General features: G+C 44.0%; 4 protein-coding genes across 4 annotated transcripts; 1 reads left to right on the top strand and 3 right to left on the bottom strand.

Moving 5' to 3' along the window:
- Window positions 1-22,152: 22,152 nt before the first annotated feature.
- Window positions 22,153-49,699, bottom strand: LOC122935491 (complement component C1q receptor-like). Its single transcript, XM_044291255.1, has 4 exons — window positions 49,654-49,699; window positions 36,452-36,629; window positions 26,679-27,682; window positions 22,153-22,343 (listed from the first exon to the last, which is right to left on the bottom strand). Exons 1-4 carry the CDS (start codon window positions 49,697-49,699, stop codon window positions 22,153-22,155), a joined length of 1,419 nt encoding a protein of 472 aa, XP_044147190.1.
- A 2,855-nt stretch (window positions 49,700-52,554) lies between these two features.
- On the bottom strand, window positions 52,555-55,886 carry LOC122934237 (complement component C1q receptor-like). The gene has a single exon (XM_044289551.1). It carries the CDS (start codon window positions 55,583-55,585, stop codon window positions 53,792-53,794), a length of 1,794 nt encoding a protein of 597 aa, XP_044145486.1. The 5' UTR covers window positions 55,586-55,886; the 3' UTR covers window positions 52,555-53,791.
- Window positions 54,273-66,355, top strand: LOC122934236. Its single transcript, XM_044289550.1, has 7 exons — window positions 54,273-54,400; window positions 54,952-55,134; window positions 55,606-55,675; window positions 60,991-61,054; window positions 61,526-65,225; window positions 66,149-66,225; window positions 66,305-66,355. Exon 5 carries the CDS (start codon window positions 62,609-62,611, stop codon window positions 64,988-64,990), a length of 2,382 nt encoding a protein of 793 aa, XP_044145485.1. The 5' UTR covers window positions 54,273-54,400; window positions 54,952-55,134; window positions 55,606-55,675; window positions 60,991-61,054; window positions 61,526-62,608; the 3' UTR covers window positions 64,991-65,225; window positions 66,149-66,225; window positions 66,305-66,355.
- A 1,495-nt stretch (window positions 66,356-67,850) lies between these two features.
- On the bottom strand, window positions 67,851-70,604 carry LOC122935490. Its single transcript, XM_044291254.1, has 5 exons — window positions 70,572-70,604; window positions 70,353-70,496; window positions 70,156-70,272; window positions 69,340-69,704; window positions 67,851-68,040 (listed from the first exon to the last, which is right to left on the bottom strand). Exons 1-5 carry the CDS (start codon window positions 70,578-70,580, stop codon window positions 67,851-67,853), a joined length of 825 nt encoding a protein of 274 aa, XP_044147189.1. The 5' UTR covers window positions 70,581-70,604.
- Window positions 70,605-72,089: the final 1,485 nt, after the last annotated feature.

Below are 72,089 nucleotides of genomic sequence, written 5' to 3'. Positions count from 1 at the left end.
AGTCCTCCTGACTCTGGCAGTGCGACCCTCGCTCCACAGGCGTCGCTGGATCCTCCAAACTCTGGGCTATCACGTAGCCTCGTGGCCTCTCAACCTCCTGGCTGAGACCACTCAGAGCCTCTGTAGGTCTCTGTTCCAAATCACTCTCTCCCAAGACTAACACACAGAGGGTTGGTTTTACGCCTCCTTGATTAGAGCAGGCCTCACCTGTGATCACCTCAGGTGAAAAGGAATACCTGTTCCGGAAGGGTGTGGACTGGCGGATCTCACTACCAAACCTATCTGCCAATCCAAGTAAAATCCAGCCCAGAAGAACATGTATACAAAACTGTCTTAGCAAATTATACTGCAGCTTTCTGGATTTTAGTTATCTCACCCGCACTGTCCACATTACCACGATAGATATATTGATATGTAGTGTCCCACTAGGTAAATGTCAATTGGGCCACGTTGTCCTCCTACTCCTAAGGGACAGTGGCAGTATATTTAACCGTCCATTTTAATGTATTTTCTATATGTATTTATGTGTATTGTTTCCCTGTGATATGTGCAGCAGGCCTATTGGGGTGTAGTGTAGCATCCTAGATACTAGAGGGAGATAGAGAGCCCCTGGTATAAATGTTCAGGCCCAGACAGGGAAGAGTGAGTCTGTAGTGAGGAGTCTGTGTAGACAGAAGTGAGAGGGTACCAGCCAGAGACATGCTGAGGGCCCCCTCCGGACATGCAGCTAGACAGCCCAGGCTTCTAGTTGCCACCAGGAGGCTAGTGCAGAAGTCTAGCCTGCCTGAAGTATTCCTGAGCCTATATAAGAATAGAAGTGGGGCACTCTCTTAAGTAGAGGGATCTTTATTACAGGTAAATTACAATAAATTGACAATATATAACAGATATTAAAATTCAACAATATTTAAGACAGCAGAGGATAAAAAGGGGTAAGAATCCAACAATAAATAACAAATTAAAATACAATCAGCATAAATATAGATCCCAATTTATAACAAAAAAAGATATATTCGAATATTCAATAATAATCGGATGAATATTCGTAAAAATCTTATCATCCACTGGTATTGGCTTGGCGTGTTTGTTCACATACGAGATATTAGGGAGATAAATAATCGGATGAAAGATTACTTTAGATTATGACCAGTCTCTTGTATACATGAATCGATGGTTAATACGAAATTCTCATACTGTGAATGATCGCGAACTGTCGAATAGTCAGCTTACGAAATAGTGTTAAAGCACATGCGTATAATAATGACCAAAGTTCCAAGCATGTATGACTTTCGATGATTTGAGCAGACAATATTGTAACTGCTAATAAGCACAGCGGCGTCCCGCTGTATTTAATTGAGAAGCGATCGCTTGTGTAGGATATATGTAATCTTACTCGGAGGTCTTTATGCTGGACGATGAGCCCTCGACTCGGCGTACTTCACTTTTAGAGTCCCAGTCTCAAGGGCTGTTACTTCAGATTTGAATTTTCGCGCCAATCGAATTGTTTGCTCCACGCGGTCTTAGTATCTCCAATAAAGTGGTGCTTGGTTTGGCAATTCGTTACTCTTATAGTGATGTCCAGGCCTCATCAGTTTTACAGTATCCTTTCTTTCCTTAATGGGGGGATTCACACCAGACGCGTTTCGGGGATTTAAAGCAATGACCCCTTCCTCAGTGGTTAACATCCCCCTTCTAATGTTCCGCTGTTATAGTGGATGAAGAGTGTATAAAGGACTGGTCTAGAATACCAATATTTTAGGGATTGGGATCTACATATGTTTCTTCTAACTTAGAAGTATATATGTTAAAAAAGGCATGATCACAATAAGTTACATAAAAGAACTTTCATACAGTTGTTCGCCAGCTCCCTTGGAATCAGCTGCTATAAAAAACGCACCGGTATCACATGCGGTTTTAATGCGTTTCCCGTGCGTTTTCTCAAAAAAGAAAATGATGTTTCGAGGGGGTTTATTTAAGGGATTCATTTTCTAGCCTTTTACAATAAATCTGGGACATAAAAACATTAAAAACATAAAAAAAAACATTGTAAAACATTATATGGACAATATTCCAAACGGCACTACAATTACATGAAGGAACCTTCGCACAATTGTTCAACATCCCCTTTGGGGTCACATATTGTAAAAAACGCACCGGTATCGCATGCGGTTTTAATGCGTTTCCGGTGCGTTTTTTCTAAAAATTGAGTCTTTTCAACAGATTCTTCAAGAGGATTCGTTTTTAACTCCCTTACAATAATTTAAGGACATAGAGATATTCAAAATTATTAAAAACACTATGTGGATATTTCTTCTCAACTAATGTAGAATTATTGGATGAGGGCCAAGTGTAGAGGAAGAACTGGACGAATTTAAAATATCGTCCAGTTGATCATCGACAAGTGGCGCTCATCCTATAAAAAACCGAATAATTCAAAGTCTGCGTTCAGTCCTAACGGTTGTAATGTATTTAATTCGTGTAAAGGCCGATTTATTGGCCTGCATTTGTGGGAGGGGTGTAGCTGCCTTTATATCCGGCATACGCCCCTCCCTCAATGAACGTCTCGTCTTGTTTCTACCTACCACACGTGCAGGCAGGTGACGGCAGCGTTCCTGGCTCACGAGTCTGCGGTCAAAGGTGAGTATGCTGCCTCATCCAGCAGCCATGTCCACGTAGTCCGGCCGGCGGTGTTTCGGCTCCCCAAGGTGAGGGGGAGCACCACCGCACCGGAACGATCGGCAAGGGAGCTACGTGCGGCTCCCCGCGCGGCCATTCATCGTAGGGTTACAGGGGACAGCGTGTTCCCAACTTCGACGCAGCCGTAAAGTCTTGCACGGGCCGCCGTGCAGTTAGATAGGAAGGTAGTGAGCCTGAGCTGGAGCAGGCTCGGTGGTCTATTAGTCAGGTCTGCCTGCTCCAGCTCAGTGCACAGGTCAGAACCCTGCTTGCTGGTAAAGATTAACCTCTTAGTGACCAAGTGTTTTTTCATCAATGTACTTGTATGAGGTCTTATTTTTTGCAGGACAAGTTATAGTTTTTAATGCACCATTTTAAGTACATGTACTGATTGATTAAAGCAAGCTGTTTTAGCTAAATCCTCCTTTGTTTAAGTCAGTGAAAGGCGTATTAATGGTCACTAAGGGGTTAAAATAAAATATTTAGTATATAAGGGGGGGGGGTACATATGTGGTTTAGGCAGTTATGTTAAGCACCCCTTTTGTAGTTTCTCAGCAGGCTTCTCTTTAAGTTGCAGCCATTGTGTCATATATAAAAAAAAAAAAAAAAAGAGGCTGAGGCTGTTTGTGTAGGTTAATCAGGATTTATTCTCAGTTTGGTACTATATTATAGTACTGCTACACAGCTAAACTGAACAGGATCAGGGAAGTGATACACAGGTTCACGGTTACTACTGTGACCACTAAGGCGAGTTACAATCACTGTCGGGCATGCTGACCTTCGCCATGCGTATAATCCCACAAGGCCGGTCCTCCATTTCTCGTCTGTTGACTCTCCTCCCCTCAGCACCTTGTCAGGACAGCCCGGTGCACTTAGACAGTCTGGCTCTAGCGGATCTTCACATGTGGGATCACTTTCTCCACCAGTGGAATGGAATTTCCCTTTTCATTCCCGCAATATGTAGTAGTTCTCCTGTAATGTTTTCTGACGGCGGTTCAAAAGTTCAGGGTTTGCAGCCATTTTTGGCTCCCATTGGTTGGCAGGCGAGTGACCAGTTGGAGTCAGATGAATCCTGGGTTTCTTGCAGACCTCAGCACTATTTGAGTTGTACCCCATTGTCGCGGCCGCCCGTGTTTGGGGTAGCAATTGGTCTAATTGCTCAGTTTTGTTTGTAACAGATAACGTAGCTGTTATCGATATTTTAACCAGCGGTTTGTCTAAGTCCTTACATATTATGAGTCTCCTAAGGCGTCTAGTACAACTTTCATTAATGCATCTTTTCCATTTCAGTTGTGCACACTTGCCTGGTACACAAACATGGCAGCGGATGCCTTGTCACGAGCTAATACCTCCCTTTTCTTTCAGATCATGCCAGAAGCGGACATCACAGGTGCCATGATTCCTCCGCACGAGTCACTAGTCCGGGTCTAACTGAACACCTAGCTACTGCTCACATGTTGCTTGCTAAATCCGTGTACTCCGTCAGTTACTGGCAGCATGAGATGGCCTTGGGCCGAGTAGTCCATTATTGCCTTTCGGCTAATCGCCTCTCAACCCACCAATTTGTGTCCCATATATGCCCTCTGTTGGCCAGCTTAGGTGTGGATCCAGCTTCGGTGTCGGGTCATTCATTCCACATCGGGGCTGCATCCGCAGCTTCATAAAATCAGGTGCCGACGCACGTCATCCAAAGTTAGGTCGCTGGCGGTCATCGTGTTTTAGCAGGTATATTCCTCATCCTAAGGTCGAAATGTCTCTTGCTTTTCAGAGTCTGGTTCTGTAATTTTGTGTTGTGATAAAGGAAATCCTGCCTTTAAGTTTGCTGTTTTTGCCCACTATTCAGGCGTCCCTACATCGCCGCGGTTACGGCATAATTCTAGCCGCTTTAGAGTTGAGGGGGCCGTAGATGGGGTAAGTTCCTTCTCACCATCGTTAACCCCGACCACAAGTGTAAAGGCCGATTTATTGCTCTGCATTTGTGGGAGGGGTGTAGCTGCCTTTATATCCGGCATACGCCCCTCCCTCAATGAACGTCTCGTCTTGTTTCCCCCTCCCACCCTCCCTTTCATATTAGCACTCTTAAGGGGATGCCCTCTATTCAGGCGTCCCTACATCGCCGCGGTTACGGCATAATTCTAGCTGCTTTAGAGTTGAGGGGGCCGTAGATGGGGTAAGTTCCTTCTCACCATCGTTAACCCCGACCACAAATAAATTCGTTTTGTTTCTAAACGTGACATTTTCTCCACATGGTTCCCACCTCTCCAGTCCTTCTGTACTTTGTCAATCGCTGTGAATCTCAGACCTGAGGGGTCTTGATTGTGTGTTATTTTAAAATGATATGATAGAGAGTGAGTTTCAAATCCCTTCTTTATAATACTGACATGTTCTGCAATAAGTTTTTTCAACGTTCTCTTAGTTCTCCCTACATATTGAAGCCCACATGGGCATTCAATCACATATATCACATCTTCTGTACTACAAGTAAGGAATTCATTAATTTTGTGGCAATGTTTGTTTGTAGGCAATCTAATTTCCGTTGACTCTAAAAGTGAAGTACGCCGAGTCGAGGGCTCATCGTCCAGCATAAAGACCTCCGGGTAAGATTACATATATCCTACACAAGCGATTGCTTCTCAATTAAATACAGCGGGACGCCGCTGTGCTTATTAGCAGACAGGGTGGTCAGGAGTGCATGACTGAGGAGGCAGCCACACCTCCAGTACAAACTGCAAAGAAAAAACAAAAAAGGACCACCCTGTCTGCCCTATAGGCTGATTTTAATTAGTGCTAGTACATAGTCAGGCCTGCTCCCCCTCACTCACTGAAGCCATGGCACCAGGAGTGAGATAGTTTGTAGACTCTCACTTTAGTCCTTGGTAGCTGTTTGGCGCCGGTGGTGTTGTGGAGTGGGCCTGCTGTGTAACCTGCACTCCCTTAAGTGTATGGTAGCCGTCATGGCACCTAACAGGTAGAATTTAGCGTAGGAACCCGTCTAACAGAGATCGCCTTGACGCTCGGCAGACGGGCTCAAATAATTTTATACAAAACGATTTGCCAAGTATCTCGCACATGAACATGTGGAGTCACTGTGGGTAGAGATACATGGCGATAAAAACAATAATAAATTACTAATAGGAGTTTACTATAAACCACCTAATATACCAGAGTCCACAGAAAATCTACTACTAAACGAGATAGACGAGGCGGCAAATCATAATGAGGTGGTTATTATGGGGGACTTCAACTACCCAGATATAGACTGGGAAACTGAAACTTGTGTATCTCATAAAGGAAACCGGTTCTTGGCAATAACCAAAGACAATTACCTCTCCCAACTGGTTCAGGACCCGACTAGAGGGATGGCCATACTGGACTTAGTATTAACCAATAGGCCTGACAGAACAACAGACGTGCAGGTCGGGGGACACCTGGGAAATAGTGACCACAAAGTAATAACCTTCCAATTATCATTCAAGAGAGCGTTTGTACAGGGAGGAATAAAAATACCAAACTTCAAAAAAGCTAAATTTAGCCAACTAAGAGAGGCCATAGGCCTAACTAACTGGGATAAAGTCCTCACAAATAAAAATACAGCCACAAAATGGGATATCTTTAAAAGCATCCTAAAATCTCATTGTGAGAGGTACATACCGTATGGGAATAAAAGGTTAAGGAACAAAAAGAAACCAATGTGGATAAACAGAACTGTAAAGAAAGCAATAAATGACAAAAAGAAAGCATATAAAACACTAAAACAGGAAGGTACCACGGAAGCATTGAAAAACTATAAGGAAAAAAATAGAACATGTAAAAAACAAATAAAAGCGGCCAAACTAGAGACTGAGAGATTAATTGCCAAAGAGAGTAAAACTAACCCTAAAATGTTCTTCAATTATATAAATGTTAAAAAGTATAAATCTGAAGGTGTCGGCCCGTTAAAGAGTAATGAGGGGGGAGTCGCAGAGAGCGATGAGGAGAAAGCAAAGCTGTTAAATATTTTTTTCTCCAGTGTATTCACTGAGGAAAATAAACTGTCAGATGACATGCCGAATGTTGAAATAAATTCCCCATTAAAAGTTTCCTGTCTGACCCAGGAAGAAGTACATCAGCGACTTAAAAAGATTAAAATAGACAAATCGCCAGGACCGGATGGCATACACCCTCGTATCCTAAGGGAATTAAGTAATGTCATAGCCAGACCCTTATTTCTGATATTTGCAGATTCTATATTGACAGGGAATGTCCCACAGGATTGGCGCATGGCAAATGTGGTGCCAATATTCAAAAAGGGTCCAAAAACAGAGCCTGGAAACTATAGGCCGGTAAGTTTAACATCTGTTGTGGGTAAACTGTTTGAAGGTTTTCTGAGAGATGCTATGTTAGAGCATCTTAACGGAAATAAGCAAATAACGCCATATCAGCATGGCTTCGTGAGGGATCGGTCATGTCAAACAAATTTAATCAGTTTCTATGAGGAGGTAAGTTCTAGACTTGACAGCGGCGAATCAATGGATGTCGTGTATCTGGACTTCTCCAAAGCATTTGACACTGTACCACATAAAAGGTTAGTATATAAAATGAGAATGCTCGGACTGGGAGAAAACGTCTGTAAGTGGGTAAGTAACTGGCTCAGTGATAGAAAACAGAGGGTGGTTATTAACGGTACACACTCAGATTGGGTCACTGTCACTAGTGGAGTACCTCAGGGGTCAGTATTGGGCCCTATTCTCTTCAATATATTTATTAATGATCTTGTAGAAGGCTTGCATAGTAAAATATCATTTTTTGCAGATGACACTAAACTGTGTAAAGTAATTAACACTGAAGAGGACAGTATACTACTACAGAGTGATCTGGATAGATTGGAGGCTTGGGCAGATAAGTGGCAGATGAGGTTTAACACTGACAAATGTAAAGTTATGCACATGGGAAGGAATAATGCAAGTCACCCGTACTTATTAAATGGTAAAACACTCGGTAACACTGACATGGAAAAAGATCTAGGAATTTTAATAAACAGCAAACTAAGCTGCAAAAAACAGTGTCAGGCAGCTGCTGCCAAGGCAAATAAGATAATGGGTTGCATCAAAAGGGGCATAGATGCCCGTGATGAGAACATAGTCCTACCACTTTACAAATCATTAGTCAGACCACACATGGAGTACTGTGTACAGTTCTGGGCTCCAGTGAACAAAGCAGACATAGCAGAGCTGGAGAGGGTCCAGAGGAGGGCAACTAAAGTAATAACTGGAATGGGGCAACTACAGTACCCTGAAAGATTATCAAAATTAGGGTTATTCACTTTAGAAAAAAGACGACTGAGAGGAGATCTACCGTATTTTTCGCCCTATAAGACGCACCGGCCCATAAGACGCACCTAGGTTTTTGGGGAGGAAAATAAGAAAAAAATTATTTTTAGCTTTTGGTGGGTTTGGAACTAATGGTGGTCTGTGGGTGGCACTATTACTGGGGATCTGTGAAGGACACCGTTATGGGGGGATCTGTGGATGACGGACACTGTTATGGGGGGGATCTGTGGATGACGGACACTGTTATGGGGGGGATCTGTGGATGACGGACACTGTTATGGGGGGGATCTGTGGATGACGGACACTGTTATGGGGGGGGGGATCTGTGGATGACTGACACACTGTTACAGGGGGGGATCTGTGGATGGCACTGTTATAGGGGGGGATCTGTGGATGGCACTGTTATAGGGGGGGATCTGTGGATGGCACTGTTATAGGGGGGGATCTGTGGATGGCACTGTTATAGGGGGGGATCTGTGGATGGCACTGTTACAGGGGGGGGATCTGTGGATGGCACTGTTACAGGGGGTGGGGGATCTGTGGATGGCACTGTTACAGGGGGTGGGGGATCTGTGGATGGCACTGTTACAGGGGGGATCTGTGGATGGCACTGTTATATATGTGCCATCCACAGCCCCCAGCCCAAAACAGTGGCATCCACAGCCCCCCAGCCCATAACAGTGGCATCCACAGACACCCCCCCCCCCCTTAACTGTGCCATCTACAGATCAGCTCACCCACCCGCCGCCGCCCCCAGTGCTAATATTACATGTCTTATTCGATTAAAATGTATTAGATATGCCCCCTCACTCCTATATTGCTAATCGTACCTTACATCCTATTCCTAGCTTATGTAATGCAGGCCGGGCGGCCGGCACGTCACTCGCTGACGTCACTTGCCTGCGCCGCCTGCTTCATTCATAAAGTAGGCGGCGCAGGCACGTGACATCAGGGAGTCACGCTGCCGCCCGCCCGTCCTGCATTACAGAAGCTAGGAATAGGATTTAAGGTACAATTAGCAATATAGGAGTGAGGGGGCATATCTAATACATTTTAATCGAATAAGACATTTAATATTAGTATATCGGAGCGGCGGGGCGGGGCTATAGTACATTGATTGCACCGCCCCGCCGCTATTCCCGGCCCCCAGCTCCTCCTCCAGTCCCTCCCCCGGCCCCAGCGTACGCTACATCGCATCCAGCGATGTCAAATTGTCCGCATTCGCCCCATAAGACGCAGGGGCATTTCCCCCCGATTTTTGGGGGGGAAAAAGTGCGTCTTATGGGGCGAAAAATACGGTAATTAATATGTATAAATATATCAGGGGTCAGAACAGAGATCTATCCCGTCATCTATTTATTCCCAGGACGGTGACTGTGACGAGGGGACATCCTCTGCGCCTGGAGGAAAGAATGTTTGTACACAAACATAGAAGAGGATTCTTTACGGTAAGAGCAGTGAGACTATGGAACTGTCTGCCTGAGGAGGTGGTGATGGTGAGTACAATAAAGGAATTCAAGAGGGGCCTGGATGTATTTCTGGAGCGTAATAATATTACAGGCTATAGCTTCTAGAGAGGGGTCGTTGATCCAGGGAGTCATTCTGATTGCCTGATTGGAGTCGGGAAGGAATTTTTATTCCCCTAAAGTGAGGAAAATTGGCTTCTACCTCACAGGTTTTTTTTTGCCTTCCTCTGGATCAACTTGCAGGATGACAGGTCGAACTGGATGGACAAATGTCTTTTTTGGCCTTATGTACTATGTTACTATGTTACTTATAGTGTAGCACTTGTTATTATTATGCAATTTTGTACTCTTTATTGCAGTTAATTGTCACATTGCATGTTTTTGTCTTTCAATGTTGTTCCCTGCCCTAGCAATGTGCTCCTGCGATTTGGTATGGGCTGACTGACCCCCTTTTTTGGTTTTTCTTAGCACCAGGTAGGGGCAAGAGGGGGGCAGCTGAAGGAACATTGGCAATGAGCGCTTTCATTGTGGCAAAGAGGTTTGGTTAAGAAATTGTCATTGAGGGGGGGGGGGGGGCGCCATTTCAGTTTTTGCCTCTGAAAGCAGAAAGACAAGGTGCACCCCTGATAGAGAAATAGTATAGATCAGGGATCAGCAGCTTCCGGCACTCCAGCTGTTTTGGAAACTACAACTCCTAGAATGCTTCATTCACTTCTATGGGAGTTAGAACAATAGCTGAGCATGTTTGCATGCTGGGAGTTGTAGTTTCACAGCAGCTGGAGTGCTGAAGGTTGGTGATCCCTGCTATAGATAGATTGATAGATGGATTGATGTCCAGATGGACAAATGGATGTACATACAGACAGATATGTAGATAGGCAGACACGCAGAAGACAGACAGACAGATACACTCACATCTCCAGCTTTTAACAAGCAAGCTCCAGGTAAGAGCTGAAACGCTGCACTTTTATGGACAGAAGTAAATAAATGCACAATTTCTCAACAACTGCTTGGAGTCCTGTGATCTCTTCTGCGTTTATCTTTGGACATTGGCCAGGATAGATAGATACAATGGCCCTGATTTATCCTTTACTCCACAATTCTGGTTGTCAAAAAGTCACAAAATAGGGCTATGACTTTTTGCATCCGCTTGTGTAAAAATCTTGTGACTCCTTCCAGTTTTGTAATATGGGTGGAAAAGTGGACGTAGTGAGTTATGTCAATGCGTTTCACTCCAGATTTGTCATGTAGACTTTTTTAAAAGGTGGCCTTCTCACTCCAGGAGGAGGAGTGTGGAGTAGGAAAACTGGAGGAGCTTTTCTAGACAAAGGTGTTAGGTTTAGAGATAAGACAAACTTTTCAGGCAAAGTGTGACATTTGATAAAATACGACAATGCAGACTCAAGCAAAACTGACTTCAGATATTCTCCTCATGATAAACCTCCCCCAATATGTATTTCAATCTCCTGATTGCTTTCTTACAGGCAAGTGATTATTTTTAGTAGAAAGACCTTTTTACCGGCTCCACCTAAAGAAACTCAAACTATCTCCACCCAATATTATTTTCTTGTCTGCCCAAACCCTTTCCTGTTAAAGGAAGGAACACAATTCCTTGCCTGTAACCCCTACAGTGAGACAACTAGTGCAGAGTAATATGAATAGGAGCCTACAAAACATTCATCTTCCTGGCTTCCTTGCCATCATGTTACTATTACTCTGTGTCATGTATTGTAGAAAGGACCATTGTGTTCAGCAGACATTTCTTCTTATAACAAAATATCAAGGTCTTGATTTTTTTCATTGTTATTCAAATGCACAATAGAGTTTATAGTTAGAAATACTTTACTGGTAATACATGTAGATGTACGGTATTATCTCATATATTGACTGTATTTACTATGTGTATATGTTATTCGATTTGGCATTGTATACTCACCTGTATCATTAGATAAACCAAACTCCCAAAAAGTAGATGAATGTGGGATTTAAAGTAAATCTGTCACCATTGTCCTCCTTATCCAGCTGCATTGACACATAGCTAAGGTTCACCTGATTAAAATGCTGCTTTTCTTTAGTTGATCCGAGGCTCCGTTCCTGAGTTATGATACTCGTTCGTAATATGCAAATTAGGCCTTTGGTGCAATGTGGTCATCACCGTTGCTCTTGTTGCACCCAAGCTCTGTTACTTTCTGTGACCAGCCCCTCCCTTGCTGCTTTGCCACTGCCTGGTCCTGTCTTTCAAAGCAGTGACGGAGGGGCTGGCCACAGAAAAGAGCGGAGCTTGGGTGCAACAAGAGCAACGCTGATGCTCTCATTGCACCAAAGGCCTGATTTGCATACTAAGAAAAAGTATCTTAACTCAGGAACAGAGCATTAGATCTACAAAAGAAGAACAGCATTTAACCAGGTGAACCGCAGCTATGCGTCTATGCAAACAGTTGTATAAGGAGGTCGCTGGTGACAGATTCCCTGTAATCACCCCTGTTCAGCGACACTTTTGCACACACAAAGGCTTTTTTTTTTAGGCAAAGCGATAAGCAGTGTATAAGGCCTCATGCACACGGCCGTTCCGTGCATTGGGGACCGCAGTTGCGGTCCCCAATGCACGGACAACATCCGTGCAGCGAGCCAGACCGATTCAACTTGAATGGGTCCGTGGTCGGTCTGCACCGCAAAAAAAAATGACATGTGCGGAACAATGGAAATAAACACCAGGGAAGCACTCCGTAGTGCTTCCGGTCTTCCGTTCCATGTTTCCATTCCGCATCTCCGGAATTGCGGACCCATTCAAGTGAATGCGGGGTGCAAACAGCCGGCGGCCGTGTGCATGAGGCCTAAACCATATGTTTCAATGATGAAGTACACTATATTTTAAAAGTATTGGGACACACATCTTAATCATTGAATTCAGGTGTTTCACTCTGCCCCATGGCCACAGGTGTATAAATTCCAGCCCCTAGCCACGCAGTCTGGCTTTACAAACATTTGTGAAGGAATGGGTCATTCTAGTGTGGTTCTGTAATATGGTGTCACCATTACAAGTCCGTTCATGAGATTGTCCCCCTCCCAGATATTCCACAATCAACTGTGAGTGGTGTTACTGCAACCTGGAAGAGTTTAGAAATCACAGCAACTCAGTGGAGTTGAGTCCATGTAAAGTAACAGAGTGGGGTGACCAATCGCTGAGTAACATAGGGGTCATTTATTAAGACCGGAGTTTTAGACACTTCTACATGTAACAGCTTCCGAGCTGTCTTACATTTAGACCATTTTGTACACCTGAAGCATTAAAGGATAACTGTCGTATTTTCTTTTTTTGGGAGTATTGGATTGTGGTGATTAATATCTCCTTGGTGGCCCTATTTAAACTTTTCACTGTGTACTCAATTACCCCTTAATTCCACAGTTTAGTTCCCTGTACTGCCTACTTTTACCTGTGCTTAAAATAGGGTTGCTATGCAGGGTCGTCTATGCGTTTGAAGGACGGAGGACACAGAAGCACGCAGCGTGCAAGGTCAGATTACTGACAGCCAGGGACTGTAAGTAAATGATTAAAGCCAGGTCCTCCCCAGCAGCTGATAACAGTGCCTGGGCTGTGTGCACTTCTCCCTGTCCCTGTGCTTGGCAGACGCTCCGTCACTCAGCAGAGCTGGAGAAGGCAGAGTTGAACCAGCGCAGACCAGGGAAGGGAGATCTGCCATCTGCTCAGTGTATAAATGAAAGCAACATGTGGTAAGAGGACCCCTTTGTGCTGCAGGAGATTAACCCTTAAGGGGGGAGAGCTCTGGTTACTGACACTTTTGGGGGGCTATTGTTACTGGCTAGTGAGGGCAGGCGGGATCAGCCTCAGGGGGAGGGCAGTGGCGGCCATCTTAACTGAATAGCGAGATTGCAGTTTTATGCAGACTGGTTGCTAAGGGCTGAATCTTATTAAATATGGGGTAAGTCAGTCTAATAGTAACTGATTCTGGAATATCATGTTATTAGTAACTACATATATGAAAATTGAAATTGGGGTCTAAATGTGACAGTTATCCTTTAAATCTGTGTGGGGGGATTTGGAGTGCTGTGTTAAAATATATCTTGGACTGTTATTGAGATATTATAAATTCACAGAATATTAAACCTGTAGAAAAAAAAAGACAAACAAACCACAGACATTCATGGTATGTACACAGGTAGGTATTCCTCTCGGGTTCATCTCACTTTCCCTGCAGGTACAGTGTAAAAAGTGGGATTTCATTTATTTTATTTAATTACATACAAATTACTGACTGTATATATGAGACCATTCATTCTAAGCAAATATCACAAGGTCATTGTTGGCAACGAAAAGTGTTTCAGAAGAGGAGGAAAGTCACGGATTGACAGCATTAGATTTTCAGCAGTACAGTGACTCATACATTTCGCAGAAGAAGGTCCCATCTGTCCGTCCTTGATCTTCTATCTATAACTAGCAGGCTCCAGTTTGTCCTGATTTTCATGCTGTCATTTCCTGGTTACAACAGAACATTGTGTTGTGATTAAGGATACTTTCACACTTGCGTTGTTGGATTCCGGCAGGCAGTTCCGTCGCAGTCCCGGCAATCTGTATGTAGACGGATCCGGATGTGGATCCGTCTCACAAATATATTGAAATACTGGATCCATCTCTCCAGTTGTCATCACGGTATTTTTTTCAAATTTTTAAAGGTCTGCGCAAGTGTTCCAGAATTTTGGATGGAGAAAATCTAGCAGCAAGCTGCGGTATTTTCTACTTCTAAAAACCATAAAGTGACTGAACTGAAGACATCCTGATACATACTGAACGGATTGCTTTCCATTCAGAATGCATTAGGATAAAACTTTTTTTAAATTTTTTTTTCCGGTATTGAGCCCCTAGGACGGAACTCTATGCCGGAAAAGTTTAACGCAAGTGTGAAAGTGACTCAAAGACACTAAAAGTTGCAAATCTATCTATCTGTCTATCTATTTATCTATCTATCTAACAATACAAGATGAGGAAGCACTCCGTTGTAAGTGAAAGGAGGTGGTGGACCATTTTTTATTTACCCAAATCACAAAGTTTCAGCCCAACACAAAGAGGCCTTTCGCAATTCTCTATCTGTCTGTCTGTCTATCTATCTGTCTAGTTTCTCTCTATCTATCTATCTGCCTATTCATCGCACATCTATTTAATCTATCTGTCTATTTTCTATCTGTCTATCTAGTATCTATTTATCTATGTCATATCAATCTAATATCTATCAATCTGTCTATTTTCTATCTGTCTACCTATGTCCTATCTATCAGTGGCATACATAGAGAAGTAAGGCCCCCCAGACACGACAAAAGGGTTTCCGCCTAAACCCCTTTCAATGACCCTTGGCTTATTTTTCCACTGCCTCATTTTCAAAAAGATGTTTCTTTAGAGGGTAGAGTCCAAGTTTTCACCCCCAGTAGAAGAGAGGATGATCCCAACTGGAGCCCCTCTTGCCCTGGGCAACATAGCAGTTGCATGGTCTGCCACTATGGACTATGGTAGTTACGCCCCTGCTATCTATCTATCTAATACCTATCTGTCTACCTAATATCTGTCTATCTATCATCAATCTAATATCTATCTATCTATCAAATAACTATCTACCTTCCATTTATCTATCCTCCTATCTATCTACCTAATACCTATCTATCTGTCTATTGCAGACAGGAAGTAGAACCATACAAGCAACAGTAGCGTGCAATATCCTTCAATATCCATAATTACGAAAAATATTTCCTGTATCACTAATTGGCATTCGTAGGGTCGTAGTTGTCGTAGTTGTTTGTACTCACAGTTAGTAGTGTTGAGTTACTCTCAGGCATTTGTGCTGATGAGGTCCATAGGCTAGATTCAGCTGTAACCCTCACTAGGCTTACTTCATATTTAGACATAGACTCACTGTCTGGTGCTGGGCTGCTGTGTTTGTCTTCTTCAGGCTTGATCAGGGCCCAGAGGAAAGGAAAACAGCTACATGTTAATTTAGAATACGTAGTACAATAGTGGATAGCTCACTACCTCTTCCAAACTGAACTGGTGCTCTAGGCTAAAGACTGCTCACCCAATCAGTCAAAGGGTAATGTAATAGAAAAAATATGTAAGGCTGGCACTCAAATATGTGAAATCAATAGAAGTGACAATTTATTAAATAAAAACCAATACAATGCACAATCAATTAATAAAATATACACAATCAATTAATAAAATTTGTTAAACAACATATAAAATAGACAATGTAAAAAGACAGTATGGCCGGATGATAATGACAGTTCACGGAGAAAAGATTCCAAATAATGTAGATATACCACAAGGTAAACGTCAGGCTGCAGGTGGGGAGTAAAGCGGGACCGGTTTATCTTACCCTTCTGGTTCTTACCCTTCTGGTTGTGGGGGTGAACTCGCCGAGTTCACCCCCACAAAGAATGACCCGGAGTTACTAAGCAAGTTTCTAAACCTTTCGGATGTTGGAGCGCTCCACAGAAATTTGATTCGAAAGTAGCCGGAGGAGAAAACAGACTGAACTATCTAACAGGCGAATCCCGCGAGACAATCATCACGTGACACGATAATCTCGAGCGAGGACGCCGAACATCGTGAGCAGAAGCCGGCGCATCGTGGTGAGTAGCGGTAAGAGGAAGAGACTTCCCAGCCACCGGACCCGAACCAGAAGGGTAAGATAAACCGGTCCCGCTTTACTCCCCACCTGCAGCCTGACATTTACCTTGTGGTATATCTACATTATTGTCATGGAACCATGAACCAGACGTACAACAGAGATGAGTGGAAATAAGAAGGCTTTATTGGAAATCAAGCCGTAGCAAAAGTCCAAACGGATGGCCAAACCGAAGCAGGGTCTTGCGTAGACAGAGGTCAGGAACCAGGAGGGTGGTCAGACGAAGCCAGGATCAGGAACCAACGGGGTAGTCAGACGAAGCCAGGATCAGGAACCAACGGGGTAGTCAGACGTAGCCAGGATCAGGAACCAACGGGGTAGTCAGACGAGGCCAGGATCAGGAACCAGAAGCAGCAGCAGTCTTAGAAGCATGTGAACACAGGAGGACCAAGCAAGGAACTGAAGCCACAGACCTTCTATATATATGAGCTAGGCATCCAGCTCCTCCCAGTGGGAAGGAGGAGCCGCAGGGTGGGAGGCTACAAGAAACCCAGAAACCAAGATGGCCGCCAGCACATGTCAAACGAAGGAGAACAGTGAGAAGGTAAGACCATGACAGTACCTCCCCCTCAAGGGCCCCTCCTCCGCGGAGTAAGGAACGGTTTCAGAGGGAAGCGTGCGTGGAAGGCTCGGAGCAACGCAGGAGCATGGACATCTGCGGAGGGAACCCAGGAACGCTCCTCAGGACCATAACCACGCCAATGGACCAAAAACTGCAACCGACCGCGGACCAGGCGTGAGTCCAGGATATTGCTCACCTCATATTCCTCACGATTGCCCACTTGGACCGGACGGGGCCGAGGAACCGAGGAAGTGAAACGATTACACACCAATGGCTTCAACAGGGAGACATGAAACACGTTGGAGATCCGCATGCCAGGAGGAAGCGCAAGGGCAAAGGCTACCGGGTTTACCCTGTGAAGCACTCGGAAGGGACCAACAAAGCGAGGCGCCAGCTTGGGAGTGGGCACTCGAAGGTTGAGGTTGCGGGTGGACAACCATACACGGTCTCCGACCTGGTAGGAAGGAGCGGGCGCTCGTCTGCGATTAGCCTGGAGTCTCTGGCGTTGCGCAGAGACCTCAAGGGACCTCTGGATCTGTACCCAAGAAGTACGTAGGACGGAAAGGTGATCCTCCACAGCCGGAGTATCCTGGGGAGAGAATACCTCCGGTAACACGGCAGGTTGGAACCCATAATTGGCCATGAAGGGAGACGTCCCAGAGGAAGAGTTCACCGCCGTGTTCCTGGCAAACTCAGCCCAAGGCAGGAGGTCAACCCAATTGTCTTGGTGATCGGAGACATAGCAACGAAGGAATTGCTCCAAGGCCTGATTGGATCGTTCTGCGGCCCCATTGGACTGAGGGTGGTAGGCCGAGGAGAAAGAGAGATGAATCCCCAACTGGGAGCAAAAGGCGCGCCAGAACCTGGACACAAACTGACTCCCCCGATCCGACACAATCTCCTTGGGCAAACCGTGCAACCGGAAGACCTCCCTGGCAAAAATCAAGGCCAACTCTTGTGCAGAGGGTAACTTCTTGAGAGGAACACAGTGGCACATTTTGGAAAACCGATCCACAATCATGAGAATGACCGTATGGCCTCGGGATGCAGGGAGGTCCACAATGAAATCCATCCCCAGGTGTGACCATGGACACTCCCCGGTGGCTATGGGTTGCAAAAGGCCCAACGGAAGGTGCCGAGGGGACTTACTCTGGGCACAAACGGAGCATGCCGCTACATATGCGGCGATGTCGGAACGTAGAGAAGGCCACCAGAACAGACGTGAAACCGCCCAGGACAGCTGATTCTTTCCAGGGTGCCCCGCGGCCTTGGAGTTATGGTAGGTTCGCAACAACCGAGTGCGCAACCCCTCAGGCACAAAACATCTGCCGTTGGGTCTCCCAGAGGGAGCACCAGATTGAGCCGCCAAAATCTGCTCACCCAGAGGAGAAGTCAGGCTGGTGCGAATAGCGGCCAGGATCTGATTCGGGGGTATGACCGTAGTCGGAATCGACTCCTCCCCGGACAGCTCGGAGTACTGCCGTGATAAGGCATCCGCTCTGATGTTCTTGGAGCCGGGTAGGTAGGAGACCACGTAATTAAAACGTGACAAGAACAGAGCCCATCTGGCCTGACGTGGTGTCAATCTCTTGGCCTCACAGAGGTAGGTCAGATTCTTGTGGTCCGTCAGGATGAGAACCGGAACCACCGAGCCCTCGAGCAAGTGCCTCCATTCTTTAAGGGCCTGCACGATGGCCAATAACTCCCTGTCACCAATCTGATAGTTGCACTCCGCGGAAGACAGTTTCCGGGAGTAAAACCCACAAGGAAGCAGAGGACCCTCTGGTGTTCTACGCTGAGACAGAAGGGCGCCTACTCCCGTCTCAGACGTGTCCACCTCGAGGAAAAAAGGCAACCCAGGGTTGGGATGCGACAGAATCGGAGCCGACACAAAGGCGGACTTTAGAGCCTCAAAAGCTCGGATGGCCTCGAGCGGCCAGACCTGAGGATTACTGCCCTTCCTGGTCAGATCCGTGAGAGGCTTGGCTAGCATGGAAAAGTCCCTGATGAACTTCCGATAATAATTGGCGAAGCCCAAAAAGCGCTGCAGGGCACGAAGCCCACTGGGCTGGGGCCACTGTAAGACAGCCGAAACCTTCTCAGGATCCATGGAGAACCCCTCAGCGGAAATGATGTAACCTAAGAAGGTTACCTGGGATCGGTGAAATTCGCATTTCTCAAGCTTACCGAACAGCTTGTTCTCTCGTAAGCGTTGCAACACTCGTCTGACATCCAGAATGTGGGCCTCCATGGATGCAGAATATACCAAGATGTCATCCAAATAGACCACCACACACTGCTGCAACAGGTCACGGAAAACATCGTTGATGAATTCCTGGAAGACTGCGGGCGCATTGCACAACCCAAAGGGCATAACCAAGGATTCATAATGACCGGTCCTGGTGTTAAACGCGGTCTTCCACTCATCGCCCGCCTTGATCCTTACCAGGTTATATGCCGCCCTCAGGTCGAGTTTGGTAAAGACCGTGGCCCCTTTGAGGCGATCGAACAGCTCGGAAATCAAGGGTATCGGGTAAGCGTTCTTGATCGTGATGCGATTGAGACCCCTGTAATCGATGCAAGGCCTCAACTCGCCGCCCTTCTTTTTCACAAAGAAAAATCCAGCCCCTGCCGGGGACGAGGATTTGCGAATGTGTCCGCGTGAAAGCGCCTCCCTCACGTACTCCTCCATGGCCTCATTCTCCGCTACCGACAGTGGATAGACTTTGCCACGAGGAGGAACGGCACCGGATTGTAACTCTATGGCACAATCGTATGGGCGGTGCGGAGGTAGGGCAACCGCGCGCACCTTATCGAATACATCCCGGTACTCTTCGTATTCAGGAGGCAACAGAGAGTCCGAGGAAGTACACAGCAACTTGACAGGCCCATGGATGCAACTAGCCCCACACTGCGGTGACCACGAGAGGATCTCGACCGATCTCCAATCGAAAGTCGGATTATGCTTCTGGAGCCAGGGGTACCCCAAGACCACCGAGTTGTGTGGAGACGAAATAACCTGGAGACAGACCGACTCTCTGTGAACGGCACCAATGGCTATCCCCACTGGAAGGGTCTCATGAGTCACGTGTGGCGGCAGAAGGGGTCTGCCGTCTATCGCCTCAAGAGCCAGTGGGGAACCTCGAGGCTGCAGAGGAATGGAATTGGCGGCAACGAACACTCTATCAATGAACAAACCACCAGCACCAGAGTCCACCAACGCCTGGGTCGTCACCGAGCCCCCGACCCAGGAGAGGACAACCGTGATCAGTGGTTTGTCAACACGGGAAACCGGGGACGAGGAGACTCCACCCAAGATCTGCCCCCGACAGGACCTCAGGTGCGAGCGTTCTCCCGGACGGTTCGGACATGCCAACCGAAAATGCCCACCGAGACCACAGTACATGCATCGGCCCTCGCGTCTCCGGAGTACCCTCTCCCCCTCAGACAGGCGAGCAAACCCCCTGCTGCATGGGTTCACCCCCAGACAAGTCATCCCCAGGAGGCGTGGGAGGAGAGGGAGGCACGGGTGGGACAGCAAACGTAGGCGCCAATCTGTTAGGAGACCTCCGCAGGCTCTCCTTAAAGGAAGGTCTCTCCCTGAGTCTGGTGTCAATCAAAATCAGGAAAGAAATAAGAGACTCGAGCTCCACTGGTAGGTCCTTAGCTGCAACCTCATCCTTCAAGGCATCCGAGAGACCATGAGAGAAAGCAGCGACCAGAGCCTCATTATTCCAGACCACCTCTGCTGCCAGGGTACGAAACTCAATGGCGTATTCAGCTACGGATCGTGAACCCTGTCTGATGGACATAAGGAGCTTCGCAGCAGAGGCAGCACGAGCCGGCACATCGAATACCTTCCGAAGAGAAGCAACAAAACCGGAAAACTCGGCAACCACCGGATTGTTGTTCTCCCATAAAGGGCTGGCCCAGGCCAAGGCCTTGTCCGAGAGCAGCGAGATCAAGAAGCCCACCTTTGATCTCTCAGTAGGAAAGGCATGTGGCAGCAACTCGAAATAAATGCCCACCTGGTTAAGGAAACCTCGGCACTGAGTTGGCTCTCCCCCAAAGCGCTGTGGAAGGGGGGCAGAACCGGTCATACCCCGAGACACCGCAGGCGCAGCAACAGGTGTCGGGGTAGACTCTGGCGCAACAACCGGAGCGGCAGTAGGAGCGGGCCCAGGAGCGACAACCGACCCATCGGCAACGGAAGCGAAATGAGCCGTGCGTTCAAGCAGGGTTTGCAACGCCACAGCGAACCGACCCAACAGGTGATCCTGCTGATCAAGTCTGGCAACCAGCGTAGGTAGCGAGGATGGCCCTGTACCGTCAGAATTCATGGCTTGGTCCTAATGTCATGGAACCATGAACCAGACGTACAACAGAGATGAGTGGAAATAAGAAGGCTTTATTGGAAATCAAGCCGTAGCAAAAGTCCAAACGGATGGCCAAACCGAAGCAGGGTCTTGCGTAGACAGAGGTCAGGAACCAGGAGGGTGGTCAGACGAAGCCAGGATCAGGAACCAACGGGGTAGTCAGACGAAGCCAGGATCAGGAACCAACGGGGTAGTCAGACGTAGCCAGGATCAGGAACCAACGGGGTAGTCAGACGAGGCCAGGATCAGGAACCAGAAGCAGCAGCAGTCTTAGAAGCATGTGAACACAGGAGGACCAAGCAAGGAACTGAAGCCACAGACCTTCTATATATATGAGCTAGGCATCCAGCTCCTCCCAGTGGGAAGGAGGAGCCGCAGGGTGGGAGGCTACAAGAAACCCAGAAACCAAGATGGCCGCCAGCACATGTCAAACGAAGGAGAACAGTGAGAAGGTAAGACCATGACAATTATTTGGAATCTTTTCTCCGTGAACTGTCATTATCATCCGGCCATACTGCCGCTCTTGGAACAGCCTGTATCCTAATTAGAAGATCATTCCAAGGAGGACAATAGTCCACATCATAGAGAAACTACCATACACATTTCTCAATAGATATACCTTGAGTCTCTTAGGGGATATCTGACAATATCCTCAAGATTGCAGTCCACAGTGCATATACATTTTGCGGTCTTTTTACATTGTCTATTTTATATGTTGTTTAACAAATTTTATTAATTGATTGTGTATATTTTATTAATTGATTGTGCATTGTATTGGTTTTTATTTAATAAATTGTCACTTCTATTGATTTCACATATTTGAGTGCCAGCCTTACATATTTTTTCTATTACATGTTAATTTAGGCCTGTTTCTCTCCTCCATGAACTTGCTTTCCTCCTCTTACTAACTACTTCACTTCAACTAACTTTACTAACACACCCAAAGCTATATATATTATGTGGCGCCAGCACCACCTAGGGGTGAATGGTTGAAATGACAATGCCAGACTGATAATGTGAAATACCATACGATATAAGGTTGGATAGTTCTCCAATTGGATTGCGTGGGTGTTAGGAGATGGCAATCCGGAACATAGGCCTCAGCCTCCCGGACCGCATGCCAAACAGGGACATAGAGCCCACGTAAGAAGCAGCATTCCTGCCACCCACTGAGGGAATTTTATCCTTATTCAGCTTTGCACTATATGCGGCCACAATCCGGTTATACTGAAGAAGGCTATTCAGCCGAAAACGTTCTTTGACTGGAACAGCACAAAATAAAAGCTTTATACTGAAACTCAAGTGGAGTACAGGAGTCTTTCTAAATTGCGTGAAATACCATACATTAAATAAATACATAAATAAAATTTAGATTAGTTGTGCACACCTCATATGGGAGTATATATTTGTATATATATATATATATACACAGAAATTTCCTCGTGTATGGTATTGAATATTTATTATACATATAAAACAGTCTATTTAGATATTATATATCATCACCGGTATTGAGAATATTTTTCAATATATAATGATCACAGTAGAATATGGGATTTAGTGTTCCCTAGAATACACTACGTGCAGAATTATTAGGCAAATGAGTATTTTGACCACATCATCCTCTTTATGCATGTTGTCTTACTCCAAGCTGTATAGGCTTGAAAGCCTACTAGCAATTAAGCATATTAGGTGATGTGCATCTCTGTAATGAGAAGGGGTGTGGTCTAATGACATCAACACCCTATATCAGGTGTGCATAATTATTAGGCAACTTCCTTTCCTTTGGCAAAATGGGTCAAAAGAAGGACTTGACAGGCTCAGAAAAGTCAAAAATAGTGAGATATCTTGCAGAGGGATGCAGCACTCTTAAAATTGCAAAGCTTCTGAAGTGTGATCATCGAACAATCAAGCGTTTCATTCAAAATAGTCAACAGGGTCGCAAGAAGCGTGTGGAAAAACCAAGGTGCAAAATAACTGCCCATGAACTGAGAAAAGTCAAGCGTGCAGCTGCCAAGATGCCACTTGCCACCAGTTTGGCCATATTTCAGAGCTGCAACATCACTGGAGTGCCCAAAAGCACAAGGTGTGCAATACTCAGAGACATGGCCAAGGTAAGAAAGGCTGAAAGACGACCACCACTGAACAAGACACACAAGCTAAAAAGTCAATACTGGGCCAAGAAATATCTCAAGACTGATTTTTCTAAGGTTTTATGGACTGATGAAATGAGAGTGAGTCTTGATGGGCCAGATGGCTGGATTGGTAAAGGGCAGAGAGCTCCAGTCCGACTCAGACGCCAGCAAGGTGGAGGTGGAGTACTGGTTTGGGCTGGTATCATCAAAGATGAGCTTGTGGGGCCTTTTTGGGTTGAGGATGGAGTCAAGCTCAACTCCCAGTCCTACTGCCAGTTTCTGGAAGACACCTTCTTCAAGCAGTGGTACAGGAAGAAGTCTGCAAGGTAAGAAAAACATGATTTTCATGCAGGACAATGCTCCATCACATGCGTCCAAGTACTCCACAGCGTGGCTGGCAAGAAAGGGTATAAAAGAAGAAAATCCAATGACATGGCCTCCTTGTTCACCTGATCTGAACCCCATTGAGAACCTGTGGTCCATCATCAAATGTGAGATTTACAAGGAGGGAAAACAGTACACCTCTCTGAACAGTGTCTGGGAGGCTGTGGTTGCTGCTGCACGCAATGTTGATGGTGAACAGATCAAAACACTGACAGAATCCATGGATGGCAGGCTTTTGAGTGTCCTTGCAAAGAAAGGTGGCTATATTGGTCACTGATTTGTTTTTGTTTTGTTTTTGAATGTCAGAAATGTATATTTGTGAATGTTGAGATGTTATATTGGTTTCACTGGTAAAAATAAATAATTAAAATGGGTATATATTTGTTTTTTGTTAAGTTGCCTAATAATTATGTACAGTAATAGTCACCTGCACACACAGATATCCCCCTAAAATAGCTAAAACTAAAAACAAACTAAAAACTACTTCCAAAAATATTCAGCTTTGATATTAATGAGTTTTTTGGGTTCATTGTGAACATGGTTGTTGTTCAATAATAAAATTAATCCTCAAAAATACAACTTGCCTAATAATTCTGCACTCCCTGTAGTAATAAAGTATTGTGCCAAGAAAATTGATATATGTGAATAGTCATGTGAATTAAAGTGCAAAAAATGTATACCTTCCAGGTATAGTATATAAAAATTAAAAAAAAATATTATAAAAAGTATTATAAGTGCATAAATATAACCCCAATGAAGTGAATACTACAATAAACAGAACACGTTGTGTTACAATTCAGCGGTTCAGCAATACTTCCGCTGCATTGTAAAGGACAATTGAAGTAATTTCTCTCCCAGCGATAGTTTAAAACACAATAATATATAGAGTACAAAATATGATATTAAATAATAATATTGTATAAAATGCAGAACCACAATCTGTTATATTTCATCCAGATTGTGGTTCTACATATAACAAAATATAACAGATTGTGGTTCTGCATTTTATACAATATTATTATTTAATATCATCGGTGGAAGAGAAATTGCTTCAATTGTCCTTTACAATGCAGCGGAAGTATTGCTGAACCGCTGAATTGTAACACAACGTGTTCTGTTTATTGTAGTATTTACTTCATTGGGGGTATATTTATGCACTTATAATACTTTTTATAATATTTTTTATAATTTGTATATAAAGGTATACATTTTTTGCACTTTAATTCAGGTGATTATTCACATATATCAATTTTCTTGGCACAATACTTTATTACTATTCTAGGGAACACTAAATCCCATATTCTACTGTCATCATTATATATTGAAAAATATTCTCAATACCGGTGATAATATATAATATCTAAATAGCCTGTTTTATATGTATAATAAATATTGAATACCATACACGAGGAAATTTCTGTGTATGTACAGTGTATATATATAAGCAGATGTTTAAAATGTCCCATTTACACGCTGATGTGGGACGCTGCATTTCTATGTAATAAAAAGGAGGACAACTTTGCATAATGCAATATCTGCTGAAGAGCTACATGAATCTGAGGTGCAAAATGTCGATCAACATCCTTGTTTCTGCCGTCTCATTGAGACTGCTGGAGATGCAGAGTAATAAACTGAGCTATCTCTGGTAGTCCCATAGAGAATGAATGGATTGGCAGGGGACATGCTCAACCTACCGCTCCATCAGGACATGGAAAAGGGTCCCCTGTTCTCAGAATTAGTGGGGGCCCAAGCACTCGTAGTTGGATCCCCACCATTCAGTTACTTCTCCCCTATCCTGTGGACAGGGATAAAGTAAAACTTTGCAAAACCCCTTTACATTTGAACAACAAATTCTGTATATGTCAAGTGTGTATCCAGTAACTGGACTGTGCAATATTCGATTCAGAACCAACAATTGTAACTGATCACTTATTTTTATGTGAGATGCAAAAAAATTAATTAAAATTTTATATATATATATATATATATATATACAGTGAATAATGTTATCTTCTGGCAGTAAATATGTAAATGTAGATTTTATTTGCAGAAAAGATACGGAACTTGTCAGATCTTGATAAAGGGAAACATGATTACGAAAGGAAAAACAACAGATTGTAATGACGTCCCCAGGGATGACAGTCAAGCCAGAAGGGGTGAAATTTTGAGCTGAAAAACCTTGATTTGTTTTGGCTGCATTTCCACCTGCTTGATGTCAGATACCCAATTTACATACGACACATGGTGGCATCAGAGTTATTTCTTATCATAATGAGGCACCTCATTGAGCTACTAAGATGTTCTTTGGAGGCTACGGTATCTCTGCAGAACTCTGAGGTGTAGGTGGTGGTTTGGGGGGTACATACCTTTTAACTTTCAAAATATATTTTTTCTTTTTTATCTTTTACATTTATGTAGAGCAGAGCTAAAATTCTATATTTAAAAAATATCATAGAGGGAGACATAAAGTGGCCATAAAGACATAAGAGACAACTTCAGCAACTTCACTCATGAGATCTAAAGATAAGCCATTACGAGGCATTGCAGACTATGAACTGTCTTCTATCCTGATTGAAAAGCCTTTATTCTAGCCATCAGTTAAGGTCAGATGGCACCCATCTATGACAACCTCCATAATGTCCATCATTTGTAACTGGGGGAAAAGAGATTCAATTGATTAGTCTAACATTAGAAAAAAACAGCTTTTTCTTCTTCAGAAACAGTGCTAAAAAGTGTGGATCTGGAATTGCAGATTGGCCATGTTCCAATACTAGACACAACCTACTGTATGAGCAAAAAGGAGACAGAAAAGCAGCACAACCTTTGTTCCAATCTCAGAAAACACCCATAGCCAAATTTATTATATACCTGTACATCATGAAAAGCTAAGTGCATGCTACATTTCTACAATGAACACAGTAGTAGTAAATATCATAGCGTTGTTGGGACTGTTTGTGAAGTATCGTTCTGACATGTAAAATGCTTGCAGAAATATTTAAGATTAAAAAACTGCTCTGATACATAGTATACTTAATAATAGCTTTGTTCTAGGTCTTAGTGCATTGCAATCTGATGCACCATTTGCACCAGGGGAAGCAGTTTCCACAGAAGGCTTTAGGGTGGGTTGTGTAATTTTAGGTGTATTCCCGTTGTCGTTCTGTCCATTTATAAAGGTATGTGGAGAGGTCTGGTCTGGATCATTTTCTTTTAGAATACTGCTAGTGGTGTCATTGGATTCTAATTCCAGTCCCTCAGTTTTGTACCCATTGATAATTCTTGGGTCACATTCCCCTTTCAAACATCCTTTGATATTGTAGCAGCTTACTTGGTTTTCAGCCAGTGCAAAGCCATTAAAACATGAACATTCAAAGCCATATTGGTGGTTTATACATTTCTGCTCACATGGATTAGACTGGCAGTGGTCAGGGAGAACACAGGACACCAGGTCGGGTGCTAGCACATAGCCATCTTTGCATCTACAGGAGAGGGATTTGTTTAGCGGAAACTCTACACATTCATGTTCACATCCACCATTTTTGTACTTACAGCTGAGTTTCTCAGAAGCACAAAAGGGTCCGTTCGATTTTTTGTCCAAACGAGAATTACCCCACTGATACGAATTCGTTTCATCTGATTTCAGACAAAGTAACAAGTGTCTTGTATGTTCTCCATTGTGCCCACAAGACACAGATGCTGAAGAGCCATACGGAACAAGGTCCAAAGAAGAAATTTTGAAACCAAAAGGGGTATCATATTCAACAGATCCTGGGCCAGCAAGAACAACCCGCTGGCACATGCCCTCAAAGTTGAATTTGCAGATGTAGCCATCAGCGTGGAAAGAACATAACTCGTCCGACCATTTGTAATTATCAGGTGAATCCTTTTGCAATTTCATACTCACGCACTTTCTCTTAGTACAAGTTGCCTTTGGTTCAGTCAGCCAGTTGGAGAACTGACCTTCCTTTGCATCTTCATTATCTGTGATCCACGAAAACCCTTTTAAAGTTTCATTTCTAACAACACAGGACTTTAACTTTAGCTGCAGACCAATCCAAAGCTTTAATGGGCGAACCAATGGTGCAATGCTGGTAAGTAGAGTTGAGCGAACACCTGGATGTTCGGGTTCGAGAAATTCGGCCGAACATCCCGGAAATGTTCGGGTTCGGGATCCGAACCCGATCCGAACTTCGTCCCGAACCCGAACCCCATTGAAGTCAATGGGGACCCGAACTTTTCGGCACTAAAAAGGCTGTAAAACAGCCCAGGAAAGAGCTAGAGGGCTGCAAAAGGCAGCAACATGTAGGTAAATCCCCTGCAAACAAATGTGGATAGGGAAATGAATTAAAATAAAAATTAAATAAATAAAAATTAACCAAAATCAATTGGAGAGAGGTTCCATAGCAGAGAATCTGGCTTCCCGTCACCCACCACTGGAACAGTCCATTCTCAGATATTTAGGCCCCGGCACCCAGGCAGAGGAGAGAGGTCCCGTAACAGAGAATCTGTCTTCATGTCAGCAGAGAATTAGTCTGCATGTCATAGCAGAGAATGAGGCTTCACGTCAGCCACCACTGCAACAGTCCATTGGCATATATTTAGGCCCAGCACCCAGGCAGAGGAGGGAGGTCCCGTAACAGAGAATCTGTCTTCATGTCAGCAGAGAATTAGTCTGCATGTCATAGCAGAGAATGAGGCTTCACGTCAGCCACCACTGCAACAGTCCATTGGCATATATTTAGGCCCAGCACACACACAGGCAGAGGAGAGAGGTCCCGTAACAGAGAATCTGGCTTCATGTCAGCAGAGAATCAGTCTGCATGTCATAGCAGAGAATGAGGCTTCACGTCAGCCACCACTGCAACAGTCCATTGGCATATATTTAGGACCAGCACCCAGGCAGAGGAGAGAGGTCCCGTAACAGACAATCTGGCTTCATGTCAGCAGAGAATCAGTCTTCATATCATAGCAGAGAATCAGGCTTCACGTCACCCACCACTGTAAGAGTCCATTTTCATAAATTTAGGCCCAGCACCCAGGTAGAGGAGAGAGGTCCCGTAACAGAGAATCTGTCTTCATGTCAGCAGAGAATTAGTCTGCATGTCATAGCAGAGAATGAGGCTTCACGTCAGCCACCACTGCAACAGTCCATTGTCATAAATTTAGGCCCAGCACCCAGGCAGAGGAGAGAGGTCCCGTAACAGACAATCTGGCTTCATGTCAGCAGAGAATTAGTCTGCATGTCATAGCAGAGAATGAGGCTTCACGTCAGCCACCACTGCAACAGTCCATTGGCATATATTTAGGCCTAGCACACAGGCAGAGGAGAGAGGTCCCGTAACAGACAATCTGGCTTCATGTCAGCAGAGAATCAGTCTGCATGTCATAGCAGAGAATGAGGCTTCACGTCACCCACCACTGCAACAGTCCATTGGCATATATTTAGGCCTAGCACACAGGCAGAGCAGAGAGGTCCCGTAACAGACAATCTGGCTTCATGACAGCAGAGAATCAGTCTGCATGTCATAGCAGAGAATCAGGCTTCACGTCAGCCACCACTGCAACAGTCCATTGTCATAAATTTAGGCCCAGCACCCAGGCAGAGGAGAGAGGTCCCGTAACAGAGGATCTGGCTTCATGTCAGCAGAGAATCAGTCTGCATGTCATAGCAGAGAATCAGGCTTCACGTCAGCCACCACTGCAACAGTCCATTGTCATAAATTTAGGCCCAGCACCCAGGCAGAGGAGAGAGGTCCCGTAACAGACAATCTGGCTTCATGTCAGCAGAGAATTAGTCTGCATGTCATAGCAGAGAATGAGGCTTCACGTCAGCCACCACTGCAACAGTCCATTGGCATATATTTAGGCCTAGCACACAGGCAGAGGAGAGAGGTCCCGTAACAGACAATCTGGCTTCATGTCAGCAGAGAATCAGTCTGCATGTCATAGCAGAGAATGAGGCTTCACGTCACCCACCACTGCAACAGTCCATTGGCATATATTTAGGCCTAGCACACAGGCAGAGGAGAGAGGTCCCGTAACAGACAATCTGGCTTCATGTCAGCAGAGAATCAGTCTGCATGTCATAGCAGAGAATGAGGCTTCACGTCACCCACCACTGCAACAGTCCATTGGCATATATTTAGGCCTAGCACACAGGCAGAGGAGAGGTTCATTCAACTTTGGGTAGCCTCGCAATATAATGGTAAAATGAAAATAAAAATAGGATTGAATGAGGAAGTGCCCTGGAGTCCAATAATATATGGTTATGGGGAGGTAGTTAATGTCTAATCTGGACAAGGGACGGACAGGTCCTGTGGGATCCATGCCTGGTTCATTTTTATGAACGTCAGCTTGTCCACATTGGCTGTAGACAGGCGGCTGCGTTTGTCTGTAATGACGCCCCCTGCCGTGCTGAATACACGTTCAGACAAAACGCTGGCTGCCGGGCAGGCCAGCACCTCCAAGGCATAAAAGGCTAGCTCTGGCCACGTGGACAATTTAGAGACCCAGAAGTTGAATGGGGCCGAACCATCAGTCAGTACGTGGAGGGGTGTGCACACGTACTGTTCCACCATGTTAGTGAAATGTTGCCTCCTGCTAACACGTTGCGTATCAGGTGGTGGTGCAGTTAGCTGTGGCGTGTTGACAAAAGTTTTCCACACCTCTGCCATGCTAACCCTGCCCTCAGAGGAGCTGGCCGTGACACAGCTGCCTTGGCGACCTCTTGCTCCTCCTCTGCCTTGGCCTTGGGCTTCCACTTGTTCCCCTGTGACATTTGGGAATGCTCTCAGTAGCGCGTCTACCAACGTGCGCTTGTACTCGCGCATCTTCCTATCACGCTCCAGTGCAGGAAGTAAGGTGGGCACATTGTCTTTGTAGCGTGGATCCAGCAGGGTGGCAACCCAGTAGTCCGCACAGGTTAAAATGTGGGCAACTCTGCTGTCGTTGCGCAGGCACTGCAGCATGTAGTCGCTCATGTGTGCCAGGCTGCCCAGGGGTAAGGACAAGCTGTCCTCTGTGGGAGGCGTATCGTCATCGTCCTGCCTTTCCCCCCAGCCACGCTCCAGTGATGGACCCGAGCTGCGTTGGGTGCCACCCCGCTGTGACCATGCTTCATCCTCATCCTCCTCCACCTCCTCCTCATCCTCGTCCTCCTCGTCCTCCAGTAGTGGGCCCTGTCTGGCCACATTTGTACCTGGCCTCTGCTGTTGCCAAAAACCTCCCTCTGAGTCACTTCGAAGAGACTGGCCTGAAAGTGCTAAAAATGACCCCTCTTCCTCCTCCTCCTCCTCCTCCTCCTGGGCCATCTCCTCTTGCATCATCGCCCTAAGTGTTTTCTCAAGGAGACATAGAAGTGGTATTGTAACGCTGATAACGGCGTCATCGCCACTGGCCATGTTGGTGGAGTACTCGAAACAGCGCAACAGGGCACACAGGTCTCGCATGGAGGCCCAGTCATTGGTGGTGAAGTGGTGCTGTTCTGTAGTGCGACTGACCCGTGCGTGCTGCAGCTGAAACTCCACTATGGCCTGCTGCTGCTCGCACAGTCTGTCCAGCATGTGCAAGGTGGAGTTCCACCTGGTGGGCACGTCGCATATGAGGCGGTGAGCGGGAAGGCCGAAGTTACGCTGTAGCGCAGACAGGCGAGCAGCAGCAGGATGTGAACGCCGGAAGCGCGAACAGACGGCCCGCACTTTATGCAGCAGCTCTGACATGTCGGGGTAGTTGTGAATGAACTTCTGCACCACCAAATTCAGCACATGCGCCAAGCAAGGGATGTGCGTCAAATTGGCTAGTCCCAGAGCTGCAACGAGATTTCGCCCATTATCACACACCACCAGGCCGGGCTTGAGGCTCACCGGCAGCAACCACTCGTCGGTCTGTTGTTCAATACCCCGCCACAACTCCTGTGCGGTGTGGGGCCTGTCCCCCAAACATATGAGTTTCAGAATGGCCTGCTGACGTTTACCCCGGGCTGTGCTGAAGTTGGTGGTGAAGGTGTGTGGCTGACTGGATGAGCAGGTGGAAGAAGAGGAGGAGGAAGCCGAGAAGGAGGAGGTGGCAACAGGAGGCAAAGAATGTTGCCCTGCGATCCTTGGCGGCGGAAGGACGTGCGCCAAACAGCTCTCCGCCTGGGGCCCAGCTGCCACTACATTTACCCAGTGTGCAGTTAGGGAGATATAGCGTCCCTGGCCGTGCTTACTGGTCCACGTATCTGTGGTTAGGTGGACCTTGCTACAGATGGCGTTGCGCAGTGCACACTTGATTTTATCGGATACTTGGTTGTGCAGGGAAGGCACGGCTCTCTTGGAGAAGTAGTGCCGGCTGGGAACAACATACTGTGGGACAGCAAGCGACATGAGCTGTTTGAAGCTGTCTGTGTCCACCAGCCTAAATGACAGCATTTCATAGGCCAGTAGTTTAGAAATGCTGGCATTCAGGGCCAGGGATCGAGGGTGGCTAGGTGGGAATTTACGCTTTCTATCAAATGTTTGTGAGATGGAGAGCTGAACGCTGGCGTGTGACATGGTTGAGACGCTTGGTGACGGAGGTGGTGGTGGTGGTGTTGGTGGTACATCCCCTGTTTGCTGGGCGGCAGGTGCCAACGTTCCTCCAGAGGCGGAGGAAGAGGCCGAGGCGGCAGCAGCAGAATAGGCCGAGGCGGCAGCAGCAGAAGAGGTAGCAGGGGGAGCCTGAGTGACTTCCTTGGTTTTAAGGTGTTTACTCCACTGCAGTTCATGCTTTGCATGCAGGTGCCTGGTCATGCAGGTTGTGCTCAGGTTCAGAACGTTAATGCCTCGCTTCAGGCTCTGATGGCACAGCGTGCAAACCACTCGGGTCTTGTCGTCAGCACATTGTTTGAAGAAGTGCCATGCCAGGGAACTCCTTGAAGCTGCCTTTGGGGTGCTCGGTCCCAGATGGCGGCGGTCAGTAGCAGGCGGAGTCTCTTGGCGGCGGGTGTTCTGCTTTTGCCCACTGCTCCCTCTTTTGCTACGCTGTTGGCTCGGTCTCACCACTGCCTCTTCCTCCGAACTGTGAAAGTCAGTGGCACGACCTTCATTCCATGTGGGGTCTAGGACCTCATCGTCCCCTGCATCGTCTTCCACCCAGTCTTGATCCCTGACCTCCTGTTCAGTCTGCACACTGCAGAAAGACGCAGCAGTTGGCACCTGTGTTTCGTCATCATCAGAGACATGCTGAGGTGGTATTCCCATGTCCTCATCATCAGGAAACATAAGTGGTTGTGCGTCAGTGCATTCTATGTCTTTCACCGCTGGGGAAGGGCTAGGTGGATGCCCTTGGGAAACCCTGCCAGCGGAGTCTTCAAACAGCATAAGAGACTGCTGCATAACTTGAGGCTGAGACAGTTTCCCTGGTATGCATGGGGGTGATGTGACAGACTGATGGGGTTGGTTTTCAGGCGCCATCTGTGCGCTTTCTGCAGAAGACTGGGTGGGAGATAATGTGAACGTGCTGGATCCACTGTCGGCCACCCAATTGACTAATGCCTGTACCTGCTCAGGCCTTACCATCCTTAGAACGGCATTGGGCCCCACCATATATCGCTGTAAATTCTGGCGGCTACTGGGACCTGAGGTAGTTGGTACACTAGGACGTGTGGATGTGGCAGAACGGCCACGTCCTCTCCCAGCACCAGAGGGTCCACTAACACCACCACGACCATGTCCACGTCCGCGTCCCTTACTAGATGTTTTTCTCATTGTTATGGTTCACCACAACAACAAATATATTATTTGGCCCAATGTATTGTATTCAAATTCAGCGGGATATAAATTTGAGGCCTAGTATTTAGGCGCTGGGTGACCGGTATGGATTTAGTGACAGAATTAGACTTGGAAATGCACAGAAGCGTGTGTGTGTGAAGTTATTCTGAATGACCCAATGTGCACCTTGAATATTATATACCCTTTTAGGGATAGATTTCAAATAGCTCTGATATAGCAGAAACCACTAAATTATGAAATTGCTAAATTGGGAATTGTATTTCAACCCAGAACAAAAAATGTGCTTTGACGGACACTAAATAACTTTTCCAGCCACAACAGGACAGCGTTAACGAGAGATTTAGCAGGATATAAATTTGAGGCCTAGTATTTAGGCGCTGGGTGACAGGTATGGGTTTAGTGACAGAATTAGACTTGGAAATACACAGTAGCGGGTGTGTGTGAAGTTATTCTGAATGACCCAATGTGCACCTTGAATATTATATACCCTTTTAGGGATAGATTTCAAATAGCTCTGATATAGCAGAAACCACTAAATTATGAAATTGCTAAATTGGGAATTGTATTTCAACCCAGAACAAGAAATGTGCTTGAACGGACACTAAATAACTCGCCCAGCTACAGCACTAAGGACAGATTTAGCTGGATATAAATTTGAGGCCTAGTATTTAGGCGCTGGGTGACAGGTATGGGTTTAGTGACAGAATTAGACTTGGAAATGCACAGTAGCGGGTGTGTGAAGTTATTCTGAATGTCCCTATGTGCACCTTCAATATGATCTACCCTTTTAGGGATAGATTTCAAATAGCTCTGATATAGCAGAAACCACTAAATTATGAAATTGCTAAATTGGGAATTGTATTTCAACCCAGAACAAGAAATGTGCTTGAACGGACACTAAATAACTCGCCCAGCTACAGCACTAACGACAGATTTAGCTGGATATGAATTTGAGGCCTAGTATTTAGGCGCTGGGTGACAGGTATGGGTTTAGTGACAGAATTAGACTTGGAAATACACAGTAGCGGGTGTGTGTGAAGTTATTCTGAATGACCCAATGTGCACCTTGAATATTATATACCCTTTTAGGGATAGATTTGAAATAGCTCTGATATAGCAGAAACCACTAAATTATGAAATTGCTAAATTGGGAATTGTATTTCAACCCAGAACAAGAAATGTGCTTGAACGGACACTAAATAACTCGCCCAGCTACAGCACTAACGACAGATTTAGCTGGATATAAATTTGAGGCCTAGTATTTAGGCGCTGGGTGACAGGTATGGGTTTAGTGACAGAATTAGACTTGGAAATGCACAGTAGCGGGTGTGTGAAGTTATTCTGAATGTCCCTATGTGCACCTTCAATATGATCTACCCTTTTAGGGATAGATTTCAAATAGCTCTGATATAGCAGAAACCACTAAATTATGAAATTGCTAAATTGGGAATTGTATTTCAACCCAGAACAAGAAATGTGCTTGAACGGACACTAAATAACTCGCCCAGCTACAGCACTAACGACAGATTTAGCTGGATATGAGTTTGAGGCCTAGTATTTAGGCGCTGGGTGACAGGTATGGGTTTAGTGACAGAATTAGACTTGGAAATGCACAGTAGCGGGTGTGTGAAGTTATTCTGAATGACCCTATGTGCACCTTGAATATTATATACCCTTTTAGGGATAGATTTCAAATAGCTCTGATACAGCAGAAACCACTAAATTTTTAAATTGCTAAATTGGGAATTGTATTTCAACCCAGAACAAAAAATGTGCTTTGACGGACACTAAATAACTTTCCCAGCCACAACAGGACAGCGGTAACGAGAGATTTAGCGGGATATAAATTTGAGGCCTAGTATTTAGGCGCTGGGTGACCGGTATGGATTTAGTGACAGAATTAGACTGGGATATGGCCAAAAAATAACCACACTATTGCTGGTTAAATGCACTTGGTGATGGGCGCAGCTTGCCCCTGATGTAGTATATGGCCAAAAAATGAACAGACTATTGCTGGTTAAATGCACTTGGTGTCACAGCTTGACCAACCACACTACTGAGGGTTAAATGCACTTGGTGACGGGCGCAGCTTGCCCCTGATGTAGTATATGGCCAAAAAATGAACAGACTATTGCTGGTTAAATGCACTTGGTGACGGGCGCAGTTTGCCCCTGATTTAGTATATGGCCAAAAAATGAACAGACTATTGCTGGTTAAATGCACTTGGTGTGATAGCTTGACCAACCACACTACTGAGGGTTAAATGCACTTGGTGACAGGCGCAGCTTGCCCCTGATGTAGTATATGGCCAAAAAATAAACAGACTATTGCTGGTTAAATGCACTTGGTGTGACAGCTTCACCCTGATGTAGGCTTTAGCCAAAAAACAAACGCACCATTGAGGGTTAAATGCACTTGGTGACAGGCGCAGCTTGCCCCTGATGTAGTATATGGCCAAAAAATAAACAGACTATTGCTGTTAAATGCACTTGGTGTGACAGCTTCACCCTGATGTAGGCTTTAGCCAAAAAACAACCACACCATTGAGGGTTAAATGCACTTGGTCGCAGCTTGTGCTGGCGCACCACAAGACACAAAATGGCCGCCGATCACCCCAGAAAAATGTGACTGACAAACGGTCTGGGCAGCCTAAAAACAGTGAGCAATTGAGGATCAGCAGCTCAATGATCCACAGCTGCAGATCGATCAGTTAATCAAGTCCTTTGGAGGAGTTAATCTGCCTAATCTCGCCCTACTGTCGCAGCCGCAACCTCTCCCTACGCTAATCAGAGCAGAGTGACGGGCGGCGCTATGTGACTCCAGCTTAAATAGAGGCTGGGTCACATGGTGCTCTGGCCAATCACAGCCATGCCAATAGTAGGCATGGCTGTGATGGCCTCTTGGGGCAAGTAGTATGACGCTTGTTGATTGGCTGCTTTGCAGCCTTTCAAAAAGCGCCAAGAAAGCGTCACAAAAGCGCGAAGAAAGCGACGAACACCGAACCCGAACCCAGACTTTTACGAAAATGTCCGGGTTCGGGTCCGTGTCACGGACACCCCAAAATTCGGTACGAACCCGAACTATACAGTTCGAGTTCGCTCATCCCTACTGGTAAGTTTCCAAAGTAAACTGTGGACATGCCCTGCTTCTTCTTCATTTTGTATGGTGACCAGGTCACCTCCTCTGTTGGTACACTCCACGTGAGCATCTGTAAATGCTGTCTTATTCAGGTGGACCGTGTAACAGGCATCATTAGAACAGGTGGACTCAATATTTGCCTTTTCTGATAAGCCATAAGAAAGAGATAAAAAGCAGACACAAAAAACAAGTCCTAGTTTCTGACTCACCATTCTTTTCTTCTCTCAATTTTTTTTAGCATCTACTTTCCTGAAGACAGGACTAAAAAGCTTTGCACTGAACTACAGTATATGCACTTAAGAAGTGAGTGCCTGCATAATATTGGCATGTATATTTGTTCTTGCTATAGGAGAGGTCTTCACGCATCCTGTGTTGTAGCTGACCCTATTCTTTGCAAAGGAATAGAACTTCCTGAACATTTCTAACCAGAAGTTGTTTTCTTTGCTACTCGGTATTGTTATATTTCAATGTTTTCATCAATCTGTGCAGGTTTTGAAGTCTAGAGACCGACCAGTCCCTGCATTTCCTTGTAATATGTTGCACTTAATTGTACAGGAAAGAAAGAAAAAAAAACGAAGAATAGTAAAATGGTTTTCCAGTAGTTTCAACTTATCCCCTATCTTATGAAGGCCTTGTGCCTTCCAAAACCCCCTACAATGAATGGATTGGCAGGTAGAACATGCACCAATTATCTCTGTGGGATCTACTGGAAATAGCCAAGTGGTTTACAAATCTGCAGTGCAACAGAGATAAATACAATGAAAGTGTGCATGCGTGACCTGCCACTCTGTTTTATTTTGGGGGGACTGTGCTGGGTGTGGGGCTGCTGTTCTTGTAATCAGTTGGGGTTCCAGAGGTAAGACCATCACTTATCTAATAATTATCCCATGTTCTGTGTTTGAACTAAATTTAAGGTCAAGTAGCCCACCAGAGTACCACGGAATCATCTATTTGGCCCGCATTCAATAATAGGTCCCAAAGGTTCAGCAGAAACAAACATTTGAAGCTCATGAAGCCAGTGTGACACTGGAGCATTTTGCTATATAAATTCCGAGAAACGCACATACATTTGTGTTAGGCTGGCGGCTCATGTCCGCTATTGTCCCGCTGTCCCAGGCAAGCGCAGGCATCATGTAGGCAAGCGCAGGCGTAGTGAGACTAGTGCTCAGTCAACTCCTTTCAGTACTAGGAGAGTTAATCCCGTTTTCCTGCCCATGTTAAGGTGCTGGTTAGGTTGCTGATCAGCCTACTATTTAGCTGGGCTCCTTGCCTGAGCTTTGAGGTTTTCTATTAGTTTGTGCCAGTGAAGGTGATCTTGTCTGAATTTCTGTGTACCGAACCCTGTCTGTCTTCTGACTCTTCTCCTTGCTGCCTGCTCCAACCTCAGAATTGTAACCTGGATTATGCACAAACTCTGCCTGCCCTGACCCTGAAATCACTATTTGGAACACACAAGTACACAGCCTGCTCTGACTATTGGACTGTATTCAGACTACACTTTTGCTTGTGTCCTTGGTGCTGCGCACCAGTGTCTCTGACTCCTGTGGGTCAGCAGCCAGCTACACCAAGACTACTCTAGGAGGTAGCAGCCTGGTTGGTTTTTTGCAGCGAAGTCCAGATCCGTATACAGGGGTTAAAGGGTGAATACCAGGGAACCACCAGGATAATGCCCTTAGGTTTAACCCAAAGCCAAACTGGTTAGTTGGCACAGTGGGTCCACACCCACTGTCTGTAACAATTTGTTCATTAGATGGATTTGTCTATAGATGGATTCTTATATTATATCTAGGCCATTATCTTGTGCAGCAAATTTACCTTTCCAGGAACTTAGAACAATTGAACGACAATTTTTGAAAACTGCAAGGCTTGCTGTGATTTTTAGAAAATATAGAACAAATAATAACTCAGTGATAACTTCTAAAATAACATTCAAAGTACAATCCAATGGTCAGGACCAATCTGCAGTCAATCAGAGTACAAATTAGGTAGGATGCTTGTAAATCAGTGTATCACACTGGGGATAAGCACAGACAAACAGCAGCACTGTCTTGCTGAAATGCTATGTATAGTAATTTTATGTAATGGGATTTTATGTTTTGTCATGTTATGTATTGCACCCAATATAGCTGTGTATGAATGGGACAACCCTTTGCAGGAGATTGGGTGGGAATACAAGATCTGCCCCCAGCTTAGCTCAGAAAGGGAGTTCTAGGGAGAGTTTATTGGATGAAGGATGCTTTGACTCCTTCCCCTTAGGCCTCAAGATTCAGAGACTAACAGATCTCTGTGTGAATTGCTGCAAGATCAATAGAAAGAGACAAGGAGAAAAACAAAGGAGAGAGCAGGAGAATTTAGAATCTGCATGGCCAAGCGTAGGATTCAGCAAGGTAATCTGCGAATACAGCCATTCAGACTGTGCTTCTGTGGGGGACACCGTTAAGACACCCTACACACTTGGACACATCTTAGCCAGACTTGCCTTCAAAACTCTGTGTCCTGCAGTAGACATTACAGCCATTACAGCCAGAGTACTATTTCCAGCATTGGATTCTACAGAAAGAGACTTTAGTAAGATAGTGTACAAAGAGGGCAATGACTCCCATCCTTGCCTAAATCCAAACTATGCTGTTCCCTTTAAGCCATGCCCCATTTTTTGAACTAGGCAAAGAAACTTTCTCTGAACTGAGATGCTCCAAATTGTGCCACTTTTGGTGCAATTTACTCCACAATCTAGGTGCACTCACATTAGTAAATGTGGGTCATTGTGTGTATTGCACAGGACCCTGAAGAAGCTTCTTTCTAACAGCATCCAGCAGGTCTTTCTTACCATTACATGTAATGCCTTGTTCTGCTTGAGTTACAATAACATGGTCAAGTGGCATTTTTTCACATCCATAAATGCAGTGTCGGACTGGGGCCCACCAGTGTAACTGATTCTGGGGGCCCATCTTAAGGCTCCTGCACGCAAACTTATTTTTTTTCCATGTGTATATGTATATATATATATATATTTTTTTTTTTTTTGTGGCCTGTATGTGAAACCATTCACTTCAATGGGGCCATAAAAAACGGAAATGACTGCATGTACATTCTGTGTCTGTATGTCTGCATGGCCATTACACAAAATTATACTGTAGAACATGTCCTATTATTGTCGGCATTACAGACAAGGATAGGACTGTTCTATTAGAGGCCGGCCATTCTGTTCTGCATAATGTGGAATGCACACACCCAGTATCCATGTTTTGCAGACCGGCAATTTGCGGACTATAAAACATCCAACAATCGTGTTCATGAGACCTTACAGTGATAGCAGAAATATTAAAGATGAAGTATGATGGTAGACACTCACAGCAAAATGCACAAACATACAGTACATGTGGCAGAATTTAGGCTACTTTCACACTTGCAGTAGCAGGGTCCGGCAGGATGTTCAGGCGGGGGAATGGTCTGCCGCATCCGTACTAACGCTACCCAACCGTGCCACTGGAAGTTTTTGTCTGGCCGCCCCTCGGCATGTTCACCGTGCTGTGGCTAGACCTCCAGCCACCCCCATTATAGTAATTGGCTGTTCCCCCACTGGAATAGCCTGCCGGACTCTGCTACCGCAAGTGTGAAAGTAGCCTTACACATATATGGATATCCTGCTCTTAAGTCAGTCAGAAACAAGACACATGCAGTTCCTATCACACATAGGAAACATGCAATGCAAGACACTTTTTGCCTAACCCTATTGAGCACAATTAAAGGGGCTGCCTTACTTCAACAAATGGCATTTATTATGTAGAGAACATTAATACAAGGCACTTACTAATGTATTCTGATTCTCCATATTGTCACAGCCACTATCTCTGGCTGTGATCTTCCGTCCTTGCTCGTTCGGCGCTCCTCGCTGAAGTTTTGTTTCTGTGTGTTATTTGTGGTTCTGTATGGGTTAACTCCCCTGTGCTCCTATTAGGAGTTAATCCTCTCTGTCTGCTCCATGGGTGTGGCCTCTCTGCTGCACCCATGGAACCTGTATATAAGGCCCCATGCACACGGCCGTGGAACCGCGGCCTGGATCCCTCCTGAGAGCAGGAGTGCACGGCGTCACTGGTTGCTATGACGCCGTGCGCTCCCTGCTGCCGGCACAGTACAGTAATACACTGGTATAGATCATACCAGTGTAGTACTGTACTGTGCCGGCAGCAGGGAGCGCACGGCGTCATAGCAACCAGTGACGCCGTGCGCTCCTGCTCTCAGGAGGGATCCAGGCCGCGGTTCCACGGCCCGCACACGGCTGTGAAACACGGCCGTGTGCATGGGGCCTAAGGCTGAGGTTTCCTCAGTTCTGTGTCGGCTCTCCTGGTGTGTGTTGTCTTGTCCTGCTCCTTGTTTGTACCCACTCGCCCATGCTGCTGACCCATGGGATCTGTGTCTGTCTGTGCTCTGTGGGTTTCCTGTCCTCTTTCCTGTGTTTTGTTATCTGTTCTGCCAGTTATGTTTGAGTTACCTTGTGTATTTATATTTCTCTGTTCAGCAAGCCCTTGCTGCAGCATGCCTTTCTGCAGAGTGCTATGGGCAAGGCCATGCAGTATACCACTGGTGGAGCTAGTCCTTCTCTGCTCATTGCCACTCCTGTTCCCTTGCGTGAACTCCTGCTTGTGTTTTTAGTTGCCCTGTTTGTATTTGCCTGTCTATGTTATGTATGCCTATGTGCCGTTGGTACCTTCTGGTACCTGTTGTCCATTCGTTCCTGCTGTCACTGTCTAGTTCACGCTCCAGAGTGGACCCTGGCAACTTCCTGCTTCAAAGCCTAACCCTACCATCTGGGGCCCTAGTGAATACCAGGAGTTGCTTAGTCACGCCCCTCTGGAGTGTTACTAGACAGTGGCGCAGTGGGGGTTTTCTCCCACTGTGCTGACGGTACATAGAGCTCATAGTTTTTGTCTGTGCTGCCTTCCCTGGTTTTTGTTTGTGCAATAAACTCTTGTGTGTCTGTACCTGATTTCTGTTTGTTTATTGCTTGATGACGCGGTGGTCTCTCCTGGGACCTCCAACTCGTGACACATATTGGCTCTTTTCCATCAAATTATACATATCCATGGTTTTGACCACTCTGCAATCCAGCAACGGTAGTCGTACACTATAGGTAAATGTGTTGACCTATGCGCACTTCCAGCCTTTCCCTAGTGTGTGTAAGCATGGCCACCGCTGCTGGATTGCAGGGTGGTCATAACCACATTGTATAATGTGATGGAAAGGAGGCAATATGGATGATGATAATAACTTTCTCTACATGATAAATCTGGTTTACTGAAGTGAGACAACCCCTTTTTAAGACTACGTTTCCTTGATCATGGGGGTCCCAGCAGTCAGACCACAACCAATCAGACACTTATCACCTGTTGTGTCATAGCTGTTTCACCTTTTCACATTCCCTATCCTTAAAGGTTTTCTTTGGGTGTAAAAAAAAAAAAATGTAAATAAAAATTTTAAATCTGACCCAAAATATGTGTCAAACTAAAATAGAAAACCTCGCCTGTTAAAGGGCCTGTGTCCACTTTTCTAGTTATCCTCTATCCACAGGATTGGGGATAACTAAGTGATCCACGGTGGTCTGAACGCTGGAGCCCCCACTGATCCCTCTTCTTGACTGAGTGGCAGGTCAAGCATATGCCCTGCCTCTCCATCCATTCTCTATGGGGTCGCTGGAGATGGCGGAGTACAGCACTGGCTAATTCCAGTGGTCCCAAAGAGAATGAATGGAGCAGCAGGGCGTATGTGTAGCCTGTCACACCATAAAAAGGGGTAACAGAACCCATTCCTGGGATCAGTGGGGGTTGCAGAATCGGACCCCACTATTCATCTAGTTATGCCCTATGGTGTGGAGAGGATAACTTGAAAACCTGCACAACCCCTTTCAATCCTCCACCAGTATCTCTTTACATGGCAGCAGTGAGGCCTGTAAATACGGAATATGATCACTACCACCATGTAAACCATACGTGTCAATACTAGAGAATGTGAAGCACTGTGCAGAATTTTTCGGGCAGAAGTCCAACCCCCTTTGCAGGTCATAACCTTTAACAAAGCCCAAGCAAGGGTGCTAGAGGAGATACGTGAGCAAATGGCACAAACGGAAGGTCATAACTGAAACAAAGGCATTAGGGTCACCTGAGGCAGGGTAATAGTGGGGATCCTGGAGCAGGGGTAACTGGAGAAGAGGCAATATTAGCGGTGCCTTAAGAGTGGGGGCATTAGGAGCTGGGGCACTAATGGGGGTGCACCTAAAGCAGAGGCATTAGGGTCGCCTGAGGTAGGGTAATAGTGGGGATCCTGGAGCAGCTGCAGAGGGATTTGGGGGCAACTGGAGAAGATTTAATATTAGGGGTTCTTTTAGAGTGGGGGCATTGGGGGGGGCATCTGGAGCTGGGGAACTTATGGGGGTGCGCCTAAAGCAGATGCATTAGGGGGGACCTAAGGCAGAGTTCCCCCTAATACCACTCTGAACTTTGCAGAAAGCAGCACACATACACAGATCTGTGTCTGCTACAAACAAATCCCCTATTTCCCCCTTACAGTCTCCTACAGGTCACTGCTGTCACACTCCTGAGAAATCAGCCCAGCACCGCAGAGGAGTCCTTCTCTCCAGCAGCCATAGTTTCCTGACAGCACAGAGGGAAGGAGGAGGCAGACACCTTCTCTCCTCCTTCACAGCCAGCAGCCCCGGAAGTCTTGAAGATACTGCAGGGCCTCCAGAGAAAGGAGAAATAATTACTCCTCGATCTTATCTCAGGCGCAAGAGACTGGGGCCCGCCAAGAAATCCCCCACCTCCCCAGTGGGCCAGTCCGAGCCTGCATAAATGAGTAACCTTTATAGCACTCCACATAGATACACATGTCATTCCAGTTAAGAAGTGTTCCTAATAATACATCTGTGTGGGCTAATATACATAGGAGAAACCATCATGGAAATCAAGGCAAGAATTAAGAAACATAAGAGGATAATTCATAAACAGACGTTAGTTTCGCTTTTTAGGGCATTGAGCGATAGACAAGCCTTATTAAAGAAGAAAGAATTATGGTGGATTTTTCTGCTTGATATCCTGCCACCATAATTGCTGAACGCTAATTATAAAATTCATGCAAGGTGGATTGCGTTAAGGCCCCTTTACACTACCCAAACATCGTGAGTGATAACCTAACGGTGTAAAGGTGCCACAGACCTCGTTCATCTGGTGATAGGATTGTTCGTGTGGTCACCTAAATCTTTGTTTGCTGGTGGCAGATCATGTTGTCTAAACAGCCTCTGCTGCCATCAAACAGTGAATAGGTATGGGGACAAGCATAGGCATTAGCGGTCGCTCCTCCCTATACTGTGGAGGAGTAGTGTTGATTGTGAATATTCTAATCGCAAATTTTTATTGCGAATATCGTCACTTCGAGAATTTGCAAAGATGTAAAATATAGTGCTATATCTTCGTAATCGCAAATATTCTAGATTTTTTTTCATCCGTACCCTCCTGCTTCTTGCTTGTGGGACAATGAGAAGGCTGCAATATCTTTGTCTGAGCTTAGCAACATCCCTAGCAACCAATAGGAAAGTTGCCTACACTTACTATATAGGAACCTCCCCAGAAGCCATTTTCTGCTGTATTTTGCCGTTCCAAGAGAGACAGCAGTGTCATTGCTGTGTTCTGTGCTTTGCTGAGTCATCTGGATTCTTATTCAATTACATTAGATAGATAGATAGTTAGATAGCTTATGTAGTGTCCCACTAGGTAGGAGTGGGCACTACACAAGGGTCAATTGGGTAACGTGTTACTTCTGCTCACAAGGGACAGTGACATTATATTAATCTATGCACTCAATGTATTTTTACATGTATGTTTTCCCTGTTATATGCTTATCAGGCCTAGTTGGGTGAAATTGAACATTCCAGACACTAGAGGGAGATAGGGAGCCCCTAGTATAAATGTCCAGGTCCAGACAGGGAGGGGTTAGGTCATAGTCAGGAGTCTGTGGAGACAGAAGTGAGAAGGCACCAGCCCAAGATATGCTGAGGGCCTCCTCCTGACATGCAGCTAGATAGTCCTGGTTTCTAGCTGCACCAGGAGGCTAGAAGGAGTACAGCCTGCCTGGAGACCAGTGTATTCCAGGGGATTAGAGGAGTCACCTAGTCAGCATGAAGCTCCTGAGGCTAAGGATAGATCAGTTGAGATACCCCAGTAGTAGGAGAGGACCTCCTGGGAGAAACCTGCAGCCACCTTTCCTATCCAGTGAAGCAAGCTAGGAAAAGAAGGTATTGTAACCTCAAGCAAGTGCCAATACTGGAGGAAGGAATTTATATACCAAGGATTTAAGCCAGCAATTAGGCATCCGGGCCTTGGAATCCAGCCAGCTAGAATAGCTGTAGGGATAGAGCAGCATTGTACTGCAAAGCATTAACTGTATACCCTCCAAGTATCTTGCAAGATTGAAACCTGCTGTGCTATCAAGTAAACCTGCTGTGCATATGTACTGTAAAGGACTGCATTATACACCCCTGCAACTGATTGTATAAAGTTGGACTGTTGTCTAAAGTAAAGCAACGTTTGGTTTACCAACTGTGTACTCTATTAATCCTCCTGCAAACCGGTGTGCCACCGTTACAGGCACTGGTGTCACGATTCTTAAAGGGACCTTACCTAAGGCACTCAAAATACCTGCAACATCCAGGGCACCTCACACACCATCAGGCCTGGTCCCTATTTACAGAGTGTGCCCCAGAGGAACTAGTGTCTACCTCTCCTTCACTGTCACATGCCTGCCCAGGGTTCTCCTCAGAAAAGTGAGTAACCCTCGATTGCCCATACCGTGACCTCACTGTCGCTAATACCCTGCAGGTCTGGCGTGCTGCACTTATATATATATAATACAGATAGTTAGTGGGAGATAGTCAGTGTAGGTTAGATCGTGAAATACCGTAGTGTAGCTGATCCAGTGCAGGGTGTTAGGTAGTTTGATAGGAATTACTGTACTGTGCATTTTCTCCAGTCTCTGGAAACTTCTAGCAGCTTAAAAAATTTAGCAAAAATGAGCCACGCTGTATTGCGCGTGCAATACACGCATTTTACATTGCTGATTTTCGCAATCAAGAAAATAATGCCTGGAGTTCACGGATTCTATAATTTTTTAACTTATGGCGAATATTAGGCCAAAAATGTGCAAAATATCGCGAAAATGAACATTGCCTATGCTGCTCATCACTACGGAGGAGACCGCTGCATATAAATGCGGGTTTATCCTTCACTGATGAGCATGCGATTGTCGGGAAGAAACCCTTCCCAACAATCTTCTGCTCAATTGAGCAGTGTAAAGGGGTCTTAAAAGGATTTTCCAAGATTTTAATACTGATGACCTATCCTCTGGATAGGTCATCAGTATCTGATAGGTGGCGATCCACAGGAGTGCCTATGCCTTCTCAAACAACTGATTGGCAAGGGTCCAGGGTGTCGGACCCCCACCGATCATATACTTTGATCTATCAAGAGGATAGGTAATCAGTATAAAACTCCCTGAAACCTGTGTGACATTCAGTTGGTGCTGTGATCACCTTGCATGGCTGTAGGACATGAGGATAATGGCTCTGATTGAAAATTTGGTGTACTTGATGGAGAGTTCTCCTTGAGATAAAAAAAATATATTATATATTACAGTTCTTCTGTTCTTCCCATTTAGAGTTTTCGAAATGTGTATTATTGAGTGTTTTATAGAGATGATGATGGACGTCATGGTTTGGTTTTTAATGACTATGGTGTTAGTATTGACTTTTCAACCATCTAAAGTTTGATGACTTTCCAGTACACTCCCTCTGAATTAGTGATGTCACTTTGTGGAGGGGACTCACTCTATGGCCTCATGCACACGGCCGTTGTTTTGGTCCGCATCTTAGCCACAGTTTTTGGGGCTCGGATGCTGACCCATTCACTTCAATGGGGCTGCAAAAGATGCGGACAGCACTCCGTGTGCTGTCCGCATCAGTTGCTCCGTTCCATGGCCCCGCAAAAAAAATATAACCTGTCCTATTCTTGTCCGTTTTGCGGACAAGAATAGGCAGTTATGTCAATGGCTGTCCGTGCCGTTCCGCAAATTGCGGAACGCACAATGTCACGTCTTGCCCTGTGAATGCGTGGAGATCTGTCAGACTGGCTGCACATGTCTGACTTATTGGTTTGTTTTGATTAGGGTTTGAGCTGGATCCACCTTCCCTCAGGTGTACTGGGTTTCATTGTTAGTGAGGCTATTTATCCCTCCTTACCCCCATTGGCCTGTGCGGGTTATAGTTCTTTCCTGGGAGCTCTTAAGTTGTGGTGGATTGTCTGCTCCAGCTCTACTCAAGATATGTCCTCTCCTTCATTTCCCTTTGTGTGTTTTTGTCTAGGCCTCTAGGGAGATGCTTGCTTCTTACTGGTTTGAAGAAGCAGGTTGCCTCTTCTCTTTTCCCTGCTGCTTAGGGTTTGCCCAGGGTGTTCATATTTAAGCACAAGGGCATGTGCATATCCACCCTAAGGGTATGCACATGGGCCCAGCAGTTTAGGGAAAGCTTTTAGGGATTGCTAGGAAGTGACCCTTTTCTCCTTAGCTTTTGGGCCTAGTTGTTTGTTCTGTTTGTTTTCCCGTGTTTGGTTATTTCCCTGCTTACCTACCTACCGTGACATTATAACCCGCCAAAAAACTGTCATATCCCTGCTGTTTGTGAAATGGAGGCTATAGAAGCTTTGGCTGATCGCATGCAGGGATTATCGCTTGAGGTTGCTGAGCTCCGCAGTTCTGTTGCACGGTGTCAGAATGCTCTGGCGTCTGGCGCCGTTGGAGGAAAACAGGTCTGCTTAGAGCCTAAAGTCTCTCTCCCTGATAGGTTCTCAGGAGGTGGTGATGACTTTATACGGTTCAGGGAGTCCTGCAGGTTGTATTTTCGTCTGCGGCCAATGTCATCTGGTGACGAGAATCAAAGAGTGGGGATCATTATATCTCTGCTCAAAGGGGATGCGCAGTCCTGGGCTTTTTCTCTGCCGACCGGTTCACCATCCCTCCGGTCGGTGGATGAATTTTTTAGAGCCTTGGGCTTGATTTATGATGACCCAGACCATATCTCTATGGCTGAATCTAAGCTGCGCAGTTTGTTAATTCCCTGCTTAACTACCTACCGTGACACACACAGACGCCATCCGTATTTTGCAGACCGCAAAGCACACAACGGTTGTGTGCATGTAGCCAATGAAGGAGCAATCTCTAGATGGTGCACTTTATGTGTCTTCAGTATAGCTGTTTTAAAGTGTGCCCATGAGGAGAGCTACCTCGAACGGGAGCTCATTTTACATAGTGCACCACTCTTTCTCTTTTTTAGCCTCACATATACTATACCTGTTGTGTGCCCAACTGAGCTTTTGACTTCCATGAGACATCCTTTATTGCCTCTTTTCAACATGTACAGTATTTTGAATTCCATCTATATAGGTAGATATGAAGTAATTTATCGTCGAGGACTTGGGAACAATCACGCTTCTATTTATATGTCTGCAGTGACCACTCTAGGGACAGTGGGCCTCACTTATCAAAACTGTCTTTGTTGCCCATAGCAACCAATCAGAGCTCAACTTTAATTTCCTAAACTGCTGTGGAAAAATGGAAGCTGAGCTCGGAATGGTTGCTATGGAGTCTAGTCAAAGGTTTTTCGAGATAGAAATGCTGCTGTCAGGAAGACCCTGGCTATTGTATCCCACAGCAGAAATCTTTATGCTAAATAGGAATGAATGCACCATAGGTTTGGCCCCACCATTGATAGCACTAAGCTGCATTATCCTCCCAGCATAGTAATATAGGTTATTTTATATTTACGGCTGTGTACCCTGAGCTTGTGTTTTTTTTTTTTTTTCTTGTCTCCTGGGGGGGGGGGGGGGGATTTAATCCTCATTCACACATCAGTGTTCCAAGGACATGTGCTTTACGTGTTCTCCACGGACAGCACACTTCCCCATTCACTTTAATGTGTGTATTCAGACATCAGTGTCTTAGCACAGTCCGTGGATCCGTGGTTTTATCACGGACGCATGCTCTATTTTGTCAGTGTTCATGGATCTATGACACCCATTATAGTCTATGAGTCCGTTAAAACCACAGATGCCATCCGTGTTTCATCCGTGTTTCACGGATCATTAGGAAGAGATGCTTTGAAAATTAATTTTCAGCTGTTCAGTGTCAGTCAAACATCAAGGACATCTTCCCTGAGGCATCACTGATCACTTTTTCATGGATTTAAGCACGAACACAGCTGGACACAAATCGCAGCATGCAGTGGTTTCTGTCTGGCCAATTCTCAGCATATCTGCCGGATTGTGGCCGGATCTCCGCCAACTCCATTATAGTTAACGGGGACAGCTGGCATTCTGTTTGCATCTGGCAGTGCATGGTCTGGAGAATTCCAGCAGGCTGTTCTTTGCCCGTACATCCTGCTGGAATTGCTGCCGGAGATGTGAAACTATCCTCAGTTATATGTGACAAATGTAATGGAGTTGAAAGGGGCTAATAACAATTTATTTCATCTGCACTAAAATATTCATAAAAATGCAAACAGTTCACAAGAATGGATTGGATGACACAAGGTGCAGGGATTTATTCTTTGACTTACATATATTCAAAATAATACATTGTCACAATTTTGTCATATTTTTCAAAGGTCCTTATCTCATGAAACATAAAGGAGTCTTTTAAGGGCATTTTAAATATTCATTAATTTGTATCAATCAATTAGAAAGACATTGTTCCAGCGCCATTCTAGTTTTAGCAAATTAAGCCTATTGTGTGATGAAAAGTTAGACAATTTTCCATATTACATTCTGTATAAACACCTCACGATTTTCAAGATTTATGCTTGGTGACATCTTTGCTTACGTACAGAGGTTAAGAATTGTATTGATGTGATGAGTGAACCTAAACTGCAAAGTTTGGGTTTGTACCGAACTTTCCGAGTTCAGGTACCCGGACCTGAGCCCGGACTTTTTCATTGAAGTCCGGGTTCGGTTTTCGTGTGATTTTTATTATTTTCCGTTATAACATGGTTATATATGAAAATAATAGCATCCTTAAGACGGAATTCAAAAGTATGTGGCCATTTAGGGGTTAAAAAAAAAAAAAACACATCTCACCCACATGATCGCGCTGCAGCAGCTTCTTCTGTCTTCCTATAACCATGTTCTAACCGAAAATATTAGAGTCAAATTCGGGTCCACATTGACTTCTATGGGGTTCGGGGTCAAGTTCGGGTCATGTTCCAAACCAGAACTTTGACTTGAAGTTTGGCCGAACCCGGCGAACCCGAACTTCCGCAGGTTCATTCATCCCTAGTTATGATCACCACACACAGATCTGATAACTATATTGTAACGAGCTGTACCCCTGTGAGTTATTTTTTATTTTTAATGTAAAGTAGTGAAGGTTCTTATTGAATGACAGAAAGCAGACATCTTAAAAACCATTACAAATTAATGCAGACAGTATATAGGAAAATGTTTATATGCTGAAAGTGTAATACCCCTTTAAGGATTAAAAAAATATATTTTTTCACATTATCTTAAACTCAGGTCAGTAAGTAAAACCTGCCACTCAATGGCGTACTTTCAATAGAGGCACACCATGCAACTGCATGAAGGGGGGGAGAGACACTGAACGCCATCTTTTCTTCAGGATGTGAAAACACAGCATTTTCATGCAACCACCACCAGGGGGAGTTCATGGCAGACAGATTAATACAGCTTCTAATTGAGTCAATTGTAACTGCATAAGTTCCTATCCACTGAGCTCCCTCTAGTGGCGGCAGCAGGCTTTCAGCTTTGTTAAAGGAAACCTGTCACCATGATTTTGCGCATAGAGCTGGGGACTGGTCTGCTAGATGGCCGCTAGCACATCTGCAGTACCCAGGTCCCGTAGCTCTCTGCGCTTTTATTGTGTTAAAAAACAGTTTTGAGTGATATGCAAATTACCTGATATGAGTCCTGTAGCCGGAGATGAGTCAAGCAGAAAGGAGCCCAGCACCGCCCCGCGTCCTCCAAATCTCCTCCTTGCCGGCTGACGTCACAGAGCTAGAGCGCCGAAATCTCGCGATGCGCAAGCTAGCGCATGCGCAGTGTCGGCATAATGTTCATTCCCTGTACTGGCATCATCACAGGGAACGAACTACGCATGCGCTAGCTCGCGCATCGCAAGATTTCGGCGCTCCAGCTCTGTGACGTCAGCCGGCAAGGAGGAGATTCGGAGGACGCGGGGCGGTGCTGGGCTCCTTTCCGCTTGACTCATCTCCGGCTACAGGACTCATATCAGGTAATTTGCATATCACTCAAAACAGTTTTTTAACACAATAAAAGCACACAGAGCTATGGGACCTGGGTATTGCGGATGTGCTAGTGGCCATCTAGCAGCCCATGTCCCCAGCTCTATGTGCAAAATCATGGTGACAGGTTTCCTTTAAAGATGGGAAGCAGAGCTTTATCAATGTATTTATGCCAGTTATCGGGATAAAATACATTGAGGAATATGGTGTTCAGAACAGGTGCCATATTTATGAAGCACCTGTTCCAATTTCTGTGGCAAAGAAGTCGGATAAAGTGGGTTAGGCTAGGTGTGACTTTTTATTACAATTTCTTTACAATTTCTTCTGCACAATTAAAAAAAACATAAATGCATCAGAAATTTGAGTTGTTGAGCTTTGCATTCTGCATTGCCTCAGAATGATTGACACAAGCCTGCTAGGAAACTGGGTGGGCCAGGTGGACCCATACTAAGTTTTGCTAAGTTTCCACTTATCCTGGAATTAACTGTTACTACTAAGCAAGCAGAAATTAACATACATATTTTAATATTTTACATTCATCATTATGAAATGTTCTACTGAAAGAAAAACAAGACAAATCCTCAGCCTTCCATAATACTTCATATTGTAATACCATGATAATAAAAATTTCTTAAAGTGAACACGCACTCTTTACAAACCAGCAACAAAATTGCTGCCTCCAGTGTATAAAGGTAAAATATTCCAATGACTATCAGTCCTCTAATTAGAGGTCCTTTATGGGCAGATATTCTGCCCACAACATGAGCTGATTAGCGATGTGCAAGTTGATGGGCGCTCATTATTACTTCCATTTTCATTTTACAATGATTAGAGGGGGCAATGAGCATTCAGCCATTAATGTGCATTAACAATCATTCGTACCCCCACCCCAGTTGTACGTCCCCTGTTTAGATAGGACAATGCGCTGCCATCATTTCTTTCAAAGATGCAATTCCCGATAACAAAGGAGTGTTTGTCACTGATGATCAGTAATGATTAGCAATGATGGGGTCTGAGCTTTCGAATGGGCGCTCGTTTGGCTAATTATCAATCGGGGTAAAAAGGTTTTACAAGGTACAGCCACACGGTTATGTTTCCTGGTGCAGTTTTAAAAGCCAAAATTAGGAGTGAATTATAAAAGTAGAAAAAGTAGAAAAGACAGATACTACTTCTTATAATTTTTAATTTTTTTTAATTTACTTCTGGTTTTAGCTTTCAAAATCGCTTTTGGAAATCTGACCGTGTGGCCGTACCCTTGCTCTCCAAGCTTTTTTTGTGTTCTGTTGTGTGCTGTTTCCTTAGATAATTTGTTTTACTATGCCTCATAAGTAGAGACCGATTTAGTCTTGAAAATGTTTCGACTTCACATAGTTTCACATAGTCGGCATTTAGTCTCTGTTTTTGTATTTTAAGCCAAAATCAGGTGCGTGTCCAAAACACAAAACAGGTGGCAATCTTTCCATTACACCTTATCTTTGTCTAGGTTCCGCTCCTGGTTTTGGCTCATAATTAGGGTCCATTCACACGTCCGTGGTGTGTTGCGGATCCGCAACACACCCGTCCGGCACTCCCTATAGAAATGCCTATTCTTGTTCGCAGCTGCGGACAATAATAGGACATGGTCTATATTTTGCGGAACTGCGGACCGGAAGTTCGGGGCCGCACTCCGCAAATGCGGAAGCGGAGAGCACATAGTGTGCTCTCCGCTTCACGTCCGGGCCCATAGAGAATGAATGGGTCCGCACCCGTTCCGCAAAATTGCGGAACAGGTGCGGACCCTTTTGCGGACTTGTGAATAGACCCTTACTGATGAAAAATACTGACTGTGTGAAAGTGGCCATACTGTCATTTCTTTTACGGTATTTCAGTTAGCCATTGGATAACTGCAAGGCTATTATTTTGTTTCTGCTATTGAGAGCAATACGACTTTTTCAACTGGCTGTCAAGATTACCAAACATTTTTTCTTTTGCCGTATTGATTGCATAATGTACAATAATATATTTACAATAAATGCTTCTAGTCCCTGGCAGAGACTTGAAAATGGAAGAAATACTCAAAGTACATTAGAAAGCTGCATAACATTAAAGGCTCATTTAGATGCTGCGCGTAGCAGCTAATTGACGGGAAGGAAGTGCACGATAAGTGGGGTAAAGCACTGTGTTTACATGCAGTGTTCACCCCCACAGTATGAGGACGAGTGATGGCTGATGCTATTGCTTGTCCCCATACATAATCATTGCTCCTAGGAAGCAGATCACTGTTCAGACAGAACGATCTGCTGCCTGGGAACAATGTCCTCACCTCAGGTCATTTCACCCAATGTACAAGCGTTTTGCACTTTTAGGTGGGCAGATTATCCAGAACGAGCATTCATAGGAACGTTCCTTTCCGATAATCGGCCTGAACATTGACCTGTGTAAATCCAGCTTAATAGTTCCTACAGTGAATAAGCTTCATTTACAGAAAGGGGTTCAAAGAGGGTTTTCAGTAGTTCAATAATGAAGACTTATTCTCATGATAGGTCATCAATATCATGTTGGTGGGGGCCCAGCTCCTGGAACCCCTGCCAATCAGTTCTTCGAAGAGGACGCAGCCTCTTCTTAGGCCAATGATCTCACTTTCATTGGTCACTTGGCCTATGTACAGCTCAATTAATTATGTGAATGGCCACAATGTGCTTAGTATGCTGTGAGCAGGCCGCAGAAAACCACGGCCAGGAGTCAGACCTCAATCACATTATAGGCCATCAGTATTGAACCTTTTAAGGAGCAAAACCAGGAATCGACCCCTTTGACATCAAGAAGTCAGTCATGGTTATCAGCAATAAAAAAAAAGCCAAAATGCTTGTATAGGTAATAAAAATAAAATGAAAACACTATCTACAAGCAAAGCTCTGCAAATCATATTCACTACAGCAATGCATGTATCCATATATATATATATATGAGAGGTGAGGTCACCTGTAGTCATTATTTAAAGCTTTATCCCCCTTTTGATCTGGGACCCAGCAGTAGTTATCTGTTGCACTTGTTGGCTTCTCAGTCTCGTTTTTCTTTGCATTCCTCTTTCTGCGACATATGACCCCCCCAATGATAGTCATGAGCAACAACACAGCACAGGCACATAGTATACTTACTAATAGCACTGTGTTCGGGATGCCCTCTTGACCACTTGTTACCAGATTAACAAAACTATTACCAGGGAATGTGCCAGTTTCTTGTGGCATGGGTGTAGACGGCATTATTTGTCCAGTTTCTCTGTGATCCTGCACATCTATAGTTAGATCTGTAAAGTTTGGCGTAGGTTTGTCGGTACTGCTGCTGGTGGCTTCTTCTGGCTCCAGACCTTCATTTATATCACCACTAGTGAAAGCCTCTGCATTGTGATGTGCTGGAATACATGATATGCTATCAGATGATAAAAGCATTCCCTTTGGACAAGAGCAAAGATAACTCCCATGGGTGTTGTGGCAGAAGCTGGCACACGGAGAGTGAGCACACTCATCTATATCTAAGCAGGTAGTATTGTCACTGCTGATGGTGTAACCGCTATTGCAGGAGCAGAGGTAAGATCCATGTGTGTTGAGGCAGCTTTGAGAGCAATCAGAGTTGATGCATTCATCAATGTCAATGCAATGTATTCCTTGCTGTTGAAATCCAGTATTACATTTACAGTAGAAACTTCCTAAAGTATTGATACATGTCTGGCTGCAAGGTCCAATCAAGCATTCATCGACATCTATGCAATTTTCTCTGTTTTCTGCTAACGCAAAGCCACTAGAACATAAACATTCAAAGCCATTTTGGTGGTTTATACATTTCTGCTCACATGGATTAGACTGGCAGTGGTCAGGTGGAACACAGGACACCAGGTCGGGTGCTAACACATAGCCATCTTTACATCTACAGGAGAGGGATTTGTTTAGCGGGAACTCTACACATTCATGTTCACATCCACCTTTATTATACTTACAGCCCAGTTCCTCAGAAGCACAAAAGGGTTTATTTGATTTTTTGTCCAAGCGAGAATTACCCCACTGATACAGATTAGTTTCATCTGATTTCAGACAAAATAACAAAGTTCCTGTATGTTCTCCATTGTGCCCACAAAACACAGACGCTGAAGAGCCATGCGGAACTAGGTCCAAAGAAGAACTTTTAAAATCAAAAGGGGTATCATATTCAACAGATCCTGGGCCAGCAAGAACAACCCGCTGGCACATGCCCTGAAAGTTGAATTTGCAGATGTAGCCATCAGCGTGGAAAGAGCATAACTCGTCCGACCATTTGTAATTATCAGGTGAGTCCTTCTGCAGTTTCATACTCACGCACTTTCTCTTGGTGCAAGTTGCCTTTGGTTCAGTCAGCCAGTTGGAGAACTGACCTTCCTTTGCATCTTCATTATCTGTGATCCACGAAAACCCTTTTAAAGTTTCATTTCTAACAACACAGGACTTTAACTTTAGCTGCAGTCCAATCCAAAGCTTTAATGGGCGAACCAATGGTGCAATGTTGGTGAATTTCCAAAGTAAACTGTGAACATGCTCAGCTTCACCTTTAGTTTGTATGGTCAGAAGGTTCCCTCCTCGGTTAACACACTCTTTACTTGCTTCTGAAAATATCTCCTGGCTCAGGTGGACTGTGTAACAGGCATCTTTAGAACAGATGGCTTCACTTTGCTCTTTCTTAGGTATGGCATATGTGAAAAGTAAGGATACCAAAAAGGCAAGTACGGATATTGAAGTGACCATTATTTTCTATTCTCCTCTAGATCTTTTCTTGGTGGTGTCTTCTCACAAAGAAAATGAAGAAGTTGCTACAAAGCCAAGTGCAGTTAAGAAGTGGGTGTCTAGAGAGTGTCATTAGAAATATATATCCTTCTTCCTATAGTAGAGGTCTGCTTGCATCCTGTGTTGTCGTTGATCCTATTCTTCTTCAAGAAACACAACTTCCTGTACGCCTCTGCCCGACAATATTTTTTCTTGCTCCTCAGAGCTGTTATTTTGTAATCTTGTGTTCAGTTAAAGGGGATATTAAAGACTAGCCTTTCCTCTGCTTCCTTTCTTTTGTTTAAAAAATAATAATATATGACTTAGTTAAGAATAAGATGCCTGTGAAAAGCTTTCTGATATCAGAATATTTGGATATTCATGTTAGCATACATTCTCAGAGAGCCTAGAAACATTCCCTGTGTAAGTACAGTATGAAGAGATATGGTATCTATTTTTGTAGGCCAGGGAGGATGAGAAAAAACACTGGGCAGTTCTGCAAGTAATACCATGCATACATAGCATGCCTATTTTAACTTTCCATAATATTCTCTAAATCAACATTTTAAGTAATTTTTATGGAGGTCATGAGAATTTAAACTCTCCACTTTTTACCCATGATCTTGATTAAGATGATGTAGCTCTGAAACTAATTCTCCTTATCTAACGTCTAGAAAAGTAGAATTGCTTTGATGGATTGTTGATACATATTTAAAGAGGACCTGTCTCCACAAAATGCAGTGCAATCTGCAGGTACCATGTTTTAGAGCAGGAGAAGCTGAGTAGATTGATTATATAGTTTTGTTGGAAAAGATTCAGGAAAACATGTATTTTATACATTTATATCTCAGCTTTTTTAAGCAGATCAAACATGTAGGATTCTAATATGCTTAGTCCTTTGTTCCCATATGAGATAAATCCCAGTCCCGACGGAAATTACATGCAAACTCAGATAAGAGGCATAGCTGTCAGCCAAACAAGGATTTGTCCAACAGCAGTTAGAGATGTATGGGTAGCACAAGGATGTTTGCTCATGCCAGAGCATGGGGAAACAAGTGGTTTTACATAGAGTACAATAGAAGAGAAAAGGTCTTCTCTTTGAAGGCCTGTAACTTCGTTAAAAGAATGTTAGCCATACCTGACAATTTTGGAATGTTTGGCCCCCAGAAGCAGGTGTCTCCTACAGTAGCAGATGTTGGATTTTAACATGCCCGATTCTTTGTTCTCATAGGAGATGTCTGGCAGTGGCTTATCCCCCTCTTCTCATTGAGGATACCTGCATGCTCATTGCTTAGCCAGGCCAAGTTGAGCATGCATGCCTACAGGGGAGCCGGGAGGAATAGCTATCAGCCAAAGAATATTGAAGATGCATGGCTTCGTTAAAGCTAGTTTCACACATGCAGCACAGCAATCCGGCAGGTCGTTCTGGCAGAGAACAGCCTGCAAGAGTTCTCTGGATGCAGCATAGACGGATAGTGCCACTTGCCTATCTAACCCCATTGTCTATGATCGGAACAGTGAGGAATCGTCCCCGCCCCAGCATAAATGCAGGGGTTTCGGCTGTTCATATAATTGCTGCATGTAGCGTTTTTATTCTACCAAATTCCGGCCAGATCCCCCACCAGTTTCCATGATAGGTAATGGGGTCCAGCAGGCACGCAGCATTATCCATCTCTGCTGGATCCAGAGAACTCCAGCAGGCTGTTATTTGCCGGATTGCTGTGTCACATGTGTGAAAGTAGCCTAAAATGTTTCAATTGTTTAATCTGCCTATAGACATGAGATATTTATATGCAGATCATTGTCAGATTCAGCTGCTAATGTGTATGACCACTAGTGTTGATCATGACTATTCGAATCACGAATATTAATCGCGAATATCGGCTTTTTGAGAATTTGCAAATATTTAGAATATAGTGATATATATTCGTAATTTCAAATATTGTACTTTTTTTTTTCATCAGTAACACACCTTCTTGCTTGTGGGCCAATGAGAAGGCTGCAATGTCTTTGGATGAGCTTAGCAACATCCCTAGCTGCCAATAGGAAAGTTGCCTACCCCTTACTATATAAGAACCTCACCAGCAGCTATTTTCTGCAGTTTTTTTAAGTTCTGAGAGAGAGAGCAGTGACATTGCTGTGCTCTGTGCTTTCCACGCTACATTAAATAGATAGTTAGATAGCTTATATATATATATATATTACAGTTAGTGGGAGATAGTCAGTGTAGGTTATATCCTGATATAGTGTAGCTGGTGCAGTGTGTTAGGTAGTGTGATAGGTTCTGCTGTCCATACATGCAGACCTGCTAAAATGTGAAGTTTCACGTTTTGCGCCAAAATATTTGCATCGTTAGTGCCGATTTGCACAATCGCTAATATATTGGAGCACTCTAACTGCATATAAAGCTAGTGTAATGTTCTGCCGTGCAAACCATTTTCTCCAGTCTCAGGAAACTTCTAGCAGCTTGGAAAATGTAGCAAAAGTAACCCACGCCTGTATTTCGCGTGCATTACGCAAATATTACATTGCCGATTTTTCCCGATCAAGAAAATAATCTCGAATTCTTGAATATTTGACGAATATTCACCCAAATATTCATGAAATATTGCTAATTCGAATATAGCCCCTGCCGCTCATCACTAATGAATATCTGATTGGCAAGGAATCTCACCCAATTTTGCTAGATGGCAATGGTCTACAGAATAAATAAAAAGCTGGATGATGTCAAATTAAATTAACTATCTCTATTAGGAGAAAAGGAAGGCAATTAGCCATACTGGTGGAATGCGCCTTTTTAATAAAATCACAGAAAAAGAGTTACTTGAAGGACTGGAATACAATTTAGGAGCAGCTGTTGTTTCAGTACAATAGCTACAATTTAAGAATTGAAGGAACTAGCTCTTCCTGGAGGTTGTCAGTGACATCATCTCCTCACAAACAAAGTGGATCACTTAAAGGGAACCTGTCACCCAAAAATCGCCTATTAAGCCGTTTACAGTACCTTATAGTGCTGTATACTCGTTTCTTGATGCACTTTTTGTTCGTTTTGCCGCATGTCTGCTCATTCAGAAATCGATGTTATATTCAGCTGCTGCCCCGTGCATCAAGTCAGGCTTGAAGTCACGGGGGCAGCGGCCTCGGCGTCTTACATGGCCCTCTCCCCGCCCCCTGCCTCTGTTACTGACAGCCCAACTCCGAATCCGGGACCGCGCTCAACGGCCGCATGCGCAGTAAAGGGCGGCAGGAGCGCGGTCCCGACTGCCGCGCGTACTACGCGCCGTCTTACTTTCGCCGCACTGCGCATGCGCCCGACATCCTGTATCAAACGCGCCCGCGCCCGGCATATTTACGCAGCCTACGTGATCTCCAGCACGCAAGCCGCAGAGGCAAGGCGCACAGGGGGTCACACTCCTGCTATAATTCAAGACTTCTAAGGTATTCAAGGACGTTTTAGGTATTCAAGGACGTTTTGGTATGAATTAAGTGTATGTAAAACGGCTCATTATAATATTTGAATTAAATCATGGGCACTTTTTTTTTTTTTACATTGCATCAGGAACCTGGAAAAAATCAATCCGCTCCTACCACCTCAGCTTTCAAGTACCCCACTAAAATGCCCTAAAATAAAACACTACCCACAATTTTTCGATTCAAAGTAATCTAATAGCAGCATTCAATAAGAGGCACGTTTTTTAATCAGTGCAACAGTATTAAGAAATATTCTCCCACAGGCATGGTCAACACATATTCTCCCACAGGCAGTGTAAAGGGGCACTCTCACCAGCGTCAACACATATTCTCCCACAGGCAGTGTAAAGGGGCACTCTCACCAGCGTCAACACATATTCTCCCACAGGCAGTGTAAAGGGGCACTCTCACCAGCGTCAAAACATATTCTCCCACAGGCAGTGTAAAGGGGCACTCTCACCAGCGTCAAAACATATTCTCCCACAGGCAGTGTAAAGGGGCACTCTCACCAGCGTCAACACATATTCTCCCACAGGCAGTGTAAAGGGGCACTCTCACCAGCGTCAACACATATTCTCCCACAAGCAGTGTAAAGGGGCACTTTTATAACCCCCGCTCCTCCTGCATCCTTTATTCTAACCTACAGTGAAATCTGGCAAATATTGTAATCAAGCATTCTTGGGGACAAAACGGTAACCAGGACAAAGGGAAATTGACGCTAAAACTCTCCATCACCACCTCCACAGTGTCCATGGGCTACCACTGCTGTATGACCGTGTAATCTGCATCACCACCTCCGCAGTGTCCATGTTGTTCCGCTGCTGTATGACTGTGTAATCTGCATCACCACCTCCGCAGTGTCCATGGGCTACCGCTGCTGTATGACCGTGTAATCTGCATCACCACCCCCGCAGTGTCCATGTTGTTCCGCTGCTGTATGACTGTGTAATCTGCATCACCACCCCCGCAGTGTCCATGTTGTTCCGCTGCTGTATGACTGTGTAATCTGCATCACCACCTCCGCAGTGTCCATGGGCTACCGCTGCTGTATGACCGTGTAATCTGCATCACCACCCCCGCAGTGTCCATGTTGTTCCGCTGCTGTATGTCTGTGTAATCTGCATCACCACCTCCGCAGTGTCCATGTTGTTCCGCTGCTGTATGACTGTGTAATCTGCATCACCACCCCCGCAGTGTCCATGGGCTACCGCTGCTGTATGACCGTGTAATCTGCATCACCACCCCCGCAGTGTCCATGTTGTTCCGCTGCTGTATGTCTGTGTAATCTGCATCACCACCTCCGCAGTGTCCATGTTGTTCCGCTGCTGTATGACTGTGTAATCTGCATCACCACCCCCGCAGTGTCCATGGGCTACCACTGCTGTATGACCGTGTAATCTGCATCACCACCTCCGCAGTGTCCATGTTGTTCCGCTGCTGTATGACTGTGTAATCTGCATCACCACCCCCGCAGTGTCCATGGGCTACCGCTGCTGTATGTCTGTGTAATCTGCATCACCACCTCCGCAGTGTCCATGTTGTTCCGCTGCTGTATGACTGTGTAATCTGCATCACCACCCCCGCAGTGTCCATGGGCTACCGCTGCTGTATGACCGTGTAATCTGCATCACCACCCCCGCAGTGTCCATGGGCTACCGCTGCTGTATGTCTGTGTAATCTGCATCACCACCTCCGCAGTGTCCATGTTGTTCCGCTGCTGTATGACTGTGTAATCTGCATCACCACCCCCGCAGTGTCCATGTTGTTCCGCTGCTGTATGACTGTGTAATCTGCATCACCACCTCCGCAGTGTCCATGTAGTTTCACAATGTAATGTTATTTAGCCAAAAATGTATATATTTTTTTTTCCCTAATTTTTTAATCCCTTTTTTTTTAAATAAAATTAATTTATTCAGGTTTCTGTTTACCTTTCCAAAATCGGATGGACAAGAAGTAATATTTTTGTGTTCATGCTTGCAGGTAATTACCAGTTCAACTATTATATCATTATTATAAGGTCGAATTCACACGGACGTATGTCTTTCGTGCTACGTCCAACAAATTGCGTGGCACAAGGTACGGACACATACCGCATGGAAGCGGGAATGGGATTGCAAGATCCATCCTTTATACAAAAAAATAAAGCAAAAGGATGGAAAGCAATCTCTGATAGCACTCTATAGTTTTTCTGTACTGTTCTTCCCATCCTTCATTTCCGCAGTTTAGGATTTATAGTCCTAATTTGGACGCGTTTATGAGGCATTGAAATGAACTTATCCCCTGCCGTGATTTAAAATGGCTTTGCACCCCTGTCCTTTTTTTGTTGCTATGCAATTGTGGCTAATGAAACTGTCATAGGGAGAGTTACGCCCTTTTGAATTTGACCTTTTTTTTTTATAATTAAAAAAGTAAATAATTAATATTAATTCTTTCCTTTTTTTATATTTAAAGGATAGGTTGACTGGAATAAAACCGTAGGTATTACTGTATCTTTTAGTGAAAGGTAAGTTTCGAATATTAAATTGAAAGACACTCAACAGCCAAAACCATACTTGACAGATGGTAAGAAAAAAAAAACATTTTAATCTATATGTATTTGGATAATTGCTTTAGTAATATAAATATTTCTCAACTGTGAGAGGAAAAAAATATTACATGATGGGTATGAATGATAGTCACAATAAACAGAACACGAGTTGAGTATAGGATGTAAATCATCCATCCATATTTATAGTTGAGGGAGGCATTTCTCAAGTCTAGTGTTTTATCTGGCGAATCACTGGAGTTGTGATGACTATTTTTTGTCTAAAAGAATGTAAATGTTTGTTTTTCAATTGTACATATGGACAAAAAGCCTTCTACAACCTCTTAGTCCATATAGATGTTATTACTGTTGTGGACATAGATACACAATGTGATTGCGCGAAAATAGAATATTGAATGCTCTCGCTAGCAAAAAAACGGCAAGGCACTAATTTCTATTTACTATTTAAAATGACTACATAATTTACATCCTATTAATCATTGTTGTTTAGAGCGCTATGAAGTTAAACTGTCACCAGAAACAGTGGTTCAAAACCCTCGACACGACCGTCAATAGTACAGCAGGGGGATTCTGTTTTCGTATATGTTACAGAATTCTCTGTTAGGAGAAGCCAGCCTGCTGTTAGGCCTAAGCGCTGGCAATCACAGTGAAGGGATGGGAAATGGGGGAATGGTAAGCGAGACGTGAAGCAAGTAGGACCCTGCCCCCTTGACTCCAAGCCTGGACATAAAGTAACGCTGGCCGTGTATTAAAAATAAATTATCTCACTACTGCAGCATCATATTTAGTAACATATTTTAAGAACTGAATGCCCCGGCTGTTCTCCTGTTTGTCTTATATGTGTTTTTGAACCCCCAGATTGTGGTTCAATTTTTACCTCAGCTTTTTTTTACTTGGCCAGTTATGAATATAGTTACAACCCTCATTCTAATAATTTCTTTTTTTTTTTTATTTATTTATTTATTTTTAGGTCAATTTCATTGAAAAAAATGCCTAGCTGTGTTATCCAACAGTGCAGTAGCCGAACAGTAAAAAAAAAAATTGGGGATGACGTGATACTTCATTGCTTTCCAAAGCAAAAAGATAGTATAAAACTCTGGCTCCAACAGATACCGCAGGATTTTTTGGATATTGACCAACTAGCCCAAAAAATTCTAGAAGAAAACAAAAACAATAAATATCGCCTCTGCTCCCTACATTTTACTGAAGACAGCTACAAAATTACACACCATGGTCGTGTACTTTATCCCAACGCTATTCCAACAATTTTTTCTTTTGAAAAGGGAGACATATTGTTATCCGAAAATCTACAACTGGCTAGACCATCAAAAAGGAAAAGATGTCTGCAATCAAAAACAGGTAATCCAGAGGAAGATCTGACAGGACAAATCAGAAGTGATGCCTCCTTGGAAATATCTTCTGTAAGAACAATGGATGTCGCCACTCAAACAGAGTTATCTTTGCTAAACAGCGTCATACTTCCTAAGTCTGATTTCGAAAGTGTCAGTCCACGTAAGTATATTGAAGTAGGTAGTGAACGGAATATTCATTCAATTTCGACTCCAAACCCCGGGAAGCAGAGGGACGAATCAGAATCTCCACTAAAGAAGAGGCAAAATAGGATGTCTTTCAATCAAGATTTTGTCCCTCAAATGGATGAAGATTTTTCATCTTGTTTTACACCTCTATCGCCGATTGCTGAAGATTGCATTGAGGATGAAGACAATGATAAAGAAGATTCGGAAGACGGACAAGACAATAGTGATTATGTACCAAACGTGTCGAGCTTTTTCGAATCAGAACTGGAAGAATTAGCGCCAATAATCTACCAGGACACTGTTATCAAAGCACCAGAACTTACAGTACAAGACGAAAAAGAGCAAGTGAACCAACGAAAACTACTAGTTTTTGAATCCCATCTTGAAAATCTAATTTACAAAGTGAGATGTCAAGGTCAACCTAATTGCAATTATCTTGTCCAAAATTTTAAAAAAACCTTTGATGGATCATATTGTAAGTATACAGGAAAATGCTATGCAGGTCATTATTTTGAAATTTTTGAAACCCAGCCACGAGTTGGTAAGTATGCTTCTGGCAATATTCAACTAGCTGCCTCCCTATTACTTAGCGGTTCAAATTTCCAAAAAATTAACGAATTTTTTAACTTATTGTATGTGGTAAGTATTTCAGAAAAAACATATTACAGGTATCAGACCAATTTTATTTTTCCATCAATTGACAAGGCATGGAAACAGAACCAGCAGTCTAACCTTGACGCCCGCAAAACTAAGAAATTGAGCATATCTGGAGATGGTCAGTGTGACAGTCCCGGCCACAGTGCAAAATACTGTGTTTACACTATGATGGACTGTGTCACAGATACTATTCTTGATTTTGAAGTGGTTCAACGTAGCCAGTGTTCATCCTCCGTTGCAATGGAGAAACATGGATTTGGAATCGTCATGGATCGTCTACTTGAGAAGGGCATGGAAATACAGATATTTGCATCGGATCGACATGTCGGGATTCGAAAGATGATGAAAACCAATTACCCCCAGATCAACCATCAATTTGACATATGGCACTATTCAAAATCCATTAAAAAAAAACTCACTAAAGTTTCAAAAATGAAATTATGCAAGCAAATAGCTCCCTGGATTGACAAGATCGGTCTTCACTTCTGGTGGTGTGTCAAAACAAGTCAGAATAACGTCGACCTATTCAAGGAAAAGTGGTTTTCACTACTGCATCACATCTGCAACCAGCACCAGTGGGAAGCAAATCTGTACAGCAAGTGTGCTCATAAAACTATTGAAGATGGTGATGAAGAAAAACGCTACTTATGGATCATCAAAGACACTCCTCCTTTTACAAACATAGAGAAGATTGTGACAAGTCAGCAATTTCAAAATGATATGCCGCATCTTATTCATGGATGTCACACTGGTGCACTGGAGAATTTCCACAGTTTGGCGTTGAAGTATCGCACCAAGCGGATTCATTTCGGGATGGATGGAATGGAGGCTCGAACAAAGTTAGCGGTTTTAACCCATAATAACAATACCGGAAGAAAACAGGCCACAGTCAAATTTTCACGTTCCAACACTGAAGCGGTCGGAGCAAGAAGAACAAAGTTGTTTGTCCCAAAAGGAAGATCTCGTTGGATCGTCCGCAATGTATACGAGAAGTTATCGGTTGAATTTATGTATGATATTATTGATGATGTACTCAAGATGGCAGGTGGTAAAATCTCACACGATTGGGAAAGTCGAACTGCATCACTACCTCCTAACATAGCAAATATGGAGCGGCCTAATAAAGCTGAAATCAGGCGAATGCAAATTAATCGATTTCGTTACAGCGAAAAATAGAACCTCTTTATAAAAAATTCAAAATAATGGTTCTTCACAGTTAATTTACAAAACAATACCGGTTAAAAAAATAAAAAAAGTTTTTGTTTATGGTGTTATGGTTATCTCGTTAATCATTTTGTTAGTGTCTTCCAGGAGAGAAATCAAGTCTCTTATGGACTGACCACACTTGATGCCTGTTTCTACTTAGAATGAACAACCATGATTGTCTTTTTTTGGTTCTTATATTCCAACGGTGAGTACAGACATGTTATATAGTTGTACATTTGGATTATACACACCATATAAAAAAAAGGCCTCTTTCACACTAGCTTTTTTTGTTATCCGTCCTAGAGATCCGTCCTCTGCTCTCTTGGACAGAAATCTATTGACCAGGATAATCCCCATGCATCCGCAATGGAGAGAAATCCCTTCACGATGCATCAGGATGTCCTCAGCTTAGTACTGAGACGTTTTTTGGCCGCATCAATATCCGCAGCATGTTATGGATTTTTATCCAGCCAAAAATCATGAATGCATGTTGGAAGAACGGATCCAGAATTAATGCCCATTGAAATTCATTATTCCGGACCAACCCTTTAGTTAAACGTTGTTTCCTCGCACCGTCTTATCCAACGTTTAGCTATATGTGAATGGTTACTAAGGAAGCTTGGACGCTAAAGTCCTGGTTGCCATAGAAAAGAGTAGGGGGAGCGACATACTTGCATTCCACGTTGTGCTCCCTGGGCGCTCCAGGATGACATCAGGGCGCCCCAGTGCATAGATCAAGTGATCCATGCGCGTGGGGAGCTCTGACGTCATACAGGAGCACCACGTGAGCCGCTCGGACTCTAAGTATGCCGCTCCCTCCCTCCCCACCACTACTATTGAATCCTGGACGCTAGTAGCATCCTGGCGGCCACGGTAACACTGAATTTGTTTTGAAGACTGATACGTCTTCAAATGTTTTCAGTTCACTAGCGTTGAGCTGGATCAGGCGTGCACTTCCGGCCACTGAAGTGCTCGCCTCATCTTCACAACACAAGAGTGAAAGAGGCCTAAGTGTGAGTGTGATACTCTTTCTCTCTCTCTCTTGCTCATATGTATATATATATATGGATATATATTTATATATATATAAATATATATATTTATTTTATTTTCTATTTTTTCTCTTAGAAGTTATATAAGTTTTATATCACGAATGGAACTACAATCAATCATACTGTGTTATGATAATGCAGTTACTGTTGATGGTGAGTGATGTTTTAAAGTCTTACATACATTCCTTAAATTTTGCAAAGAGGCAAACATCTTTTTATTTTTTTTTCTTAGGAATGCAAGTGTCCGAATACGTTCCTCTCCCAAGCAACCATAAATATGTTATATTATTACTAAGAATTTTTTGTTAAAAATGTTTTTACAATAAAATTGTTTATTTTTTAATTTTTTTCAGATGAATTAGTCGGCAGTGTGAATCAAGTTCTATGTGCCCGTGAATGTCCGTTTCTCTACGCAATCTTAACCATATAAAACTATAAACTTGAATTTGACTAATAAAGTTCAGTTATAGACTTCCGACATTTACTATGAGTTTGAATATTTTGGATAAACATTAAAGGATCCCACTCTCACTTGGAGCTTGATTCACGCCGCAGACAGATGCATGTGAAAAAAAAAAAAAAATTTATACTATTTATATACTGTGTGTGTTATTTTTAGATGAAACAGAGAAATGTGAATTTGTTACCAAGCAACCAGCAGGAACAGGTTGTAAGTAGCGTCACGTCTCTAATACGCCGGGTATAATTTCGAGAATCTTTTTTTATAGGGAACCTGTCTCCAGGATTTTGTGTATCGAGCTGGGGACATGGGCTTCTAGACGGCCGTTGGCACATCTAGAAGCCCCCAGTCCCCATAGCTCAATGTGCTTTTTTCTCGGCTGAAAAATAATTTTAGAGATAAGCAAATTAACCAGATATCACTCCCGTGTCAGGAGATAATGAAAATATGACTCCTCTCCGGACATTGGAGTCATATCTAGTTCATTTACATATCTCTAAAAACAATTGTTGGCCGCCATAGAATCACATAGAGCAATGGGGACTGGGTACTGCAGATGTGCCACCGGCCATCTAAAAGCCCATGTCCCCAGCTCTATAAACCAAATCCTGGGGAAAGGTTCAATTCAAAAATTGAATTCTTAATAAAACATGTTAAGTCAAATTATTTGGTTATTTAGTTAATTGGCAATTCAGAAGGTTGACTTATTGACTTGGATCCAGAATCCTGCATCGTAGGTGACAGAAAATAAATTTTCTTTATAGCTTTTAATTTTTTTATAATCAAATTTCGAACCAGATTATTAAAGACATGCTATCGCTGCACCCTAACTGGCCCTGCCGGTATCTTAGTACAGAATTCATAGGTGACTGGTTCATAAAACACAGTATACCAATAGTAAAAATAATTGGTGAGTGACAGGAATGGCTAGAAGGGGATGGTTGGAGGCCATTTTAAAAAAATAATATATATATATATATATATACACATATATATATATATATTATTTATATCGATATACACATGTATGTGTGTATATATATATGTATGTGTGTGTGTGTGTATATATATATATATATATATATATATATTAAAATAATGATTATAACAAATAAAATTCAAATAATATAGTTTAATTTGTCAAAAAATGTTTGGTGTTAACAAATAGCATTGTCAAATTTTTGTCCACCCGTTTTCAAATAAATATTGTGAATTATGTATACAAATAACAGAATTGTTTGTTAATCTTTATTTTATTTCAATAAAAAAAAACATTTTTAAACTTATTTTTAACATTTATTGAACTACTATATAAGATTTACTCGAATGCCATAAATTCAGCGGGGTGATCGTTGCATTCCTTGAATCCAGTATATTCACTATCAGGGTCAGGAAAACAAGTACGCACTTTATTAACTACACAAGAAGGTATAGGTCTGCGATTACCAATGCCTAGGTATCCATGAACCCAGGCTGTGAAAGATCTGTAGGCAATTTTACGATGGTGCCTGTAAAGATTAAAAAATATAACTTAATAAAAATTTCTTTACATAATTAGATTAGAACATAATCTATTTTTGGTTGAGTCTTCAAAAATCAATCACATTAATGTAATGTTTTATTATAAGTATGATGGCATTGTTACTGAAGGATATTTTTCCCGTGCCATGATTGTGGATCAGCAATTGCTGTTCCACTACATAATTGGTGGGTTCCTTAGCCCTTATGCATCTCAGATGGGGACAAATTTACATCAATGGGTCAGCATATTCTGACATGTGGAACAGAAGTACTGAATGAACACTACAGAAGCACTATTGAGTGCTTTAGGCCCCTTTCACACTTGCGTTTTAGCTTTCCGTCCAAGAGATCCGTCCTTGGGACTCTAGGACGGAAAGCTACTGATCAGGATTCTCCTAACGCATCATGAATGGAGACAAATCCGTTCCGGATGCATCAGAATGTCTTCGGTTCAGTACTGAGACTTTTTTTGACCAAACAAAAAGCACAGCATGCTGCGCTCAAAAAAGGTTCCGGTCCAGAACTGAAGACATCCTGATGCATCCAGAACGGATTTCTCTCCATTCAGGGTGCATTAGAAGAATGCTGATCAGTAGCTTTCCGTCCAAGAGACCCGAGGACGGAGCTCTAGGACGGATAGCTAAAACGCAGATGTAAAGTGAAAGTGGCCGGGATCCCCTTTGTGGGGGCTTCCATGCAATATGTCCCTTGGCTTTTTGGACCGCAATGTGCATTCGTGTGAAGGCGTCCTTACACTAGATAAATTTGGAAATTAGCCAGTGTACATCTATCTAAACAACTATTCTCAAGACCGGCCATTCTAGGGCCGAAACGATTCCTCGATTGAGTCTTCATTTGTGTCAGATGACCACAGAGCAGAACTAAATAAGTTATAATTCGCAAAGCTCAACGGTTCCTCATCCGGTCAAAGTTAATAAAAGTGAACCCTAACATTAGACATCTAGTACTGCAGGTGCACGCAGATAACACAGGGAACAGAGAAGAAAACATGAACGTTTGCCAATGTTAATTTTTTTTTTCACAATGTACTTTTAGCGCAGAATTTATTTTCTCAAATCAGCAGCTCCCGTCAGCTGTCCCTAATAGAAATCCCTTATTGCGTCACAGCCTCAACCATACTTTGCCTCCTATAACCAACAGGTAAATTCAGTTTGAGACCGCTGCTCTAGAACGTAAAATAACATAATCACTAGTGTCCACTAGTGATTCTGCCAGACCATGAAAAAGTAAACTAGGAAGCAAAAAATATTTTTTCAATACGTTACCGATTTTCTTGTTTTTTGGGAGGTGGTCTTTGTAACTGTCCCACAATTCGTAAAACTACGTTGACTGTGTCTTCTCTTTGACAAAAAATAGAAAAAAATTCATGCTGTGTGATACATTGGAAACTACAGATGTACGGAGTTGCATTTTCAACTTCTTTGCAACATATCGATTCAAGGTTGGTGGGCATTGTCACACAATTTTCACATGTACACCAGTCGACTCTGCCAATTCGGCTCTCTGAACATAATGGTAAGAAATCTTCATAACCTAAATTCTCATTTATTAGCGGATTACTGGGGAAACATTCTTCTTCCCCGGAATATAGTCCAAATTTTGATCTTAGCTCTTGCAATAACTCGTCCATCTTTTAAGAGAAAATAAATTTTAGTATAATGTATTAGTATCATCGGAATATCTCGCAGTGTTCTAATTTTATTGAGCTAGGGACAACAAGACAAGCATCGTTTGGCACCACCCAATTTTTGGACATTGAAATAATCTTATGATAATGATTGTACAAAAATATAAAAAGAACAGGAGATACAATATCCATTGCACCTTGTGTCATCCTCATGACTTACACTCTTCCCCTTTTCTACCAAGGCACAGTTTTAATATATAGCATATATAAGGGAGGAAGAGCCCTGGATCAGGCTGCGTATCTACTACGTCCATCCTTACAGTTGACTTATTGATTCTGTCAGCCAACAACAGCCCTGCACGACTGCCAAATACTTTCTCCGCATTGCTCATTACCGAAAAATGAGCAAATATTATTTAATAATCAAATAAAAAATTTGAATTTTTTTATTTACCTGAATTTCGTTATTATTGGAATTTAGGGAAACATCTCCGCTTATTTCTTCACATGCGTTATCGTCTGGTTCTTTCCCGTCTTCAATATTAATTTCCAAATTATCTTCAAATAGTGACTATTTAAATATAAAAATAAACCATTTGAAATTACATCAAGAGTTTTTTTAATATACACAATACTAAAAAAAGGCAATACCTGTAGATTTACTATTTCACCATCTATGTAGTCCTCTTCAAAGCAACCTACAATGTCGTAATTACTTTCAATAGACACAGTGGAATCGGTGAGCTGTACTATGGTTATGGTACATGGTTCCTCATCGGAAATAAAGTTGCGGTACTGTAAATTAAACCAACAAATTAATACATTGCCTGGTAGAATAAAAAATATAATTGTTTTAATATAGAGACTCACCTGGTCCATCTCTTTACGGTTTCTGTAAAGATATTATTCTAAAAAAAAATATTACAAATTTCGATTATTGTTTTAGTGATGACCATTTTACTACATGGACAGTGCGGTGTGGCTGATGCAGATTACACAGTCATACAGCAGCGGAACAACATGGACACTGCGGAGGTGGTGATGCAGATTACACGGTCATACAGCAGCGGTAGCCCATGGACACTGCGGGGGTGGTGATGCAGATTACACAGTCATACAGCAGCGGAACAACATGGACACTGCGGAGGTGGTGATGCAGATTACACGGTCATACAGCAGTGGTAGCCCATGGACACTGCGGGGGTGGTGATGCAGATTACACAGTCATACAGCAGCGGAACAACATGGACACTGCGGGAGGTGGTGATGCAGATTACACAGACATACAGCAGCGGAACAACATGGACACTGCGGGGGTGGTGATGCAGATTACACGGTCATACAGCAGCGGTAGCCCATGGACACTGCGGGGGTGGTGATGCAGATTACACAGTCATACAGCAGCGGAACAACATGGACACTGCGGAGGTGGTGATGCAGATTACACAGACATACAGCAGCGGAACAACATGGACACTGCGGGGGTGGTGATGCAGATTACACGGTCATACAGCAGCGGTAGCCCATGGACACTGCGGAGGTGGTGATTGCAGATTACACAGTCATACAGCAGCGGAACAACATGGACACTGCGGGGGTGGTGATGCAGATTACACAGTCATACAGCAGCGGAACAACATGGACACTGCGGGGGTGGTGATGCAGATTACACGGTCATACAGCAGCGGTAGCCCATGGACACTGCGGAGGTGGTGATGCAGATTCAAAAGTCATACAGCAGCGGAACAACATGGACACTGCGGAGGTGGTGATGCAGATTACACGGTCATACAGCAGTGGTAGCCCATGGACACTGCGGAGGTGGTGATGCAGATTACAAAGTCATACAGCAGCGGAACAACATGGACACTGCGGAGGTGGTGATGCAGATTACACGGTCATACAGCAGTGGTAGCCCATGGACACTGTGGAGGTGGTGATGGAGAGTTTTAGCGTCAATTTCCCTTTGTCCTGGTTACCGTTTTGTCCCCAAGAATGCTTGATTACAATATTTGCCAGATTTCACTGTAGGTTAGAATAAAGGATGCAGGAGGAGCGGGGGTTATAAAAGTGCCCCTTTACACTGCTTGTGGGAGAATATGTGTTGACGCTGGTGAGAGTGCCCCTTTACACTGCCTGTGGGAGAATATGTGTTGACGCTGGTGAGAGTGCCCCTTTACACTGCCTGTGGGAGAATATGTTTTGACGCTGGTGAGAGTGCCCCTTTACACTGCCTGTGGGAGAATATGTTTTGACGCTGGTGAGAGTGCCCCTTTACACTGCCTGTGGGAGAATATGTGTTGACGCTGGTGAGAGTGCCCCTTTACACTGCCTGTGGGAGAATATGTGTTGACGCTGGTGAGAGTGCCCCTTTACACTGCCTGTGGG

This window comes from Bufo gargarizans, chromosome 4 (assembly GCF_014858855.1).
Source record: "Bufo gargarizans isolate SCDJY-AF-19 chromosome 4, ASM1485885v1, whole genome shotgun sequence".
NCBI classification, from domain to species: Eukaryota; Metazoa; Chordata; class Amphibia; order Anura; family Bufonidae; genus Bufo; species Bufo gargarizans.
This window is presented reverse-complemented; position numbering and strand designations above follow the sequence as displayed.

Coding starts and splice junctions, on each gene's coding strand:
- LOC122935491 (XM_044291255.1), bottom strand. CDS start 49,699: ATGGTTATAGGAAGACAGAAGAAGCTGCTGCAGCGCGATCATGTGG. Junction 36,630..49,653: donor GCTGCAGCGCGATCATGTGG/GTGAGATGTGTT, acceptor ATGGCTTATCAG/AAAAGGCAAATATTGAGTCC. Junction 22,344..26,678: donor TGCTTCCCCTGGTGCAAATG/GTGCATCAGATT, acceptor GTGCTGTTCCAG/TCAAAGAACGTTTTCGGCTG.
- LOC122934237 (XM_044289551.1), bottom strand. CDS start 55,585: ATGGTCACTTCAATATCCGTACTTGCCTTTTTGGTATCCTTACTTTTC.
- LOC122934236 (XM_044289550.1), top strand. CDS start 62,609: ATGCCTAGCTGTGTTATCCAACAGTGCAGTAGCCGAACAGTAAAAAAA.
- LOC122935490 (XM_044291254.1), bottom strand. Junction 69,705..70,155: donor CCAATAATAACGAAATTCAG/GTAAATAAAAAA, acceptor TTCTCTTAAAAG/ATGGACGAGTTATTGCAAGA. Junction 68,041..69,339: donor CCCAAAAAACAAGAAAATCG/GTAACGTATTGA, acceptor TAATCTTTACAG/GCACCATCGTAAAATTGCCT.